A 71,916-nucleotide genomic window follows, 5' to 3' on the forward strand; every position below is an offset into this window, starting at 1 on the left:
CAACCCCATACGAATTATCGCAAAATCTGAATCACAAGTGATCACTGAATGCAATGTAGTCAGGAGAATTGTTACTCCATCATGTTCAACAAACGAGTTCTGATTGGTTAGTTCCCCCGCACATAGGTTTCTCAAAAGCTTCAGAGACAACAAAAGAAGATGTCTACAAGAAGGGTAAGACAGATTTTGACACAACAGTAGGACCGCAGGGAGGATATTTTTAGAAGCGAGATCCAAGCGACCATCTGAGGTCCTAGAAGTTTCTGTTAAAATTTCTAAAGCTTTCTCTAGGGTAGATGAGTTTGATGCAACCAACAATGGGTGGGAGATATGTTGTGGCAGGGAGTGTACTGACAATGAATTATCATCCATTATGAAACAGGAAAATGAAGATCAACTTAACAAAAAGAAAGGAAAGAATAATGTAGCAACAGTCATTTCATGACCACTTTTGGCATCAAGAACATCAGTGAGATTTCTGTAGCAATTCCAATAATCCTATGACCCCTCCTGCATAGACAGTTCTGAGATTTAGGTACATCAATGGCAAGGAAGAAGCTGAATGTAAATCATAATGCAACACATGGTTTTTGAGTAAAGGCTTCTCTATATATAAGATAAGAAATCAAAAGCAGTTAAATAGTGATAGCGTAAATGACAGCTGATCAATTTAAAACGAATTATTCAAGAAGCTTTCTTGTAATGCCTAAACCAACATTCGTAATCATAAATCCTAACTTATCCTGAAATATTATCTAAAATCTCCACAACAATTCAAGTCCCACACAAGAAGAGTCTCATGTAGGTGATATTGCTGCATCAATCACGGAGTGGAAAATGATGTGAGTCTCCCTTTGCCAATTCTAGTTTCTTCTGTAGAAGTTCCCGAAGGAACTGTACATGAATCACCAAGAAGAAAATATCCAAAATGAAAAGATGTCCTCGTGCAGTAGCGACTTTCTCCAAATTTTCCTAGATCAGTTAGATTCGTTAAATATCTGTATATGTGACAAATATAATGATAATACAGATCCTTAAACTAATTATCTTTCTCACTTTCCAATTTGTTAAGAGTCCTAACCTACTCATTTCTCATACACAATATCTACTATTAGATATCGGGTGACTCCCCTCCCTCTCTCTATGCTCAGTCAAGGTGGAGCTCACCTCAACGAGGTGAGCCTTGACAAATCCCTTTGCTCTAGCCTCCAAGCCATATTCCTCCTTAGGTCCCGAGCAAAGTACCTAAACCCTGCTCCCGGCATAGGTGGTGTTGGAGTCTATAAGTTGTTGTGAGCTCGTGGAGCTACAAGTGTTTCGAAGATACATGAGACCTCAGAGAGGTATCCTTGGTGACCTCGTCCTTTAAGCGATGAGCGAGCTTGAGAATGGAGATGTAATGGGTGGCAGAGATGGTGGTCACCTCGGTGGGGGGAAGAGGTTCCTTCGCTGGCCTCTGATGGCAGAGGACCACCATATTCCCACTACTTTCAACCTAATGCTACCACAAGACAAATGTAACTATGAACCGATAGACATTTCAAATATCAATGCACGGGAAAACATAATATCTTGGTTATCTTCAAAGACGGCTACAAACTCATTTGTGCGAGTTAATTTTACCTAAACTAACCTTTTTAACATGCACTCAAATATCCAATCCCCCTAAACCAACTAAAATCTCAGGAGTATCCTATTCGCTTCTTTTATGCAAAAATAGCAAATCCATAAAAATCTAAGGTTTTAAAAGCTCATAGGTATGAATAATTACACACTCACACACACACACAAACAAACCCTACACTTGTATATTGGTATAGTTTTACACTAGGAGAGACAGAGAAAGAGAGCTAGAGAGACTCACAAAAAGGAGAGAGCGAGAGAGATACCAGAAATCGCTGGCGTCAGAGTAGCTGTCGCCGGTGTCAGAACAGAATCTCAAAGGAGCAGACACTGTTGTGCGGAAGGACTTCTTTCGTGCCCTAGCTCTGTGGAAGAATAACCGTTAGTTTAAAAAAAGAAACTTTGAAAATACTCCCCAACTTTACGCTGAATGTCTAATAGACACCTATTCTTTAGTAAATTTCAACTTTATTCCTAAACTATTCTTTAGTAATTCGATTAGCCTCCTACCATCTTAACTCTGTCAAATTACAAGCGGAACTTGCTGACTTGGATGTAGAGAGTGGAAGGCTAATGTCAACGGGCTGATTTGGCACTGCAATGGCTTAAGTTAGAGAGAAACTTTTGAAATACGCCTCAAACTTTGATCTCAATATCTAATACACATTCAAATTTTAATAAATTTTAATTAGACACCTAAACTATAAAGTCATTATTTAATAATTATTTAATAAATTCCATACAGTTTATATCTGTCAAATTACTAACAAAAATGGTTGATATGGGTTTTTTTTTTGTTGTTATAGGTTGATCTCTCTCTCTCTCTCTCTCTCTCTCTCTCTCTCTCTCATGAGGGAGGGGGTGATGCTATGTTTTTATGAGAGTGAATGAAAATGAAAAAATGAAGAGAAAGAGACTTAGCGTTTGGGGATATATTTTGAAAATCGATATCACTTCTTTTTTTGGTGATTCAGAATATATCACTTATGCTCAAGTAAAATGTTTTCTACTCACAATTTAGAAATACTGAGTGACGATATTTCTTTTTTCTACAACAAAAGTATCCATTTTCTGGGGGGTAAAAAAAGGTTACTTTCGTACGTATGATTATTTTTGCAAGACCATGACCTTAAAAAGCAACAATGTGTCTTTTTTGTGTTGCTGACTTAGTTGACAAAAACTTAGCATACCAACCGATAAGTTGTGGGTCTTTTGTCCGATGACAGTCACTGTACACATTTAATTGCGTGTGGCAATCTTTTGAGTTTTTCTAAAGATGAACACGTTTTGTGTTTTGGCAGTGGGACAAGAGTTAGACCTCGATCCTATGCCCTCGCTCTGGATCCTCGCGCTCTCAATATTCGCTGTCGCGAATTTTAGTAGGTTGTGATGTATATTCAAATACGCTTTAACGATACTCGATTTACCACCTTGTGGTATATTCCGTATGTAGTTTAGCCCCCAATGTTTGAAACAAGCACATAACTTCCCGTTAGGTTATATTTTAAAGGGTAACTAGCGGATACCAGTAAGATCTAACCCGTTTGGATGCGTTATTATGAAGGGGGATAACTAATACCCCCATTGAAACCTGGTCCCACAGCTTCATCCCTCGTTTGGGAAGCGTGTCACTAGAAATTATGGTCGTGGCATTGTCTCTACCCTACTTTCGAATATTCTCCATAACGATTGTGGTCATTAATGTTATCAAAATGCTTTTATGGTTTAAATTTGGCTGTTAATTTTGTCACTTCCTTTTTTGTTAATGTCACTCCTCTGCAAGTATATTTTTGCATCAAAAATACACTTGCAGGGGAGTGCAAAAATACACTTGCAAGGGAGTGACGTTAACAAAAAAGGGAGTGGCAAAATCATTTCCCTTTTTTCCATCTTTTGCCTCAGTTGAACAAGAAGTTTATTGACTCATTTGCATCTTGTCATAGTGATTTTGGTACTTGGTGAATAAATCGACTAATTTGCATTTGCATTATGTCATATTGATTTGGGGATTCATTTGCATTCTGTCACAGTGATTTGGGGCCAGGTGAATGATCCTCATAAGATTATCAATCGTTTATTCTGCATAAGATTATCTCCATCATAGACTCATTTGCATTCTGTCATAGTGATTTGGGACTAGGTTGATGAACCTTTATAAGATTCTCAATCGTTTGTTTTGGTCGATTTAGAAAATATGATTCCATTTTTTAGTATTTCTATTTGTGGAGATTTGTTGTGAAATACGTAGTAGGTACAAGGAAATGATAATGGAGTACTATAGATTAACTGAAGCAGAAAATAGGATGAGTTGCTGCTATCTATCACTGCAGATGACCCACCAACGCACTCTCCAATTCACATTTCGCGCGCTCTGAAAGTATCACGTTCTTCCCGCTTTGATGGTTTCCATAACATCTACAATTTACTACGAGAATTTGTTTGCAGAATTTTAAGAATTTAAGAATCAAAGTTTGGCTCTGTTTCATGGTATGAGAATTTAAGATTTGAATTTGTTGACGTAGAGCACACCAATTGCCCAGATTTAAGTCGAGTTGAGAGCCGAGAGGGGTTAGAGAGAGAGAGAGAGTGTGCTTGCTGCTGGGAGAATGATTTTTAGAATGGGTAGGATAATGTGGTGGTGGTTATGATATTTGGCTTTACATTTGGCAAGTTAAAAATAGTCATAGATACTTAAATTTAGAGGGGCAATTATGATTTTTGTTTTTGTGACAGGGCTTTAAAAATGGAAGACACAAAATTGGTTCTCACTTTGTATATTAGGATTAGATTTGTATTATATTAGGTCCAAATTTCAGAATCAATCGTTCATCTCAATATGCGGAATTGAAAATATATTACTACTAACTTGTAACAAAAAGTGCCATCTTTAAGTGTGTTTATATATATATATATATATATATATATATATATATATTCCAATTTTGGGTTATATTATATTTTTCTCGTCGAGACGAATGATTAATCTAAATTTTTTTGGGGCCAAATCTAATAAAAATTCAGAGAAAATAATGATCATAAAAAAGACAGCACCAAAAAGACAGCAAAAAGTTAACTAAACCCTAAATTAGAAATTAGATTGTTAGTATTTCCTGCAGACGTAATTGTTGCTTAAAATAGATTCTCTTTTTCTTGAGACCCCTTTGTTAATCTCAACACTGTTGTGGACATAATTCTTATCCTATTCAAACTGCGGCCACACCGCATGCGATATTTTGGCATTGGCCACACCTCTCCAAGAGTATTTTTTTTTATAAATCAGGCGTTTAAGCCAATTTACCTGTAGCTCGACTAAATCAGGAGACTCAATTTCACTGTCCATTTAAAGAGAGCCCAATTAAAACCAGAGTAAATTTATCTCCATAGGAACTTACCCAAAAGGAGTTGATAACATCTGATTCGAATCATTTGATTGATTGATTGATTTATGACCCGATTATGTTGGCTTACAAAGGTTTAAATAGATTTTTTTTAGCCGTAATCCACTTCTAAAACAAATGGATCTCAAGATTCTCAACAAAGGAAGTCCAAATTAATATTATAGCATTTGAAACACTATAAGATTCTATATTTTGTCATTTGAAAGGTTCGCATAGCGCTTGTATCGGAATTGATAGCCTCGTATGAGTAGCATTGTCCCTTCAACTTGTATTAAGTTTAATATTTTTTCAGATTCTTTAAAAAATACTTCATTTCATCGGTCGTCATGATCTTCCACCTTTTAATGAGCACTAGTCGGATAGGTCCGCCAGCGATCCAATTTTTGGAACACTTCCATGTAGTAGTTGGAGGCAAATCACAAACTATAACAAATCATTCATATGAGTCCAAAGTGAAAACCAAATACTTACAACTTCTATAAGCAAGCACAGTCTACTACCCAAGAGGTGGGTTTGGTTAGTAAACTGTATAAGTAGAATAAACAAACAGAGAGACGGTGTGGAAGCATGCTACAGTAAAAAAATTGAATCTAACAAAGATGCAAAAGACCAACAAAACACACGAATCGAAGGAAAAAGTTAATTTAGAAGAACTCAGCTTGAGAGCAAAGAGAGAGTAAAAGGAGGAATCAGTCGAGTCCAGCCCTAATGGTCAGACCAATTTAATTCGAAAGAGATTTGAATTGAGTTTTGGAAAATTTACCTTCTCAATGTTGCGAAAGGAGAGAGAGAGAGAGAGAGAGAGAGAGAGAGAGAGAGAGAGAGTTGCTGGACTTGACCAATCTGCTTCTTCCCACTGCGTGTGAATATTTACAGGGTTCTAGAGACGACGTATTTGCGTTTGAGGCTGGGATTATTTTCTCCCGGACTTCCCTAATATCGGAGAAGAGGGTATTCAGGGGTGTTGCTGATGGCGAGGGTTTGAGGTGTCCATATCTTATAAGTTATACCCCCTAATCCCCCTCAAAAATTGACGAGAACACTCCTCCTTATCCCCTTCCCAACCCCCAATTTGCTGGGTGTTTTCGATTAAACAGAGGAAAACGAAAAAGAGAAGAAGAAGAAGAAGAACAGCAAATCAGAGAGAGGGAGGACAAACTAGACCAGGTCGTGAACGCACAGCAGATCGTTTTCTTCTTCTTCTTCTTCCATCGTACAGAAGATCTTTTTCTTCTGCCGCCGTTTTCGTTCTCGTTCTCTCTCTCTGCGTTAAATTAAGGCTCTGTTTGGAACATGTGGAAAGGAAAGGAAAAAAAAGGAAAATTAAAAAAAATTTCTTTCTATTGTTTGGTTTGAAGAGAAAGAGGGAAGAAAATAAGAATTTTAAGTGTATTGAATAGTAAATTTTTCCTTTTATTTTCCTCTCATTTTTCTTCTCTTTTATTTTTCTTTTCCTAGGTTCCAAACAGAGCCTAAGAGTAGCCGATAAGAACAAGGAAAAATTATCCCATGTGTTTCTTACAGGTGCTCTAAAAAACACAAAATTATACAGTTTATATATTAAAATATATGATTAAAAAATTAGGTGCTCTAATTTTCAATCCGTTTGAACCGATACGAAGATTTTATTTTGTCTGATCATTTTATTCTAAAGGCTCATAATTAATTTTTGACACTAGAGCTTTCGTTAGTTAGCCCTAAGAGATATTTGGTTCTACGACTTTCTTAGGGCTAATTAATGAGAGCCTTATAGTCAAAATTTAATTATGACCCCTTAAAATAAAATGATCAGAAAAAAAAAATATTCTCATCGATTCAAGTGGATTGAAGTTTGGAATACTTAACTTTTTTTGCTCAGCTTTCCCCGAACCAAACTTAACACACGAAATTATTAAAAAAAAAACTTTTAAAAAATGAATTTTAATTGTTTTTACTTATTCAATTGATTAATTTATTATTGAATTAAATTATTATTTCTTAATTACGAAAAAATGATTAATTTTTACAATTTTATATTAATCATAATGAATAATCTAACTTAACACTGCACAAGGGTAAAAAGGTCATTTGACAATTTTTTACATCATCCATCTCTCCTTATACCCCAATTTATATATCATCCAAACCAAATATTATTTAATCCCTCTTCTCTAATACCTCATCCAAACCAATCACTATTTAATACCCCCTCTATAAATGTGGATTATCTCTTATTAACTAATACCCCCTACTATCTTATCCCCTTATTAACTAATAACCCCAATTCTTTCCCCGCATCCAAACGGAAGATGATTGGTGAGTGTAGTTAGGTGTGTGAAAAATTAGGTGGAGAAAAATATAAGATAAATTTTTATAAATTTTTTTTTTTTTAAAGTCCTAATTTGGTGGACACAATAATTATTTTTTAACAGAAATAGTTGAATTAGGGTTATGAAAGTTGGGGGAAATAAAGTGAAGGAAAAGTTAGTTACGTGTAATAGTAATATTTAGGACTCTTTGATTCTATTTTAGAACTCACTAGTGGAGATGGGTGAGTCATATTTTACAACCAACAATAACTTTTAACAACTTTTTGATTCTAAAATCACCATATCCATCCATAGTCATTTTCCATCCCCATTGAATAACGTGTGACTCATACCATCAAAAGTCGTAAGCAATGAACAAAAAGTTGCAAAAAAAGTCGAATTATAAAAATGCATTACACGTGGACTATAAACATGTGATTTTATTTTGAAAAATGATAATGGCACTCCACTTTTTTTATGATGGCACTCCAAAATTTGTCTTTTAATGTAAAAATTATACATAGCAAAACACACTAAAAAAACAAATTTTAGAGCGTCGTCATAAAAAATTGGAGTGCCAAAATTACTTTCCTTTACTTTTATATACGAGAGACGCTTATTCATAACTACATTTAAAAGAAAAAGGGTCGAATAAAAGAAAAAGCGGCAAGGGACATTTCTACATAGACGAAGCAACAAGTTCTATTTCTGCTAACACCGCAATTTCCAAAGCCAGAGAATTGTCTGATATAGTCAATCGTTCAAATGTTAACCAAAGAGACTAAAATCATGAATCCAAGGAGTCTCTGAGTTTTATCGTTATGTCTCAATGATATCGCACATCTAAATAAGGCAATACATGATTTTTATTCCTTTGCGAAGGGATGAATAAAAGAAAAAAGAGGTAAGAAATAAGGTTTCGGCACCGGGGAGAATTTAACACCTTGGAAATAAACGTGATTCCCCAAAACTCCCAAGCTCTTGCAGCAGTCTGTCCGTCTCTAGTGCTTTTCATCTTCAAACTCGATTCTATTCGCCATTTGTGTGCCTATCAATTATGACAACCTGGTAAAGTGAATTTTACAGACTGTAACAGATTACGTAAAGAATAACATATAAAGCGCAGACCACAAAGCCGTTAAACATAACTGGTTTTTATAGCTAAAATACCACAGAAACAACATAATAACAAATGCTAAGGCATTTAAAAACTGAACTGGTGTTTCAGAGTATCCAGTGGCATATGAAACTTCCATTATTCTGAAGATCCTTGCAAGAGTGCACTCATAAAACCTCCTATGGGGATACTCTGGAGGACTCTGTCCGCGTTTCCAGAAAAACCAACGAAAGATCAGGTCAATGCCAGATTTTTATTTTTTATTTTCCGTACTTGGCCATTTTTTCCTTTTACTTTGTTTGCATGTACTAGATTCTACAATTCAATAAAGCAAAGTAGTAAATAAGAGTGAATATTTAGTTGGAAACAAGAAAAGCTGTAGACCAATGTTCTTCATGGCTATAGAAAAAATTGGAAAAGAATTATAGAGACGGTTAAAGGTGAAGCAAGAGAAAGAAAAGCATGCCTTATGGACTTTCAAGCCTTTCGATAAGTGGGTATAGGCACTCCCGACTCCTCTGTAAGTTTAGTGAAAGCACTTTGCAGCCTTCGAGTCACCGGTCCAACATGCCCATCGCCAATTATGCGACCATCAATCTTAACAACCTGCCAAAGGGAATAACACACGAATTATTAAGAGAAGTAACATTCTAATATACAAATAGGAATTAGCATCATAAAGAATTTTCTTCACAAACCACATACTTGTTATCTCTCTCTTTTTTTTTAACGGCAAAAGAGAAATTTTATTAATCTTTGAAAACAAATTACAAAGATTTAAAGGACCCTAAGCACGAGCTGGAGTAGGAGCATACCCACAAAGAAGGCACCTCCACACTGCGACAATCATATGCCGCCAGGACATACTTGTTATCTCAACAGCGCGATATATACAACATGATTCATTTCAAGTGTTGCAATACGCCATGCATATTTTATCGGGGCAAACACATACTACAACAATATATTCAGAGTTAAGGCCTAACCACATTCTAAGATAATGAGTTTTGTGAATTTCCATTAAGAGACCACGCTTAACTAAGTTTGACAATGATCTTTAACTTGATAATGCCCAAAAAGAAAATGATCTTAGCTTTAATGGGTTCAGGTTTGCTAAAAAAATATGGATGCAACATAATGCGTTTTCATGCTTGATAAACTCAAAGTTTCCATTGCTAACTCTATATGTGCTGGAAGAGAGCCCACCAAACTGCTTTCCCAGAACCAGTTGTGTACACCTCTCCAGTTTTTGTGGTTTTCCATTTTTGGTTTTTGTTTTCTTATTAACTTTGGTGATACTGTACAAGATTTTTGACAGAATGAACATACCGGGCTGAGTTCCCCCATTGTTCCTGTTGTCCAAACCTGCAGTAAAAAAAAACACGTGCTTAAAATGCAAAAGAAATCTGACCTGGCAGAAGCATTGGCATGAAGAAGAGAAGTACTCTCTTTTTTAAACAAGAAGAAAAATAATCTCAGGATACCATAAAATGCCAGCACTAGACTAAAACAACGCATGCATCCCACTCAATTTGAAAGAAATTGGATAGTGCCCTTAACAATGGGTATATTGGATCCCAGATACTGAAAAGATCAAATTCTTGAGTATTGAGAATGTAACAACGGGAACAAATTACCAGAACTTTAATGTGTTAGTGGTATTATCAATTCCTAATGCACAAGACCACCAAATTAATTAGTTAGAAGCTTAAGAACAACAAACGATTTAAAGTGTTAGAAGACAAGGCTAGGCTTGAAAAAGACTATGATAGACCGGTTTATATGCATAAATAGGCTGTTTTATGATCGCATCTCATTATGTCCGACACACTCACTGTCAGAGAATATTGTCAAAGTGGACCCACAAACAAGCTGCTAATGCACAATTGTCCTATCAATTGCCCAGCTGAACAGAAAATTTGGGTAAAAATGAGTAGAAATGATCAGCCTTTTTGCACCAACGTATGTCACAATATTGACAAGCATCAACGGACCCCGGGAGCAAATATCCAATTGTTAGATGGAGTAGATAATTGCCTTGTTAAACACTACAAGTCCTCGTGGACCAAGTCAATTACAGCAATTGCAAATTTAACCATTTTTAATGATAAAATGCCTCAAAAATCATGACTCGCGTTATAAGGATGTTCATAGAGAGACATTATGTTTGCTGAGCCTGCCCTCTATCAGAGTGCACATATAAGTATGTATGGATGTTGACCCCACCTAGATTAGGCTTAGGATAGCAGATCCCCCAAAGTTCAAATTATTCTCCTTAATTCCATCTTTCCGAATCAGTACATGACATTGAATTCCTTTTTGCTATTCCACCTTGTACTCATCCTCACTTTCCACAGAAATCGTTCGTGAAGCTAAATGAAAATGTATACTCTCTCTCTCTCTCTCTTTCGATCCCTCCCTCCCTCCCTCCCTCCCTCCTCTCTCTCTCTCTCTCTCTCTCTCTCTCTCTCTCTCTCTCTCTCTCTCTCTCTCTCTCTCTCTCTCGCGCTCTCGCACTCTCTCGAATGAGAGACACGGACAATATGGATTTGATGCTTAGACACTCACCCACACCCAACTTCATACCTGAGTCCATGCAACATTGACTATTTGACCAAGAATGCCATGATGAATAAAAATATATACCTCATCTGCAGTATGGAATTCTGATAGACTGACACGCCGCTCCTCTAAAATGATTCTTTCCTTTGCTACGAGGTCCATGACCTGAAAAACATAGAATAACCATCAAATACTAAACGGATGGAACTACCATACTGTTATGCTAAATTTCAGAATAAGCTTATTGACCAGTAGCATATTCGAAAGAAAAACTAATTGCCATATCTTATGTAGTTACTTGGTCCCGTTTTTCTTTTCACTTTGGTGGTGCAACTTTGTAAGGGAACACAATCATGGACCTATAAACCTTAAACTTTTCAAAAGTTACCCTTCAACTTTTTGATTGTTACGTTAATCCAAAAGATAAGGGGCAAAAGGGAATTGCACAACTTTCGGTCCATTAATTTTTCAAATTGATAAAATTTTTGGGACAATCAACAGCGAAAACGTAGACAAACAAATTGGGACGGAGGGAGTTACAATTTCAAGCTTTCACACCCTTCTTCACATGACCTTGTCTCACCGAAAACCAAACCAAACCGAGGCTTAAGTCCCAATCACTTGGGGTCAGCTACAAGAATCCGTTAACTTCGCTGAGTTTTGTTGAGCGCATTGTGTTCTGTGATATCCAAGAAACCTAGATCTTTTTGAACTACCCCCCTAAAGTCAATTTTGGTCTACCCATCCCCCCTTAGTGCTACCATATACCATAACCATCACTCCTCTAAATATCGCATCGTCAGATCTACAATAGACATGTCCAAACCACCTTTAGCTATACCGTATCGCTGATACCCCTACCATCTCACGAAGGTTTTTGTTTCTAAGTCTATCTCACAAAGTCTTACCATACATCCGTCACAATATTCTCATTTTAGCTACACTCATCTTACTCGCATGCTACTTCTTATTAGCCCAACACAGCGTGCCATATAACATGGCTGGCCGCTAGTCTTATAGCAGTACGGTAGAATTTTCTCTTCAACCTTGTGGGTATCCTGCGGTCACATAACACTCCCGAAGAACTCCGCCACTTGACCCATCCAATTTGTACTCAATGTGTCACATCCTCTGTAATTTTAGGCTAATGCTTGATATAACATGCCATTTAACATAGTTGGTCTTATAACTGGTTTTTTTCTGAGGCCAATACTGGATTTCAGATACTCAATAAATGGGAAATCAAGAAGATAGGAAGTAAGTCAACATAGATACATAATTCATACTGACTCTAACTTAAGACATTCTCAGCCATACTACCCACATGCATGTCTGAGAGAGGCAAAACTTTTGTAACCAGCTTTATCTTAAGGAATTGTACATCATGACACAGTTTCTCTGCAAGCACTTCCAGTTCACCAGTTAGTCCAGATGAGATCACAGAGACAAAGGTTGAGTCTTTACATATATCCCTAGCATATTTGTCCATTATTGTTCTTGCACTCCTAACAATGACCAGTTCACATTTAATTTCATCACTGAGAAACCTTCATTTGCATTTTTAGACCTATGACAACAGTATAACCGAACCAATCACTGCCTACACTGATAAGAGGAGAATCAGTGTGTTAAGTAGCAAATGTTTTTGGAATAATACAAACTTGTAGCAGCAACACTTCGGAGGGACCACTACTTTCGATACGAACATCAGTGTGTAGGGGTAAGATTTACAGTTTAAGAAATTAAGGATAAGCGTTCATAAAATTCTCAATTAAGTACATAAAATTCTTAATTAAGTGCATTAAGGGACACAAGAAAGATGGAGAGAAAAAAAAAGAGGAAAAGTTATATAAAAAAAATGAAAAACAGGAGAAAGAAACAGTGGTAAAAAAGATAGCTACATTTAGTTTGTGTAAAAAGGTTAGGTTGGAACTAGAATACATTTGGTTCAACTCCAAACTGACGCAAACTTGATATTGTAATCATTCCAATTGCATTAACTTACAATGAGTTAAAAAGGCTAATTGACATGCATTGGTTTGAAGAGGAACCAAAAATTCTTAAATAGAAGTTAGTACACTCCTTGAAAGGCCAAAGGAGAAAGGGAATAAAAAGAAGCCTTTCCATCATCACAAAGAACAAAATGTTACAGCATTTAATGAGCAAAGTATGTGAAACTTACAGTTGCTCGAGTTATGCCCGGAAGACAGTAATCAGCATGAGGTGTCACAACACGTCCTTTCTTCACTAAGAACTGCACTAAAAGGATAAATAATGTTCAATATCAAAATGACCATTGAACATATGCAGTGGAAGTACCGTGCATATTTTAGAAAAATGCTGTGCACATGGAACAAGCAAACAGCCCTTGTCATGATCTACCAATAATATGGTAACACTATTGAAGCAGGTGCACTCAGGCGGAAACACGAACAATATTTTTATTAGAAATTTTGCATGTTAGAGTAGTAGTTGAGTATATCAGCAAAGAAGTCAACTTTAGATACTCTTCCCTCAAAAGTCCATGGAGAAACGAATTCAACATGCATGCAACACCCTGGTTGGGCCTCATGGTAGTGCCTCCTCCATAGTGTCATAGCACTTCCATATGTATTGTCTAACGACAATTAAAGACTTGCTCATTTGTGGAAAAGCATGGGTATAGAAAAAAGCAGAAGCATGGCGTACAATGTTTGTAGCATTTGTTTCGGACACATAACCATCCTTATCAAGCATTATGGCATCATCAGCATTTGCATTATTCCCTTCTATCTGTCACACGAAAAGGTAATTCATTAGAGTAAGCATTGAAGGAGCGCTTACGTCACAAAGCGGTTGTCAATACAGCAGTTCCAATTTGGTAGTGTGCTGGATTTCAGTACACTTTTATAGACACTCCCATGTTCATGAATTTTAAGACATGCAACACAACCCAAAGACAAATAGTCAAATAGTGAGCCACAAGTAACAAGGTCCATAACATTAGAAAAAGTTAGATCAGAAAAAGATCCACAAACAAGCAGAAGTCTGCTTACAAAGGTTGATTAGCCATAACTGACTCAATACAAGGTAGAGAGAAGAGACCATGAAAATCAACCAGAAAATAACACTTCCATAAGACAAATAATATCTTGATTTTACTGGCTTCTGTAATGAGCCATACCTTCGCAAGGATGTTGTTGAGGAGGTTGTTGTGGTGAATTTTTGAATCCAAATTCTGACAAAGACAAACAAGATCTTGTTATTGCAATGGAAAAAGGAGGGTGCGAACCAACCATGCCTAATTGACTGCAACATAATTACATTCAGTCTACCATTATATCATTAACTGCACCAAAAAAACCTACATATTTAAAGGAAGAAGCTGTTTACTGAAACAAAAAGACATCAGTTTCTGCAACAATTTGAAGCAAGGTCACTGGCTAATACAAAATTTCACAGGAATGCATGAGACATGAAATTGAATTGAAAGAACAATGGAAGGTGTAGTAAGTGAAGGTTTAACATGAGTACGAAGGAATAAGCTTCAGAATGCCCATCGTTGACCTAGATTAATACCAGAACTCAACTGTAGAATGAAAGAATTCAAATTTCTAACACATTATGTTCAGAATAGAGTCGAAATATGGATATTTGCATTTTCAAAGTAATTTTCTGCCCGATATATATCCACCCACATGGATTCCAGAACTATATACAAGTGTAAGCATGCATGTGCATGTGTTTAAACCAAACCCTATAATGCCAACTCCTAGAAATTCTAATCTCACTGCAATAATTTATGAATAAGAATCTGACATCGAAAAATACAGAAACAATCGCAAAAACATAGAGAAGATTGAAAGATCCCAGCCATTTTTATACGTTATTTAGGTTCCCAAAATACAAATAGCAATTGAATATAGTGTAAACACCAAAAGAATCTTACATTCGGTGAATTACGCCGTGTAGTTGCGCTGACCAGAGTTATACCCTTAGTATTGTCATAGACAGGTGGCTTCCATTCAGCGAGAACTGCATTTTTACAAAACATACAATGATTGTACCATAAGAAAGTTGGTTGTAAGCATAAAGGGAAAAAATAAAAGGAGAAAGACGGTGCTCTGCATCTAAAAACAATAAAAGAAGAGAGAGCACAAAAATTGGAATAAAATTCTTGTTATTCATCTTTTTGACAACATCAACCTGACAAAGTATATATGTCACTACCAGCTCTTGCTACCATGATAGTTTCGCAGATAAGGATACTGGTAATTTGTCATCTCAAGTCACACCTGCTATCTCTTTCATATATTCTCAAGATAATAAAGATAAAACATGCTAGTGCTATTCACTCTGTCAAGGAAGTGAACTATGATTACACTGCCATAAGCTTTTCATAAATCCAGTGGTCGAAGTACGGTGTAATATGCTTACATTACTTCAGGATCCATGCTTTCATTCCTGATACTTCAGCAAGCTTAGATGCAAGATGCGCTGGCGGTTAAAACAATTCAGCAGGGATGCTCATTACAATTTCAGCTAGATTTCTTGCTCTATTTGGAAGTACAACCAATTGGATATTGAAAAATAAGGCGCTCCCCAAAACCCAATGACTTTACTAGCATTAATTTGTGGTCTCTGATACTAAAGAGTTTATTGGACTTCCTTGCGTTATGTTTGAGGTATAGCTTATATTTACGTGATTGTTACATCAACTACATCTAATCCATCATCTTTGCCTTCCAATAACGTGTTTTGATCCCTACAGGCTACAACCACCAATAACATTTTTGAGAGAGGACAAGGTGAGCAAGTCAGTTTAGAGAAAACACTACGTCAAATAATGCCACAATCTTTCCCTCCCAGTTGTTATTACATGTGCAAATGATAAGCAGAACATCGGATATGCAGTACAGAGATGAGTCTTAATATTATAATGGATGGCTCACCCCTTACAAGTTTAAGCTTTTAAGTGGGTCTGAGTTCATTCAGACCAAGTGATATGGTGCAGACTCTGCAGTTCCCCAGTAGATAAGGCCTTATGCATGTAAGGGTGGATCTAGACAGAGAACAATTTCCCAACAATGGTATCAAAGCCTGTGGTTGACGACCCAAGGGTGGACTCTCCTGGCCCTGGAAACCATGAGTGGGCTTGCATGGAGAACTTTCAATGGAGTGGGAAAAAAAATCAAAGAATTAAGAGGCCTCATTAAACGGTTGCAATTCGTCCAACAGTTCATATGTAAACATTCCAAAAATCCAAGGTAACTCTCGACGGAGCAATGGTGGAGGCGGACGGGTAAGCCTGTGGCAAGGTGAATCTAGATAGAGTGATGGATGGCTCTTGATTGATGGAGTAGGTTTGGTGGATAAGCCTAATTCAAAAATTGCGTTGGAGAATAACAAATCAGTATCAAGGGAGAGTTTGGATGCCAAGGGGATCAAGGCCCAATGAATGGAGCCCAATGTACGGTTACAAATGAGGGGGAGATTGTTAGGACACGTGTGACTGTCAAGTCCCACATCAGATGAATAGAATAAAGTTGAGTCATATTAAATTATCACATGGCTCACCACTTACAGGCTTAAGCTTTTAAGTGTGTTTGAGTTCGTTCGGCCCCAGTGATATGGTGCAGACTCTACAGTTTTTCCCCAATGGATTGGGCCTCATGAATTCAAGGGCAGATCAATAGTGAATACAAACTCCCAACACCAGTCCCAATACTCTCGCTCACGATTGACAAGGACCAGGACAATGATATGTCCTCTATGGATATGAGAAGTGGGGGAAAGGCCAAGTCTGGAGAGAGAAATATGGGAAATCCTTTGCACGATACAAAGAAATGAAGCAGCAGTATTGGGGAAACTAGTAGGTTGCTTTTTTATTGTCTCTCCCACGAAAGTCCAGTGAGCAGTCTGCATTTTATGTCCTTGTAACAATCAAAACAGCTCAAGCAGTTGTGCCTCTTGAAAACAAAGAAAGGCCACCCTGAAACACTCTAGTAGGAGCTTGATAACGGATGTAATCTCTCACTCTTAAAAAGAAAGAAACTAGTAAATAGTCACTTAATCAAATCACCTAGTAACCCATGCAATCATTCGTAACAAAAGTTCCATAGGAATGAACAGAAGCCGCCAAAGAAGACAACGTAGATTTTCTGGCACATCACTCAAAGATAGTTTTTATCTTTTGGGTCATCAACTCTGAAGTCCAAACTACTCTGCTTACAGGGATTTTGAATGTAGCGAACAAACTGCAGTTACATGCCAAGTTGAGATAAGGTGTGCAAGTTACCAATTAATGTGCATCCATAAAGGTTGAAAGATGGGCTCATCCCTGAAGTAACCTGAGCCAAAAAATATAGCAATAAAGAAAAAAGAATCACAAAATGTTATGGCGATGTGATACTAACTTTGTCGTAAAATCCGAATAGGATTTTCGACGCTTCCTCGTTACAATACGTGCACGTGAGTGTGTGTGTGTGTGTGTGTGTGAGAGAGAGAGAGAGAGAGAGATCAAAACCTTCTTGCCACGTGTCAGACTTAGCCGGATGTGTGCATTATCAAACATCCCATTTAGAATAAGAGTTTTGAATATGGCTTCCTTAACCTGCATTTTGCTCCCGAGAGTGACATGTTAAGACAAACAACCAAAAAAAGCTTCACAAATTATAGGCATCTAATAAACATATCGGGCATAGATATTTCTCAAATTGTTATGAGCCTCACCTCTTCACGAGTCGGTACATTATTAAAGGCCAGAGCTTTTGCTGAATCAAACAATCTGGTAATGCAAAATTCACCAATTATTATGGTTTTCTCATTAATAAAGACAAATCCAACATTGTTGCTCAGAGAGAGAGAGAGAGAGAGAGAGAGAGATTGTCACATACAAACTAGAGCAAAATGAAACAGAAGCTCAATTAACAGAATTTTGTTCCCGACAATCCAAATCATACTCTCCGAGAAAATACTATGGATTATAAAGGAACCCAATTGTTCTCTTCCAAATAACTAAAGAAGGCATCTCTGTACTCCATCCATATTTTGCACTGTGAACCTTTTCGATTTTGTTTCCGTAGCTGATGATTTTTAAACATGAATGAATTACAAAGTGTTTCTTACATTGGTATCAGTTATGTTTGTTTTGTATTGTTTTTTTGCATGCAGAAGTACATCATCAACGTTACATACTATGATAGATTCGAACTACAGGCGGGTGTGCCCTGGGAATGTGCCCGAACCAAGAATAATTATTGTCAAGCAAAATGGCTATCAGTCACTAACCTATCTAAATGCTCATCAAGCTTAAATATTTTCCCATCATAAACTCGAAGTCCTTCCCACACTGAATCACCACCTTGAACAACTGAATCAAGCACTGAAACCTTCAAAAACTTATAGAGTGAGCACAAGAACAACCAAAACACTGCATACCCAACAAAGAAGAAAGTTCAATTCTATTGAAAGCTTTCCACAATATTTATCCTTGTGTGACTCATGTAAAGGTACCTTTGCACTGTCACGGGGTAAAATCTCATCACCAACCCAAACAAGTAGCTTCTCGTTAGCAGGAACAGGAAGAATGGGACGAGGCAGTTGTGGTCCCAGAGAAGACTTCCCCCGTGTGTGGCGCCGAAGCATGTTATACAAAGGTAAACTTTGCTCCAGCAAGTCATACAAAGAAGACAGGAATGGCTGAAAATGTATATAAAATTTTCAAGGCATAAGCTAACTTGTCGCTATATTTTTTCTCAAGCATCAAAGATCCATCTCAAGTACCACAAAGAAAGAGTCCAAAGTGGTCCCGCATGACTTGTGCATGATGTGTCTGTGCATTTATTTGTGCATATACTACAAGCCAAGAGTGTTGTATTTGCACAGGAAACGTTCATCCAAGATTTTACTAGATGCACTCATGTTTGATCTTTATTGGCAACAAAAATGATAATTTAATAAAACAGAACAAATGTCCAAAAAAAAAAAAAAAAGGAACAGGGGGTCCACCAAAGAACACAATGAAAGAAGCAAAACTAAATAACTCCTCTAAGTCTAACTATAAACCACCCATCATTCTGAGTCTCTGGAAATAGAAAATAGCAGAATACCCAGACTAAGAAATTTCATAGCAACCATGATCATGATGCTTTCCAAATTGTGGTCTAATGTATCATACAATCTTATGCACAGATGCAGGAAACTGCAGTTTGGAGTATGTCACATTGAGATAAATAACGAAAATCGACCCCTACTTGGTTTGCATCCTACCTCATAAATATATGAAAACAACCAAACTCAAAATGCGATGACGACAGAACATGGAATCTCAGTTACAGTCTGAACTTGGAAAGGAAATAGCTCCATGTTAGAAGGTTTCTAGTTTCTACCACAAGATTATCGACTTGCATTTGACAGATGTGCAAGAAACATAACTAACACCAATACATGATCATCCAAACCAAAACATGAAAGGAGCTTAGGTTTTGACCTATTCGTCCTCTGTTAAACATTTTTCTGTTTCGAGATTCACTAAAGGTTAGAAACATGGAAATCTTTCCAATGAAATTCTGGCAATGTGAGAACATAGAAACTTAAGAATAAGTCGATACTAGTCAGGCATACTTATAGATAAGAATATAGGTATACAGAGTATAGACCGGCTAATAAGGTCTAACCCTAATGAAAAAGGCGTTTCAGCTAATTTAGTTCCTAAAAGAGTAGGAAAAATATAACTGTAGAGATCTGTCAAAAGTCACTTCAATCAGGAGATTATTTAAAACACCTATTTTCCTTTTTCAAAGGGGCAAAATCTGCAGTTGTGCTCTACTGTAACATACATACCGAAGGGTACTTCTTTGCTGGTGTAAATTCTGTTGATTTATGTACACTATCATACCACCAAGGAGCCCAAATTCCATCTATTGATTTCGGACCAGCTTCCCATCTGAAAATATTTGATTGATATTCGTTACTTCCATATTAATACCAAGAATTTAAATACCAAGAATTTAAAGGAAGATAAAGCTAAGTTTGGTTGCAAATTTAGATTGATCTTACAACTAAGAGCAACAATCATGTCTGTTCCTATCGAACCACGGGATGGTTGTCTAGATGCATTACACTACAGTTTCAGAGAAGATATAACTGTAATAACTCTTGTATTTACAAAGACGGTTTAAAGGAACCTTGGAAAAATGGGACGCCATTTGTCGAGGAAAATGTCATGCGAACCGAGACTGTCTGTTTCGTACTTACAGCTAATTTGATGCAGCATAGTGCATCCATGAAAACATTTAGCAAGGTAATGTATACCAGACTCCCAAGTCTCTCTCTGTCAATGGAAGATGAAAGTTTCTTATCTTCTGCATGCTTACCATCCCTGCACTCAGATGGCTCCATTATTTAACTAGGCCAAAAGTGTTCTCCCCAAGCACTGCATATGTATACCACACCACAAAGTACCATCTCCACTGACGTGAATTAGTGAAGGCAAGGATGAGAGGTGAAGTGTGAGGGGAACCTGACAAACCAGCGTCATAATGCAGGCTAATATGCAGGCGCACTTCAGAACATCAGAAACAAGTAGAGAGAGTGGCCCTTTATCTCTGATGAGAGTCGCAGCAGACATTCCCTATCCTTTCTGTTTCAAATAGAAATCGAAGGCAGGCCCTGCCAGCCTCCATGACAATCTGAAACTGCTTATCACCTTGTTTTGCCATTGCATGGTTCTTATTCAGTTACAGAGTATAGGAGTTGAATGACAAGTACCTCGCAAACTCTTGGACTTTAAAGGGCAGAATGTTTCAAATGCACATAAATAAAAGACATGGTCACTATTTCCATAAGAGTATGATATACGCAAGACAATTTTCAAATGGAACAGATTTACTGATAATCATTTACTCGATATTGGAGGATGTAGGTTAAGTAGCATTGATCATCCCATATTGGGAGGTGTTTGTAAAGAGATTACTGGAATACACTCCTTGTTTGAGAGTGTTAGGACAGAAGATGAAGTCACTTATCCCTACACTCACATATGATTGCATTGCACTACATGATTGAATTAGGACACTCCGTTTTCCAAATTGCTTAAGATATAGTAAGCTGCCTTAGTTAAGCCCCATCTTACTTTCAAAAGCCCCATCTCACTTTCACTTTGACTTGTCAAAATACCTTCACAGATCTCAAGGTCCCCCGGACGGCAGCTCGAGCAGGCTAGGCCGACGGTTGGATTTGGCACTCAAATAGGAGCTTTGAGGCCTTAGAATAGTATGTGATTCTTCAACTTTCTAGGTCATGGGAAGGGGGCCAGACCAAGATTGTATTGATCCTCTACCCGCATGAAGTGGGCTTGACTTTGGCCCAGCAAAGGCGTCTATTGGATTTCTGAGGACACACCAGTAGCCGCTGCGGATGCCTGCCCAAAAGCCGCTTGAGAAGGACACTTGACTGATTGAGAGATTATGAAAACACTAGGTTTCGCTTGAAATCCATCTTTTTAGTCAATCCATGAATCAGTGTCAGAGTGCTTTTTCTCTAGTTTTCCTTTTAAATTCTCTACACATTGTCACATTGCATATCCATCCAAGGGCATTGTGCAACAGAGTCCATTGGAGTGGTGATCGGAGCAACGAGTTCCATTGATAACTATTGAACCAGAAGTGTCTGCGGATCAGAGCCACGAAAAGTGAAGAGCAAAGCAAAGAGGTTTTACAAAAGACTGGTATAACACTTGATTCATAGTGAATCATTTCGCTGACAGGATGCGCTCAACAATCTTCGCCAATTTTCACATAAAAATGTCGTTTTTTGCACTGTGCCTGTCTTTATATTCTCCACAACTGTGTGTGGACGCCTCACCATCCTTTAAGAATATTTACAAGCAATGAGACAATTAACTTGACAATCACTTTTAAAATTGATAAACTTCTACATGAACTTGATAAGTTCGCCCCCTTCAGACACTTGTTCAACCATTAGAACAGACAACACACTATAACAAAAGGAAATGCAGTCCAGATTGAACCAGTTATGAAAACAATAGGAAGGAGAAGAAAGAGCCAAAGATGAAACAGTAAACAGGACATAATCCTATAGAAGTTAGCGAAATAGGCAATCCTGGTGCAATGGGATTCACATAGCCACCCTATTTAAATGCATAAAGGCCTTACTGAAATAAACAACTCTGCAAGGAAAAAGCAAGTATATTTGACGCTGGTTGAAGACCATAAGAAGTTTTCCACTTGCTTGTTTCGATAAGAATGAATTTTTTTGCGAGTGCTTTCCCATGAAATCAAAAGTAGTGTCAGTGACATGTATATCATGTAGGCTACACAACTATTTCTAATTTTCGAATTAAATAGCATTGGCATACTTCAGCATTGCAGCTTGAAAAGGAATATCCAAATCTTGACAAAGCCATCGTAAAGCAGCCTGTACAACAGCAGAAGGATAAATGTCATCTTGAAAAAGCCAAAAATGTTAAATCCAACAATTTTCCCTGAAAAAGAACTGATAAAATAAAACAAGATATACATTCCTTTGTATAAGTAAGTTGTTTTGGGGAGATGTGGTATTCAACTTGGGTAGGTCTCCCACAGCTCACGTGAGCTCTATAATTTCAAATTCAAATGGTAGGAGGAAGTGACCAGATCTAGGAATAGTATCACCAAGCAACTTTGAGCTAACACTCCTACCAGTTATTTACCAAGCATTGACAGAGATGATCAAGTGAATTGCATACCCTCTCCCAACAAGCAATACTCTGTTAATGCTACATGGAATGCTATGAGACAAAGTGCTGGGAAAGTTCCTTGGAATTCCATAGTATGGTACCATAGAGATGTCCCTAAATGGGCCTTTATTTGCAGGTTGTGTTGTTTGGGCAAAGCTTGCTACAAAGGATAGACTTAGAAATGGGGGCATGAATATGGATGAAGCCTGTGGTTTATGTACTCAGCAGAATGAGTCGCATCAAAATCTTTTCTTTGAATATTATTTTTCTAGAGGCATTTGGAGCAACATTATTGGGAGGTGCATGTTTCAAAGAAGGCCCTGGGGGTTAGGGGTTTTGAGGGCTATAGCATTCTGTCGTCGTGATTCTTTCATAACTTTCTTCTCATCTGAATTCTCTCATAACTAATTTCTATAAACTTGCACTTGCAGAGCTCTATACCAGGTGTGGTTGGAGAGAAATTCCAGGGTCTTTGGGAGAAGTACCAAGGATATGACCGGTGATCCTAGGAAGACAATGTTAGAGCTAGAGTTAGCTCTTGGAAGAACATTCCTTAATCACTGGAAAATGAAGGGCTGTGCAGAAATTGAAAATCCTTTCCTAGAATCTTAGGAAGAAAGTCCTGGCTATATATAGAGTCTGACTCTGTTGTTTCCTAGAGTCTGACTCTGTTGTTTGTTGTTTGTTTGGTTTGCTCTGTTGGCAGATCTTAGCTATGGCCTGCTGTTGTTTTGGGAGGTTTTCCCTGAGTTCATACATAATGTTGTTGGTTGGGTGGCTATAAGATACAATACTTGCCACTAGGAAAAAAACAGCGCAAGGTTAATTATACGGTGATCTTGGCTAGTCTAATAAAAGGGAAGGGGTGGTGCATTTCTTCCTTTTAGGCAAGTGGAATGAACTCCAAGATTTAAGATACAAGTGTCTTCTATCTTCTGTGAAACCACACCAAATCTTTTTGAATCTGAAATTAAAATAAGTGACTACCTCTGCCGTAAACAGATTCGGACCCTTTATTGGAAGAACTGTTCACATACAAGAAATGCCAAAACAATCCTTCTTGTTGCATAAAACAACCTGACCCATTAACAACAATTCTACATCCGTAGTGACCGTCGCAAGTCCGTGACAATGATTTTAAGCCACGAAACTAGTTTATTTAGTCTCAAAAGCCATCCCTAAATCACTAATGGCCTCCATTCCATTGTTAAAGCTTGCCAGCCCTCACGACTGTCCTAAATTCGCATGATGCCCTTCCCACTGTATTAAAGACACCAAGACACCAGCCACAAACAACAAGTAGCCAGATGAACCAACAATGAACAAAAATGTGGAGCGAGAAAAATGCTTGTAACTCGAAAAAGTTTGTACTGAACTACTGATGATTTCTACTCTGAGTCTTTGAACAGAAAAGGCAAAAGTAAAATGAGTTTTACTCTTTTTTGGTTACCAATGCAGAAAGAATTTGCAGTTATTTACATTTGTGCTCAAGGTCAATGTTGTGATAATGGAAATCAATAAAATATCAACCAGAGCAAGCAAACTCTATACAGAAGTAGCGTTCAGTCCCACGCTATATATAGGAAAAGGATAAATAACACAAAGAAATTACTGCACAAATAATCAGAGTTCGCTGAAAAGCTATACAAACCTCAGGATCTTCTCGAAGTTCTGCTACATCAATGATTGGTGGGGGCTTCCCCAAATCACAGAGCTCATTGTATATAGCTACCAAGTGTGCCAACCCTAGCTCAAGAAAGGATGGGCGCACAACCTTGTCAAAAGATAGCTGCCAATATGCAACAGTTTAAACATAAATCCGAGAAGTGATGAATACCGAAACCTATATATACACAAAGAACAGGGTGTGCTATTATTCCACCTATCAAGGTACAATCTCGAAGCTCCACTTAATTCACAGAGGCTCAGGTGCATAGCCTTAATATATTTTTGAATTTTGGGGAAAAAAAAACATCGATAGATATCAAACTAATACATATTTACAGATTCAGAAATAAATTATGAACTTAAGAACCTCAACATGCAAGATAAGTAACGAGTAGCTGTTACAGAAACAACTTACCAGTACCTCGAGTGGGTTCCGTATTAATATGAAGTGCTTTCCTCTTTTCATCAACTCATCTGACAAACCAGGCACCCGTTGTTTTGATATATGCTGTAAAGAGTAACAATACCAAGAGATGTTGTGAAATGATGTAATTTCAAAACTGAATCAGTGCCTCCAGCAAACATTAGCATACTGAGATGATTACAACTTTTCCGGATGCAAGAAGTTAAATGTAAGTTTGGGGATGTACGAGCTGTGGTAAGAGAAAAGAAAGAAAAGGAAAGCAATGAGATGAGGAAAACTATTTTTCTTTGTAGTTAAGAAAATAATATATGCTTGTTCGCTTTTGAATTCTTCTCTGCACATGAATATAGAAAAAGGAGAATCAATCTCTAAAAATATTTCAAATGTACTTGCCTCATATTTTCTTTTAAACACAAATACAATATCCTTAGTAATTTTCTTTTCCTTCTTCCCTCAGCAAATCCGTGAATGTAAAGCAGGATATGTAGTCCATGGATGGGCAAACATGAACAATTCTACACTTTGACAAAATCATTCCTACGCATGTTTTTACTGGAAGAGAAAATTAGCAGATTTGCCATTGAGTCATGATAAACTTGAGCAATCTTACAGTAATCATAAAAAAGCTTACTATTACCTTACAGAAGCGATATTTCTTTACTCCTGGACCAAAAATAACATCTTTCACAACCTTATTCCCATCGGCTTCCTAGAATTCACACAATCAACTTCAAACATAAGCTGAGTTTATGAAAGCAAGAAAACAATAGTAGAAGAAAATACAAGAAACAAGAATAACAGTATATGAAAACCTAATATTTCAATGCACCAGAATAGAGCATGTACCGGTAGGTCCGGTAAAGCTGGTCAGACCAAGCCAACAGGTTGAAAAACTTATGGCAACATGCTAACAGGTTCAGAAAGTGAACTACCTTCCCCATTAATGAAAACTCATTTGTTCAGCGTTGCACAACTTGCGACACTATTTCCTTGGAGGAAAATTCGAGTCAATCAGCAGGCATAATAGCTAGATCCTATTTTGTTATTGAATGTAATGAAATTCTTTCAGGAAAAGTAATCAATACAAAGGTACTGCTTTCTTGAGATATTTCAAAAACCATTGACTAAAGCTACTTTATTCGTTCTCTTGACAAACGTTTTGGGAGAAAACAAATAATAGGATCACTTCAGCTGGACTGAGAAAAATGCAATCAAGCTTCCGAAAAATGAATTGAGAAGGTTGCTATATAGACAGTGACGATTCATCTACCTACCATTTTTGATAGAACTTCGTCTCTGTAAGGCCTTTCAACTCCTGTTACACGGAGAAAGTTCGCGTACAAGGGTTCATCAAGTACTTCTATATCATCTCTCTGCAGAAACCACTCAAGATATGAGGAAGAAAAAATGACAAATCAAGAAACAAAGCAGTATAGAATCACCACAAAATAAACGTAGTCTTTGGTTTGTTTCCTCCACTAGAAAACTCAGAAACCTAAGAAGTCAATATCCCAGTCTCCAGCGCCAGATAAAACTATTATCATGAAGCACTCCAAATAAAACTGCCCAAAAAAAAAATCATTACCAAACTTGCCCATTTATCCAATATGACAAGCAACAAACGTTCTTTTCATGGTTTTCCATACCATACATATCCAAATTAGTGGTGCAAAGAAAAAAGAAGTTATCATCTATAAAAAGATATTTTCATACAATAAAGCATTGAGAAAATTATCTTATAATTATTTACCACAAGAACAAGTATAAAGAATTCTAGTTTTTTGGAGGAGTACACTCTAAAATTCAAAGAGGATAAAAGAATTTTAAAACTTAGGGGGCATTTTATATGTATTATCAAAATCTTCACATTCCTAGGGGTGCAATGGGCCATGGCCACCCTTGGCACCCCTCCGCCCTGTGTCCCTCTTTGAATATATTGGCTTCAGAAAAAATAAGGATTTTCAATCAACTCTTCTACCTAAATCCATACATTTGAAGACCAAAACAGTTGGGCTTCTAAAGAAGGTTACACAAAGCAGATAAATATAGTTCTCAGAACTTCACGGTCGAAACCTATAAAGCACAGACTCGCCAGGATATGCTTTGCACGAATTACTATTCGTATTAACTTAATCAATAATACCTGGACATGTTTGGACAAACTTGTAGAGAGGTGTCTTGTGCCAAGGCTCATTTCAACAAGAGTCAGATAAATGCTTATCATGCATTTTCATACGCTATTGATTTCCACATGCAGCAGTTTATTGATGAGCTTTGTGAGTCGCTATCCTTTGCTGCGTTAATATTTCAGTGCCTAGTATTCTTCTTTGTAGATATTACTTTTTGCAGAAAAGGCTTCTGTTTTACTCTAATTAGAATTGTTATTTTTATTTGCAGTGGTTTGTGTCTGTTATTATATCTATACCACATACCATGGAGACGTAGTCCTCTTTCGAAAACTACCATGGAGACGAAGTCCTCTATTGAAAACTATGTAACATCAATTTCATTGCCAAAATTCTCCTTAAAAATGCTACAGATCAGTTTCTCAACTTATCTACAGTCTATACAACCGCATTTCTGTCACTCTTTATCCCTTTTCATTCCTCCAACCTACTTCAATTAGGACTTGATCCTCTGATATTCTCATTTTTGTCATTGGATTTTTTTAATCTTTAATGCGGAAAAATTATGAACTCTATATGTATACGTATATAAATAAATTTGTGTATGTATTTGACGTATCTCCCAACGTGTTTGTGTCTTAGTTTTTGAAAAAAATCACATATCTGCATATCATTTTGTGGCATGTGTCTGTGTCTCGTATCTGTGCTTCTTAGCCATGTTGTATCCTAGTGTGATTTTTTACTATCACCAGAGACGTTGCATATGCCTCGCTGTTGTTAAACCAAAAAGGGATTCCCTCTTTCGTGAGCCAAAACTATCATGTTTTTCGTCTTGGGAAATTTTTTTGTCATGACTTATGGTCTCAACCTAAGAAGCACGGGCAACCATAGCGAGTAGGTTTTTCTTCCAAAAATAGAGAATTTAACACTTCAGAATTTGTTTACCCGTTTACAAATTACACAATTGGATGTGCAGAAATTCCAAAGAAATAAGAGAAATCATAACTTGCACAATTTGTGGGAAAAAAGTTCCGGTCTCTCTTAAAACACATGAATTCCATTCATTTACTCAGGACAGGTTAATATAGCTAATTCAATTTGGGCAATGTAACTGGCTTCACGTTCTAAACGAAACAAAATTAGTTTTAGAAAATTCAATATGCATTTGCTAAGCAACGGGACAATACACATGCACAAACACAAAAGACACATATAGTAGTATACTACTGTATACTCCCTCCGTCCCAAATTGGATGACAATTTTTGAAATCTGTGCCAATTTCAATTCCTTATATCTTTCAATATGAATCTCAAAAAATATGCAATATAGATCTTGTTTGATAGTTCTCGATTAGTTCTATTATACAAAGTTTTCAAATTCGTAAAAAACATTATAAATTGAAAGATATAAGCAATAAAAAATGGCACAAATTTCAAAAATTGTCATCCAATTTGGGACGGAGGGAGTAATACATTTGCAGTACAAGCTCATCTTATTACAACAGACAAAAGTAGTAACACATCAATTAACTTGCATATGAATTCAATCACCATCAATCATTGATTCAGATTAGAGCAATGCTAAAGACACATCCAAGTTTACATCCTCTTGCACAATTGAAGGCGAGAACACTATTGAGAGGGTCTCGCCATCCCTAGTGAAAGAGCATGTAAGAATGCACGTAAACTTGGAAGGTGTGCCTAGCATTATTTTCCAGATTCTGGGTACATTTCCGCTAAATTAAATGGACTATAAAGCCCATGTTTTCATGGATTTTTAGGCAAGTCATTCTCCTCGCATACATGACACAACTTGACATTGTGTAATCCATTTAGTTTAGCGGAAACACATCTTATATACAGCTATATACATACATATAAGTATATGGGTACACAGAGGTATGTATGTATACCTGAGCAAAAGAGTACATAACGCTGGTACTGAGAGATCTAGGAGCAGACCATGAGTGAATCACCTCTATCTCCGATTCCTGTTTCCCTTCCATTTCCCACTCCCTCCCCTGTTGTTTCGATTCGAGACGTCAATCTGTTTTTTGTGCAAAGGATTTGACCGAATAAGTGCATATGAATAATGTATTATATCTAACTATATACAAATCAAGATATACACGTAATATAGGCGATGCTGATTGTGACCGAGTAGTCACTGACTCACTCCTCAATACTATATGGCTTATCAACAATTCAGAGAAAAAATTTCGGAAAGTGAAAGTACACAGATACCCTCTCAATTATCACTTTTTCTCTATGGAAACTTTTTAATATTTAAAATTGTTCATACAGACCTCCTCAACTATTATCACTTTTTTTCTATGGGACTTTCTAATATTTAAAATTGTTCATACAGACCTTTCTAATATTTAAAATTGTTCATACAGACCTCCTCAACTATTATCACTTTTTTTCTATGGGACTTTCTAATATTTAAAATTGTTCATACAGACCTCCTCAACTATGACCGTTAAGTCGTTAACCAATTAACAATTTTTCTGTCAAAAAAACCGTTAAGATGAAAGAGTAAGTGTGGACAATTTTTATAGACGAGGGGGCAGTGTGAGCAATTTTTAAGAGGTAGATTCGTTATTTCTCTTTATTACGTAGTTAGCCTATTTTTTTATTTTATATAATTGAGGGAGTTTGTCTGGGCGATTTTAAATATTAAGGGTCTCTGTGTACTTTCATATGAAATTAATGATTAAGTTTTTCTTTAATGTGCTACTACCATCAACACAATTTTAAAAAGGAGATCCGTTAAATCTCCGAGCAACTCCAATCAAATTCTTCATTACGAAATGATCAATATATCATTCTATATACAAAAAGTGAATAAAAATGTTAGTATTCTCTCGATCTCCAACCACATTTCTTTGTTTTTGTTTTCATTTTTTGAATAACACGCTCAAAAGTCAAAAGTTAATCGTATCTTATTTTCTTTCTAAAATTCGAAATATCGATTTTCTAGCATTTACCAAATAATGGGTTATATTTTAAAGATATTTTTAATATCTTTTCAGAAGTACTAATTTTATATCATAATGTTAAAAATTATGCGTCATTTACTTTGTAAATATGTATGGAGAACATTTTTCAAATTATGGAGGACTCTCTATCTAAAGAAGGCAAATAAAGCCTGTTTGTAGTGCTACAGATTTTTATTTTGAAGATTTGAAGAAATGAAAGCTTGGTTGGAGATGCTCTTACGATGTTATCTTATCATTATTTACGAATGTTATTTTCATGATTTAATTATTATTTTTATCTTCGAATCAAAACAATAAAAACCAAAGATCATTGTTGCGATGAATTCAGAGCTACTAAGTTTAATGCCGAATTCAACACAATCATTATTATATTAAGATTTATCAGAACATTTGCCTAATTACTAATTAGTGGAGCAGTGTGGTGGTCATTTGTGTCAAATTTCCCAAGATGACGAAAGATTTTCATCAAGGTACTCTATTGTATCAACAGAAAGTCTGTGAAGCACAGATGTTGCGTAGATCTTTTTGTGGGCCTACTTTGGATCCGGTAAAGATGATATAAACCACTCATTTTTCTTTAAATTTTTTTATGGGTTACCGTAAAATATTATTTCAATCGGATATCTGTGAGGGCTTTTTTTAAATTTGTAGGACGAATCTGAGTGGTTTTCCCTACGAAATCCAAAAAAGCCCTTACCGATACAGATTGAGCTGATTTTTTTTTTCAAAAACTCTTAAAAAATTATTTTGACAAAAAATGAGACGTTCAGATCATTTTATTTTTTTCAAAAACTTATAAAAAAATATTTTAACAAAATGAGCCGTTTGGATCATTTTTGCAAAACCCAAGGTGGGCCCCGCAAAAGGGTTGCCTCATTGTATGTGCGCATAACACAACTCTTGAATCAAATCCAACTGAAAAAGGCATTTGTACGAGGGAAATGAAGATCCAAAATTCAAATTATTTTCTGATGTTTGGTATTTAAATGGGAATCTAACGAAGATAAATTTTCTTCTTTAGAAAGTTAACCGTATAGGGTTTCTTTTGATTGAATTGAGTTTTGTCAACTCTGACAGATTTGAGCTTACAAGTGACTTGGAGATTTTGCATTAATGTGGGCAAATTTCACTGACCACCCCTGAGGTATCTGACAAAAACAGGAACCTCCCTTGAGGTTTCTGAAATATCACTGACCTCCCTTGCTTTTCAAAGTATTATATGGATTCCCCCATCTGTGATTTGGCCGGTAAGTTGTAACCCAGAAATTGTGATGTCAGCATATTTTGTAACTTTTTATACCCAAACTACCCTTGCAACCAGTACCAGATAACACGCACCACTACTACTCTTTTTCATTTTGGTAAAGTAAATATTTTGGGTAAAGACACTACAAGTCTACAACTACTCTTCCACAACTTCCCATTACACCGGCTCTAAATTAGAGGCTAGTTTTAAAAAATTAACCTTCCTAAAATTAAATTAACATGCTCTACTTTAATTTTTTTCCCCTCTAGAACTAAACCACAAAAACAAAAACAAAAAAAAAAACTCATTCCCAATGGAAGAAAAACTACAGTTGCCTGTTTATCTATTTTTAATTTTTTTCAAAAAAAAAAAATCTATCTACTGATGTCTACAGCTATGAATGGAGAGAGAGATGAAGAGAGATTCTCATTTTGAAATGTATTCACCTTTTCTTCTTGAAATGTATTTACCTGATTGGTAGACCTATGCAAGATCAGGGGTGGAGCTAAATTGAGGGGAGAGTGGTACAAGCCACCATCGGTTGCGTAAATAGTGTCATTTTATAGTTATGGATTATACACTTATTGGTATCCAAACAACTTGATTTTATTTTTCACACAAAAGATGAAAATGGAAATTTAAAATATGAGTGATTCGAATCATAAAAAATACCTCAACGGCTTTAATTTAAAAATCCCAAGAGAATTGAATCAAGCCTTTATTCGTTTTTAAACATAAAAACAAATATAAATATTATATTCACTTTAAACTTGATTACAGTATACATACGTATACTTTTATTTTTGTTAATTCGGAAGATATACATACATCTACGTACATATCAATATTTACACATAATTGCTAATCAAAGACCCCTTCTGCTAAGATTCTTATTTTTTAAGTACTTATTTTTTGCTTTACGACACATGTTATTCTCTCACAATACATTACCTTTAATTTTAAAAATACGTATTTATTTGAAAAATAAATAAATATTTTAGTTAGTGGAACACATCACAAAATTACAATATCTATCTACACACACCCTTATCGGAAAAACACACAGAATATCTGCTAATCTACATATATAGTCACACGCATTGATATGTAAAGAAAAGAAGACTGGGGAGAATGTGTGTATGCTTCTCTTTTGGTCTAATTATGGTATGGGTCAAAATTTGGGGAGTTTTGGAACTGTGTTAATTGTAAAATCCTACTCATTCGAGTAAATTATTCAATAATCACTAATTAAGATGAAAAGCATAGGTGCTCCACGTCGTCCATGATAGTAAAAAGAAGAACAGAGTACAAAGGTGGACCATTAATTGAAAGCTGATCCATTAATTACTCGTACAAAAAGTTGTACATAAGTCCAACCCATTAGCAATTTCAACTGATTTGTATTGGAGTTGGGTAATCGAGGATTATTAAGGACAGGAAAAGCAAAATCGAATGAACAGGGAATTAAATATAGGTTTGAAATTGAAATTGGGGAGTAAAATTGGGTGGAATTTGTGGAAAGGTTGGGGCAGCTATGTAAAATAGAGACAAAAGGAGAAAAAAGAAGACAGATAAGGGAAGGAAGAGAGGAAGAACATAAAGGGCATTTAAGTCTTTTTCTTCTTTGAAGTTCACACCGTTTGAGCTGATTTAACAGATTGGGGGAATCTTTAAAATATTTTGAAAAGCAAGGGAGATCAGTGAGATTTTAGAAACCTCAAGGAGGTTCCTGTTTTTGTCAGATACCTCAAGGGCGGTCAGTGAAATTTGCTCTAGGAAAAATGAATTTGAAAAAAAGAATTTTTGTTAACATTGGAGTAAGATTTTAATCAACCCCATAAGTATTTAGGGGTGTGTCTAAGATTGAAAGTTGTTCATTACCCTTGAAAGATTGTACTCATGTAAACACCTCGTTAAAAATCATTTATGGAGAATGATATTTAGCTTCAAAGTAGGCCACTTGAGAATGTGTAATTTAACGTGAATCTTGCATTTGAAATTAAGTTGACAATCCCTTAAATGAATAATCAAAAGGTGATGTGATAACTTTTGGTAATCCAATTTTAATCAATCAATCAAATGATGAACACAAAGTTTGCAACGGTCTATTGATGGTCTAAACCAACCATCTAGGCAATAGTATCTAAAATTTCATCAAGCAATCCTGGCGAGAATATATTTGGAAGAATTAGGTTCAGTTTTCAGAACTCCTTTCATTCCTCCTGCTCCCGCAGTTATATCTCCATGTATTGTCTGCACAAAGGTCTACTTACACAATTATACTTGGGGCTATAGCGTCTGCAATACAATGGTATATGCGCAATCTTAAACGAACACCCAGTTTCAAAAAAAAATGTTGAGTTAGTTTGATAAATGGGTAAGAGTAAACAATCGTACACTTGATCGAGGGTAAGACTGCAGGTAGGGAAGCAAATTAAACAGCACAAATTTCTCAGTCACATCCTCAACACTGAGGTTTGCCTCATCTGCTAATGCACGAAAGCGGTCGAACGTATCAACATTGCGTATGACAGAAGCAATAAAAGCCAGGGGACCTTTCTTGGATGCATATTCAACATTCAGACCATCATCCATTGCTTTGTCCAGATTATCAGAGCCACTGCTACTCGTAGCACTATTGATTTGTACTCTACGCGATAGAATGCTATTGCAGCTTCTGTTGCAGAGATGAGAGAGTGATTTTCCACGGCTCAAGAGAAAGGCAAGAACTTTAACAAGATGAGGAAGGCACAGTGGATCATAAATTACATCTGCACCCAAACTGTTACAGGGAAAATAGAACAACTTAGTAACAAATAAGAAACACCTGACTCATGAAATCTACTTCTTTGTTCTCAAATCTCAATATTGTTTACGAATTGGATATATGTACAAGATGAACCTAAAACTGATGCCGAGACAGGTGCTTTACCCCACCCTTCACTCATCCGAAGTTTCATGGCCTGGGAATCATCACTATAATAAACCACATACTACCCCCACCAACTTTTAATTCTTTTTAGGTTACAGGTTTATTCATTCAATTTAGCCTCCGGTTTTAGTTAATTTGTACGGTGTTTCGAATTAGGTTCTACTCATACACCCTAAATGCTGCATTTCTTTTTGTTTGATACCCTCATCCATTAAGCTTGTTAAAAAGAAGTAAAATATTAACTGCCTCGTAATGGTCAGAAAAGAACCTTAAATATAAGGGAACAGAATTTAAGAAGTCTTCAAAGACAAAATAACTAAAAGAGAAAAGTACTTGCATTATATCGGGCATGCAGTCTTGAAGCTCACATCCTGTGGCAGATTCCCAAGGCAGATGAACACATGTTACCTGTAATTAGAAGCTTTAGTCAGCTTTGACTATGCATCTGCATACAGGGCTTTTGAAATTCTTTAAACAAGAGAAATGTTTCATGAAACAGATCCGCATTTAAAGCAACTCAAAACTTAAAAGACTCTTAAGATAATCTTTGCCAACTTTTTGAAGAAATGTCAACAGGTCATGAAATTGGACAGTGGGTGAATGCACTTGAACAACAAAACAAATAACATGTAGTGTGCAAGAAAGAGGGGCAGCAGGAGGCGTGGTAACATGTAATTTTGGGTTCCTCCCAAATAGACTAACTTAGATGGTTGGACTGCTGAATGTTCCTCGAAATTTCTTGCGGAAAATAATCCTCACCAACACCTGCAGAAAACACATACACTCGCCAATTTAAACAATAAAATCAGTAGCAAAATTAACAAAGAACATACCAAATTTGGATCGTCACTTCTTTCTAAAGTATCTACTCCGGTGCTCAGCTGGTTTAACCCCAAATTAAGCTTCATATTTTCTAAACTTGAAAGGTCACCATCACTTAACATGACCTGAACCAAATGCATCATTCCGACAGGTTACCACAAGAACAAAATTCATTTACCATGTTTCAACGAAAGATAGGGGCTTCGTAAGATTCAATGAGAGGTTGCTGCTATGACCGAGTGACAAAAATTATTTGCAGGTCTAAGGATTCCACCGAGGCATCCTAGGATACTTACCGAATCACAAGGAAATTAAGAAAGAAAACAAATTGCCAGCCATGTTTTATAATTCAGAACAGTGGATAATTAAGATGTAATGTTCAAAAACAAGTTTAGCCAAGATAAGGATATTAAAGCGAATGAATGGTCAAAGAATAAAAGAAAAAACAAGAAATGAGCATGATCACAAGAGGTGCACAATCAAAGACAACGATGAAGAGTAAATCTAACCTATGCCCTTGTGACAAAGACCAAAATATTTCACCATACCCAATGTATATGGTTTGATCCACACAGTAAGGCATTGAAAAGACAACAAGAAGCCCAAAAACAGCGGGTTGAAATTAGAACGTAGATTATTCTCAAGGATTCTAGATGGTAAGGCTCGAGAGGATTTTAGACAGTAAGCTCTAGATAAAGCTGATTGGAGATGAAAAAATCATGTAGCTGATCGAACTTTAATATAATAGTCCTCTGATTCAGTAGGGTTTAAAAAGCGTGCAGATTCCCAATGTCTACACAAATCCAAAAAGAGTTCATACGTTACATGCATTTTTTATAAAGAGGTAACCCACATCCCTATGATACCTGAAAGTTTGCAACAAGGACACAAGAAACTAACCATGCAGGCATGCAATAGCCTCAAGAAGTCATACGGAGTACTTTCTAGTCGGCAGTGGCGGAGCCAGAAAATGAAATTGGAGGGGGCCGACCTATGAAAGGGATTTTTGTTCGGAGAATTTTCAAGACTAAATCCAGTTATACAGATTTTTGTTGAACGGTTTTGATAAATTGAAGAATTAATCTCAAATATTGTTGCAATCATATCATTTGAAAACTGTCATTACCGCACGATCTCACTTACATAATTTAGGGTGCTCAAAATAAAAAGAAATTGGACTATGGACTAGCATTTGTTAATTCTTAGAGATATCGTATTACTATGAAAGAATGAAGCCAACATTTATGATTCCTGAATGCAAAAAGTTGGTATTCAAAACTTTCCCTTGTCGACCAATAAAATGTTGGTGTTGAAAGCTTCCTCAATAATTAATTGATATACATGAAATGTAAAACTTATGTGAATAAGAAAGATAGCCCAGAAATACAAGAAGGTAAATATGAATTTGGGTCAATCCGCAAGAGGGATTTCTTGTGAATTCCCTAGCCAGGATGGCCGATCCTCGATCTAACCGAGGAGGAAAATAATCAAGGTGCACATTTAAGCCCTTACATTGAAAACAAAAAAGATATGTACCCTAAAGCACAAAAAAAAAAAAAAAAAAAGGTGGGGGGGCCCAGGCCCCATAGTAGCTCCGCCAATGCTTGTCGGTAGATCTTTAGTGTTTCACAAGCTTTAAAGTACGTTTCTGATCGAAAAGATGTTTGTCACATGCATCACTTTGGTTGGATAATTTTAATAGACCACAAGATAATGTTTACATTCACAGTTCACACCACATCCACTATTGCGATGTACGCCAATTGTCTAATTTAATGGATTATCAGTAATATATGAATGTTTTACAAAGACAAAAATTCATTGTACATCCATAGGTCGATGTGAAATCAGACAGAGTAAGAAACGGTGACCTACCTTGGAGGCTTTTACGTGGGCAAGACATATGCCGACCAAACCAACACCTGAACCAACCTGTTTTTTAAACATGCAAGAGAGAGAGAGAGAGAGAGAGAGAGAGAGAGAGAGAGAGAGAGAGAGAGAGAGAGAGATTTAATAAGCACAGAAGCTACTAAGAATACTGCCAAGAACAAAAAGATAAACCGTGAAATTACTGAAAATGAGCGATCAATGGCCTAGAAATGGTAACACAGTGGCTAGACGTACATTTGTGCAGTTTGTTGAAGAAAGATATTTATGATAGTCTCACACCAGCCCTGGGCATCAAAATTTCAAGTAAAAAGTTACAGCTCCCAGTCAGCTATAATGTACATAAGTCTCAAAAGGTGGTCTTTAATACTCAGAAAGATTTGGTTAAGCGGCCAACATATGTGACCCTTATCCATCGGTACATGGTTTGAGTCACCATGCTAGTGGTTTTTCCTTGAAGTATTTTTCACTTAAGTATCTTTATATGGAAGTCCCGCTTGCGATAAAGTCTTTTAGGTTTTTTTTTGGGCATAGTTGTTTAAATGAATGGAATAAAAGAGAACCTAAATACTAAAGACTCAGATGTTTGGGAAAAGTTACCTTTTGTCTTAAGTTTGAACTTATAGCTTAATTTTGCAAATATGATCTATATTTTTAATCTTATGATTCCTCAGTAGAAGACACACCCAGAATTGATGAAATTAAAAAATTAACTAGAGAATTAAAAAAGGCGACTGCAGATTTTTACTCTAAACTAGGACCTAAATGGCTAAATAAAAGTACTTTGATATTCCAGCTTCAATACCCAGCTTGACTCAATCGTTTAGAAGTGGTACTTGACCATCAACCGTTTGGTTCGAATCACCTTACAAGCACTTTTCCCAACTGTCTGATTAAAAGTACAAACGTTACACAGAATTCAAAAAACCATGTTTATGAGACATATTATTTAATAAGATTACCAAAATTATTTAGGTCGAACATTTTGTACCAGTTATAAACTGTATCAGTTAAATGTAAGCAACAAATAAACTTTCATTTCTGTAATCCTTCTAATATGCTGAAGTTGATTTTGTCTTTTCGAACCCTTTAAGAAAAATACATAGGGACACCTTTCACAAGCTCGCATAGGGCCCAGAAATAGCACTAGTGATGTGGTGGTACTCAAGACAAAGACACTAACTAGGTAGGTCATGAATATCTCAAGCTAGAACACATTGTTGTCATGATAATTGGTAATGTAATATATAGCTCACCTCAAAACAAGATTTATTGGAGAAAATTTCCGGGCAGGAAAGTATGAATTCTGATAACAGAAGACTTGAAGGCCAAACCGAACACCTACAAAACCCAACCCACCAAAAATTATAATGTGGAACTTAAGTTTCCAAGAGAATTCAATTGAAAATAGACTACCAAGTATTCAATAATTGTACTGTACATATATGCACAGAAACAGACCTCAGAAGTATTCAATAATTTCCTGCCCAAGCATGATTTATACCGAGGAAAGAAACGTCTTTGAAGGTCCAAGTTGTATATTGAGGTCAAAATAGACCACCAAGTTCAATGAAAATGAAGTCACGTCCCAAACACATATAGTTTGCCTCATTCGAATCAACCTTGGAGACAATTCCTTTCTTCCCTTCTTTATCACAATAGGAAAGGATGATTCTTAAGACTACCTCTTATTTTTGTTTGGCAAACAACCATTTTATTCCTTTTGGTCAATAGCACCCACAACCCAGGTCAACACAATAGTGCCAATGTTTATTTCAAGGAGATCTCAAGACCAAGGTTCTGAATACCGTACCGGTTTTCCTACTGGTACGTACGTACCAGTGAGATACTGGGTACCGTTTTCGATTTATCGCTATTAGTGTTATTTTCCCACATAAAAGAATTTAAAGGATAATATACACATTATTAAATATAAATATAAAAAGTAGTCCGGTATTTGTCCGGTGCCATCCGGTATTTGTCTGGTATCGTCCAGTTTGACCGGTACCAACCCGTATTGTTCGATACTTGAAGGAAAAATAATTTTAAAAGTAGTCCGGTACAGTCTGGTATTGGGCGGTACTGACCAGTATCTCCGGTACCGGCCGGTATTTAAGCCGGAACGAAATTAGAGGTGTAGAGTATTGAATTTGGACAATACCAATATGTACCGGGCCGGTACGATACGAGATTCATAACCTTGCTCAAGACATAAAATTAGGACGACAAGATGGTCCATTCACAGTAATCGTCAAAGTCATTCTTTAATCATTCTTCAAGCGTATAACTGAGAAATTGTCTTTTGATCAACCGTCCAGCCAAGCCCTAAAACAAGCACTTCAGCTACCTTACTGAGTTTATGGTGAGATATTAGGAGTAGAAATTTCATTGCTAACACAAAACCAAGAGCAAGAAACATTCCCTAGAGCCAAGTAAAGTTGAACATTTATCAAACAAAAATATATGCACAATTCCGTAATATCTCTAAGATAGACGTCAGAAAATGGTTGCATGCCTGAGACTTAAGGTAGCAACAAAGCCGGGTAGCAACCGTGCTTCTAGGCTGGTTAGGAAGTGTTCATCACCAGGCCATTCCCTTCGTCTCCAGTTTCCAGTACACGAAACAGGTAACTTCTACATGTTAATTTCCACAACTGATTCTACCATTAATGGGAACCAACTGGGCGTACTATGCACAGGCTTCCCAGCCATATCCAAGCAGACTACTAAATACTTGACTTTGCATAAGCACCAGAACTGATTTTTGGGGTTTTGTACCTGTAAATTACCACTCCACTTGCGAGATCTTATTGAATCACAGATCACACAAAATGTACCACTAATTGGCTTATTGTTGCGTACTATTGCCAGATACCTTTCCTCCAACTCCCTTTGCTCTATCTAAAAGTTCAAATGGCTACATGCCATTCCCCTAACATGTGAGAAAGTGAACGATCCCTAATTCTGTGTAGCGACATATTAAAGGAGGTAGATAAGAAAAGAGAAAAGCAAAGAGACTAAAAATTACACAATCTTGATTTCTTAATAGACAACAATTAAAGCGTACATCTTAACAGTGAGTACCATTAGATTGTCCACACAGAGAATCATCCGCAGTATGGTATTCCACTAGAAGAAGCTCTTTAGACAGTCAACACTATAAAACTACATGTCATATGTTTCCAACAGAAGGGGTATCCACAAATAAATCCTCAATGGTATGCCCTGGTAGTCGAATTCAGCAGTAAGATATAAGCAACTAATTATCCAAGAGTGAACAGACTATTAAGATATAAGGAACTAATTATCCAAGAGTGAACAGACTATTATGTCTGGTTTCAATATTCCCTATTTGTGAAATACATTTTGAGGTGTTCATGCTCATATTCCATTGCGAAAGAATGCAGTGATGATGGGCTGATTACAGTATGATAAGTCTGAGAGGATAGAATGTCGACAGCCCTACCCTCGTCCCCAATTTTTGTGTGGAGAGTTTGCTCCCCATCTTTTCAAACACATGCCACCGTGCTAGGATTGGACAGTACTATTATAGCTCCAGACCATGACATCTTCCCGTCATTACAGTTTATAGACAGAAAAATACGAAGGAAAATCCTAGGAATCACATAACACAATGAAAACCTACACTATTACAAATCATTTGACATGATAAAATAACTCAAATGGCATGTTCCAGCTTAAGAAAGCAATTAAGAATAGCTACCAATTTGATGTTGTAAAGTTTGCATCAAAATGAAACCAGCAATAGTTCATACCCAGTGTCACCTTCAAGCATGTTAAGTGAACAATGCAGTGTAACCACCAGCTTCCTTGCTTTGGGGCAGCTTGGAAGCTCATAACAATCTACAGATAACAAAAATAATTAAGAAGAAACGGATCCACATAAAAGTTTGAAACACAAATAAACAGGCATTCCATTACCCCCCAAAAATAAACATCCTACCGTCAGGAAAGAGAAACGAAATGCACTTGAAGATCCTTGAGTTTTCTTCCGCAGAATCATCAGCCTGTCACGTAAATTATATTCTAAACAATATCCAAAGAAGTAAGAAAAAAGGGAACTGATCATCACATGGCAGACCTTATATCCATAAACACTACCTTCACTGAAGTCATGTAAAAGGCTATCCGTTCATACAATTCATCCAAGACTTCAAAACCATGGGATTCAACCTCGACAATAATCTTCTTCAGAACACTTTTCAAGTATGGTACATGGAAATTTCCGTCCTGCATTGGTAGCAAAACCAAGCCAAAGCTCAACATGTAAAAGTTCTCTTCTATGATTCTATCAATTGGCCCAAAAAAAGTTGCAGAATCTCATTTCTAGTCATTCACAAAGCTAACAGGCAGAGATGGTCCACTTGACTGCTACAACAAAAAAGTATGGTCTGTATGAGACAGAGGAACTTTTGAGTGAACCACAACCCACATGGCATAGGATTACAAAGCTATTTCATATAAGGTTCCTCTACTTTCCCGGCTAAAAAACCAATGAAAGCTAAGTAGCTAATTAGATAGGGCTAATTTAGTTGGCCATCCTTGTACACTTTTTACCGAGAGCTCAATGGGTCAAATTTTGCCAAAGGCAAGAAGTGATTCTTAGTTCTCCTCTATAGGAGTCTTTTATTGTTAGTTTATCTCCTCTCCGAATGTAGAGGTGTTAGACGGGTCGGGTACAGGCATGACAAAGAGGTGGCCGGGCAGGGCACGACATGCAAGTGGGCTGGGCACGGGGCATGTCACAACAAATACTAAGTTGTTAGCTGTTACACAATTTTTTTTCCCTGACGAAACTCGGTTGGAGATGGGTGCACGGCCAAGACACAATTAAGTAAACAGACCGGACCGGCACAGCACGGCACACAGCTAAATGGGCTGGGCCGGCCTGGCCGGCTGGCCCGTTTGACACCTCTGTCCGTACGGGTTGTTCGTTGGCCGTCTTCATGTACTGAACTTAGTTTAGTTGTTGGCAACATGACATGGTTGATGCAGCATCCCCTTATTGTAATTTTTTACTCTACTTCTCCTACCGCTTGACATCAAAATACAAAAAACCAAGAAAAAGCTACAAAATTCAGATACATGCCTATTTCGTAAAATTAAATAGCAGGGGATTGTTGGAGCGGACTTACAGCTTTGCTAATGCAGTGGTCCCAAATGAATCTCTGTACCCTATCCGTGATCGAACCTCCACCACAGTCCCTAGGGTTCCATTCACAAACAGACTTGTTTTTACCTCATACTAGATTAGAACAAGAATAATGGGCTGTGGTAATTTTCCTATCTGGGTTTGGGGGATCACTTAAAGTGGATGAGGTTAGGAGATTACCGAGCCAAGGAGATCAATACGTGGGCTGGTTCCATGGCGAGGAAGGCGGAGACCAAGCGGAGACACGACGGAACCCCGAGATCGAGCTCTCCCTCCGCCGCCACCATGGCCATGGCCGTGTTCCTCACACTTGCAGCGACCTGACTGATGGTGTAAACTGCAAAGTGCAAACTTTTTTTTTTATCCGCTGTAAAGTGCAAACTAGAGCATAGAAGTAGGACTAAAAGATCTCGATAGATCTTTTATATGATGAAAAAAAATTAAAAAATTATTTTTTATTTATTTTATTTTTGAGTTTAAAAATATGAAATAAGCTGCTATTTTTTAAGAAGATTTTTGGAACGGGGCCTAAAGAGCTCTTCGCCTTTAGTAAGTCAACTGATTTATTTTCTAATTCTTATATACTCCAGTAATTTTTTTTTATTTGTTAGTTTTTTGTCATTTGTTTGGGATTATTATTTCGTCATAATGAAATGAATTTAAAAAGTAAAAAATTTAATTGAAATTCAATTTTTTTGAATAAAAATAAAAAAATTAGCTTATTTTTGTCTTTATTCAAAAAATTTGGGTTTTGATCAAAAAGTAATTTTTTACTTTTTTTAGATTCTTCTCATCATGACGAAGCAATAATCTTAAAAAAAATTGACGAAAAACTAACAAATGCAAAAAAAAAATTAAAGACAAAAAAAACAAGCCACTTGGCTTATTAACCCGAACAACCTTTAATTTCATACTGAAGTAGTAAACCTGGGCCATGTTTCCACAACATCTTTTGACATTTTATCAAATTGTTCATACTAATTAGTAGAAATAACGTGACATCTTATTAGTGGAAACAACTAATGATAAAGGATTTTTTTAATAACCGGATATCCAGATCAGCTAACGCGTATGCCGACTAATTCCGTGGCACTGAAAGTTTGGAATGGTTGGCCTCCGTGGTATTCAAAACATGCGACCTCATGGTTAAGTTGATTAGCCTTCGTGGTATTCGAACATGAGACCTCATGGTTAAGTACTTATTGTTTTCTCAAGTCCACTCTGCCAACACTTTGGGGTTCATTTAATTAAAGACTTCATTAGGACTTTTTTTTTTTGGGTTCGACGGTCCCGAGTTCGACGATCTAGGATATTTGGGTCAACTTGCGCACACAATTCAACTATTTTCCTCTTCAATCTAATTAAAGGCAGGCTACATCCACCCAAAATTAGGAAATTCACAAAAGATTTTCATTTTTTGCGACCTAACCTCAAAAGGTTGTTAAGTATTGAAGACGTATTTCTTGAGATGGGTACATATGTCTGATTAACCATATTTTACTTGACGGATTTACACATGAAGACTTTCAAAATAAATGGCCCCTCAAATCATCAAATAGGATTGTGACAGGCCACATTTTCTTCTCCCACGAGGATAGTGAAACAAAGAGGGAAATCAACGAGATCGAGGAACTTGGTTAATGCATCTTTTTACTCTGAAAGAAACATTACAGAAACACCAAACACAAATAAAAGGAAGGCCGGACACAGCACCTTACTCCCACAGCCATTTTCCTTTGCTTCGTAAGCTAAACAGTGATAACTTTCCCTTTTGCTGCTAGTTCCAGTGCACGGACATGTTTATGCAAGTCCCAACACAAGTAAATTTCCCCAAGTTGCACTCCCAGAGTGCGAGATTTAAGGAGCATCTCCAACCCAATCTTCAAAACTCCAAAATACAGAATGGATATAACATATTGAAAGAATATTTTATGATTTATTTCTTTTTTTCTTCACTTTTTCTACTGTTTTGGAGAATTTTGAAGGGACCCAAATTTCTGAAAAGGACGATGGTCCCTCCAAAATTCTCTCAATAGTACAAAAAGTGAAGAAATGACGACATAAATCACAAAATCTCTCATCAATATATCACATTTATTCTCTATTTTGAAGTTTTGGAGGTGATGGGTTGGAGATGCTATTAAACTCCATGTCTCCATAACTATTTTTTCTTAAATTTTTTTGCACCTAAAATATTTCATCGAGATTTATCAAATAAGATTTATATTGCACAAAAAATTAATCAACTCTAACGAATATTAATAGATATATTTTTTGAATCCATAAAGGCAAAACTGTGAAATTTTTGAAAGATCCGGAGTCAGCCCCACTAACTGTGTGGTGGCCTTATGCGGTGGCACGATTGTTTCCACCTAAAACATTTGATTTGACACTTGTTACCTTTTTCTTTGTTGTTCATTGTGCTTTACCTGGAGAGCAAGTCTACACTTCCCGATTGGGAAATCCCGATTGGAATCCCGACGTCCCACGGGAACGTTCCGGCCACCGGAAGGCCGATCCGAGGCGTCCAAAAATTCTAAAAAAAAAAACCGAGTGGGCCTTCGCGAGAATAAACGGCATCTGACATGTGTAAGTGGCCGATCCAAGCACTCCATTTTTGTGTTTGGATCGGCCAAAAATGAAGTGTTTGGATCAGCCAAAAATGGAGTGCTTGGATCGGCCACTTACACACATCGGATGCCATTTATTCTCACGTCAGCCCACTAGGTTTTTTTTTTAGAATTTTTGGACGGCTCGGATCGGCCGTCCGATGGCCGGAGCGTGCCCGGCGAAGAGTCGAGATTCCGATCGGGAACTGTAGACTTTCTGTTACTTGGAACACCGGCATTCACTATATTCTTATGGGGTTGGCTTCTAATTTCCAGACAAAACATTCGATTTGACACTTGTTACCTTTTTCTTTGTTGTTCATTGTGCTTTACTTGGAACACCAGCATTCACTATATTCTTATGGGGTTGGCTTCTAATTTCCAGACAAAACATTCGTGGCACTTGTTACCTGTTGCTTTGTTGTTTATTGTTACCTTTTTCTTTGTTGGTTATTGGTTCTTTTCGTGGAACACTAACATTAGCTATATTCTTATGGGGTTGGCTTTTCTTCCTTTTAAGGCATGGACTGCATCCCATGCAGTCTTGTCATTGTCGAACCCATTCCGGAGTTATTTCAATGATCCAAATCGTCTATATCATAGGGCTTGTCAAGTAGAATAGGCACGTAAAATATCGAAATGATCGATACTAGTATTCAATAAGAGCACATACATTCTGAAAAAAATGAGCGCACTCTGGATTGAAACTTGAAAACTCAATGCTTTGTTTAAATTGTGTTTTGAAAAAAAAAATCTCAACTCAAAAAACATTCATTACTCCTATTTTCAATCATTACTCACCTCTATCTCCAATCATTACTCTCATGTCTCTCTCTATCTCTCTCCAATTATTACCTCTACTTTCAATCATTACTCTTATTTTTCTCTCTATTCATAACCCTACAAAATTTATCGAAAACGCATCCAAACACAGCACAAATTTTCAGAATATAGATGATAGCTAGTTGGTATCCGGCTACTTGGCCTTTTATCTGGATATTCTACTTGACAAATTCTATGATATGAACGGCTTGAATCATCAAAGTGACTCCAAAACGGGTTAAAAATGGCCAGACTATATGGAAGCGGGGGCTCTGCTGTGCCTCATGGCACAGCACCCCCTACCCACACCCTCAAACACCCCGTTTGGGACTAAAAAAAATCTTAAGCTTTCAATTTGCAATCCTAAAGAGCAGAAACGTGATTATGAGAGCCTTAGAGATAAAATTAATTATGCCTCTTTAGAATAATATGATCAGAATAATAAGATCTTCACACTGGTTCAAACTGATTGAAAATTGGAACAGTAAATTTTTTAATCATATTTTTTAATATATAAACGGTCTAAAAAATTAATTGCTTCAATTTTTAATCTGTTTGAACAAGTGCGAAGATCTTATTATTCTGAACGTATAATTCTAAAGGATCGTAATTAACTTTTGTCTCTAGAACTCTCATAATTAAGCATCTGCTCTTTATTTAGATTCTTGTGGAGCAAAAACGTGATTATTAGAGCTTTAAAGACAAAAGTTAATTATGTCTTTTTAGAATAATATAATCAGAATAATAAGATTTTCACACTTGTTCAATAAATTAAAAATTAGAGCACTTAATTTTTTAGACCGTTTATATATTAAAAAATATAGTTAAAAAATTTACTGCTCCAATTTTCAATCAGTTTGAACCAATGCGAAGATCTTATTATTCTGATCATATTATTCTAAAGAGGCATAATTAAATTTTATCTCTAAAGCTTTCATAATCAAGTTTTTGCTCTTTAAAATTGCAAATTGAGAACTTAAAATTTTTTTTAATCCCAAACGATACCGTTTGGGGGTGTTTGAGGGAGTGGGTAGGGGGTGCTGTGCCTCATGGCACAGCAGAGCCCCCGCTTCCAGACTATATGGGGTGTAGTCCATGCCTAAACTGCAGAAAAGCCGCCTCCTATTCTTAATTCTCTCCCTCTCGATCTTTTTCTCTGCTTTTACCGCGCATAAAGATAAAGAGAACTCCTTGTCCTTCCCATGTGTTTTCTCTTTGCTTTCTCCGTACGTAAAGAGAATTCCTTCTCTCTGTTTTTCTTTTTTTCCTCAAGGCAGTAAACCTTATGAAGCTATAAATACGAAAGCCAAAAACCTTATGAAGCTATAAATACGAAAGCCTCATTTCGGTTCTCTCATGTGTCAACTACCTCACATATAATAGTAGCTTTTAATTTCTGTCTCTTTGAGGATTCAAAGATGGAATATTCCACCCCCATTTCAGTAATCAGCCGCTCTGCTGCTTTCGGAGCAGCGTCAGATTGCAAACCGCGGTCGTCGTCCTCGTTTGCAACCATCCGCGAGTTCTGGATACAACAAGGTGCGGCACCGCTAGACACGGCAGGCAACACAATCCTCCATTTTCTGGCCATGTTCGGGAACGCATTCGTGATCCAGAAACTCGTGGATGACAAGAACAGCAACAGCAGCAGCATAGTGAAAAACGAAGATCTGTTTGGGAGAAACAACAAGGGCAACACGCCATTGCACGAAGCTGCGAGGTTCGGTCGCGCAAGCGTGGTCGAAACCCTGTTGCGGAAACAAGAATCATTGGTTCGGGAACGCAATAACTCAGGAGAGACGCCTGTTTACGTTGCTGCGGCTGGCGGACACGAGGATGTTTTCAACCATCTAATCGCAAAGGTCGATTGCGATTGGGAGATCATGACCAGAGGTACCGACAATTCCGACGTTCTTCAGGCTGCGGTCGTGGGGGAACATTATGGTACGTATGTTTCCCTCGTAGTGCTCTAGAGGCCTTCTACACCAAATGCGTAGGATCCCGAATCACTATATGTGGAAAAGGATCCTAGAGCAGCACAATGCAACAATTAATTATTATTTCTTTTTGTTTTTTTGCTCCTTTCTCCTTTTCTTTCTTTAAATTTATTTTGAGTTAACTTTCACTATCGTCCCTCCCTAGCCAGGTTCAATTAATTCCCAATTTTGCTCCTTAATACCAGTTATTATATTGTTTGGTCCTTTAATTTCACTTGCATGTCAACTGCAACTAGGGGAATGATGATTGTAAATTACCCTTAAAATTTTATTTACCTGAGTTTTTTGGTTTTTGCAAGATTGTAGGAGAGTTAGTAGGTTAATCCACGTGAGGTTTATAGTCCTATAGTCTTGAAATGTCAAACGGCACATGACGGATATCGAACCCTGGCCTTCCATAAAGGGGAGAACCAGAAAATGTCAACTGAGCTAGAGCCTGAGCTCAGCATGCTCATAAGAGCAACTCCAACCCATCTCTAAAATTCCAAAATGGAGAATAGATGTGACTTATTGGAGGGAGATTTTGTAATTTATTTTCATTTTTTGCACTTTATGAGAGAATCTAGGAGGAACGCATCGTACTTTTTAGAAATTTTATCTCCAAAATGGGAGTAGAGTCTCCACTTTTGGAGAGCCAAAGGCAATTTGGAGATCCAAATCTCTAAAAAGTACAATTGATTCCTCCGAGATTCTCTCATAAAATGTAAATAGAAAGAATAAATTACAAAATTTCCTTTTAATATGTTATATCCATTCTCTATTTTTGAGTTTTAGAGATGGGTTTGAGTTACTCTAAGAAAAACAAAAAGAGAGACATTAAAGTTAAATTTTTAACAGCGTGCTGCTAAGAAAAAAAATCCCACGGTCTCATATTTTTGTTCACTTAAAAAAACTAAGTAATTAATTAGACCAGAATATTAAACACATAATTTTTTAATTTTGAATTTTCGAACCAATTGAGAAGTTTAAATTAATGTTATTAAATATAAAATTCTTCAGAAACATGCATTCTGTATTTTTGTCCGAATAAGGATAAAATTACTTTAAGAAAATAAATAATCAATATATTAGGGAAAGAGTAAAATAAATATACTAGGCCCCGTTCCGTTAAGACAAATAATTACTTATTTTTTGAATTGAAGGTGATGCATTGTAGGAAAATGACCTGTCTCGTAAAATGAAAAATAAGTACTTATAAAATAAAAACTTTAGTAGAACGAAGTCTAAGTACTAAAGATATTGCTTCAAACAAGTTAGTTATAATGAGTTAAATTATCTAAGCATAAATCACTTGCATGTCAACTACAACTAGGTCTTGCTATGAGAATATTGGAGTTATTCCCCCAACTTGCTCAGAATCATGATAAAGAAGGAAGAACTGCATTGTATCTGCTGGCTAAAAAATCGAAGTCATTCAGAAGTGGATCTTTTTATTCTCCACACAATTATATGGCCGGCTCTCTGGTCCTTTCGGTGCATCTTCTTACAGTTCTCATATATTGTAAGTGCTACTCTCTCTCAGTCCCACTTTATTGGCCTTTCTTTGAAAATTGTGTCATGTTCCAGATGAAAAAAAATGTAATCATACTTTCCTGCGTTTGTGTTTCGATTTTTTCTTGCACTAATTTAAAGTACTCATCGCGATCCTTAAATTGGTGCAAAAAGTCAAAAGAAAAAAAAGGGACATGATTTTTGAAAAACGATAACCAATATGAGGAGGAGTTAGTATGACTTTTACCGTTGGGAAAATTTACAAAGTAATCGGCAAATCCAGAAAACAATTCTATTATGTACAAACTGAAAGATACAGGTTAGATGGAGGAAAAGTATATAAAATGTAAACGAAATGACATACAAAATCGATACAGAAATGCGAACCGAAGCCTGTGTACACACAATATCTTTAGAATAGATTTGTCGTGTACCGAAGGGTGTCGAGATTGAACCGGCGTCTGTTTCTTAGGATTTATTCGGTTAAGACCACTATCCACAGAACACCACTGTGAGCCACATTGGCGAGCAAAATTTGCATTTGCCTCTCTCTCACACAAAAGACGAAACTTGGAACTTTGGTGTATGAAATACGAAATTGGTGAAGAACTCTGGAACAAGATTGACCAATTTATAGCCAAATAGAGAGACTCTTAAGTTGATGCTAGGAATTACTAATAAACTACTGCCATAACCTCTCATCATTGGCGAAGTTACCAGCCATAAGCTTTAGTTTTAGAAAGTCTACAGCCATCGCACGCTGTATGGGGTCCATTCCAGACTCTGCACAAATGATCCGAGTCGTTCAATAATTTAAAAAAAAAAATGAGTGGGCATCGCGAAACATCAGCTCGATCCAATATGTGTAGGTGCTCGGATCAAGTTTCTCATATTTCTGAACACCAGAAAACCATTCTTTCCATTTTTTTCGATTTTCCAAAGATGGGAAGCTTGATCCGAGCACCTACACATATCGGATCGAGCTGATGTTTCACGTGGCCCACATAGTTTTTCTTTTTAAATTATTGAACAGCTCGGATCATTCGTGCGGTAGCCGGCCACCACATTTTTGGTGCGGTGACTGTAGCATCACTCCTTTAGTTTGGACCTTTTAGCTGCAATGTCTGGATACGATGAACCACGGAAGTATATTTTCCGGTTGTCTCGGAAGACCTCCAAATTCCCAAGTCCATTCACAAATTCCACGTCATTCAGTATGCCTCTTGTCGCATCATGTGTATTTCTTTTTCTTTTTCATCTTTGTCATTTGTTTTCATTTTATAACTTATTCATGAAAAGAGAATGTGTGTGTTCATTAATAAGCAGGTTTTATCCCCACGACGGAGTATCAGTCGACGAAATGTGGCACTGATGTCGAAAATCAACAGCACAAACGAGTTAATATCTCAAAGCTAAAATGGCTTCGGACATCAATAGTCGCAGGTTTGATTTTTAATTGTTTTGCCTATAACATACATCTGGGGTCTTACAAGTGCACGAAAAAATATTTTGGGGTATTGTTCAATGACCTCTCCTCAGGTTTTTGAACAATACACAGACCTCCCCATGTGGATTGAAAAATTACTCTAAAACCTTCCTTACTTTGCTGCAACGGTTTTGGCAAAATAAGCCAAATAACTATTTTTTGTTTTTATTTAAATTTTTTCCGTATTTGTTAGTTTTTCGTCAATTTTTTGCGGATTATTGCTTCTTTATGACGAGAGGAATCTAAAAAGTAAAAAATTACGATCCAAACCATTTAATAAAGACAAAAATAAGTCGATAAGCTAATTTTTCGTCCTTATTCAAAAAAATTGAATTTCGATCGTAATTTTTTACTTTTTAGATTTCTCTCATTATAAAGAAACAATAATTCTCAAAAAATTGACGAAAAACTAGCAAATATAAAAAAAAATTTAAAAAAAGAAGCCATATGGCTTATTATGCCAAATGACCCATCTGGGGTTTTCCTCCCTGTTTATTTGATATTCTTTGCCTGTAATAGTATTTTCTTTCAGCTAATTTAGTAATTAGTGGCATTATTTTCTTACTGTAGGATTCAGAACCGTCTTTAGAGGTGGGTCACTCTTACTCAATTTTTTTTTATAAGCACTCTTAATACTCATTCACTACGATCAAGCACTGTAGTAAAAGTTTTTTTTTTACTCCAAAAATATTTGAGATCGATTTTAGCAATCTTTTACTACTTCGATATAAAATAGCAGGTTTCTTTCCGATTTTGAAGAAACAGGTCATAATAAATATATTAATATTAATTATGAAAACCACCAAGGCAATTTTTTTAAATTTTCAAACTAAAGGTTGACCACATCAAAACTGCACCATAACTTCTGTTATCGGAAGCCCAATAAACAGACGGTAATTATGAATACCGAATCGAAGAATAAAAATAGATGTACAAAGCAAATCAAAATAGTCAAATCAAACGTGAGAGAAGGTGAGAGAAATCAAGCAAAAAAGAGAGACACGCAAATTTACGTGGTTCGGTTTACTTTAGGATGTAAACCTAGGACAGTCAATCAATGACTTCCACTAAAATAAAAGGCAAAAAGATGCTCAAAGAGCTACAAAGAAGAAGTTGAAGTTATGCAAAAACCCTTCCACCCAAATCGTACCAAAGCCAAAAACAAAGGCAAGGTCTCTCAAATCCTAAACCAAAACCGCAATATTTGCTATTGCACTAATAAAGAGGCCATATAACAAGTGTTTATTAGGGGTGTTCAAGAAAACCGCTCGAACCGTAAAACCGGTCAGATCCGGACCGAACCGTCCTATTTGGTCCGGTTCTGCGGTTCTACGGTCAGGTTATGGTTCTAAAAAAGTAAGAACCGTTAATTTTGGTTTGGTTACTGGTTCTCAATTAATGAACAGTGGTTAGAACCGAACTGGACCGTTTAAAACTAAGATAAATATAGAAATACATATGTGTGTAATTAAATATGTATTTGAATTTGGTAGGTTAATCTTTTTCTTGCTAAACTTAATTTATTTAGAGATGAAATCTCATTTGTTAGGAAAGTTTTTATTTTTTTTCCTTCCTTTCCTATTTCAGCAAATTATCTTCCTATTTCTTTAATTTTATGAGTTCATATTTTTGTAAATAAGTGTTTGGATGCTTATTAGATAGAACCGGAACCGGACCAAAACCGAACCGGTCTTGCGGTTGGATAGAACCGGAACCGGACCAAAACCGGACCGGTCTTGCAGTTTGGTTCTAGTTAGGTTCCATGCATATATTGGTTAGGTTCTGGTTTCCAATTTTCTAGAACCGTTTGAAATGATCCGGTAACTGGTTTTCTAGAGAACCGGATCAATCCGGACCGTGTACACCCCTAGTACTGTTTATAGCCAAAGACGAGTTGCCTACCAAAAGGAAATCTAATTGGGTTAAAAATGGTTTAAATACTAATCAGTCGCGCATAATCCGACCTGGGCGGAATTAATTTCTGCCCGGGACTGATTTCAGGGTGTCTGGGCCGCCCGAGCAGGATTGATTTTTGCCCGGGCGGGATTTTCAGAGATGCTAAAATCGAGCCAAACACTTTAACTTCAACCTCGCAAGTTTCGCTCCACATATAATTAGTTCGTGGGCCGGCCTCCGTAGAGTCGTAGGCATTATTGTCCGCTTGTGCGTATGATACAATTTAGAGGATTGGTTTAATTTCATATCTTTCTACATTGTAATTCATGAACTTGTTCCTTTTTTCAAATTAAGCTTGCGGACGTACTAAAAGAATCTATGATGAGAAGCAAAAACATGCATTTGCACTTGAGCTGGGGCAAAGGCTGGTAAAAGAAGAGAGAGAATGGAGTCGTTACTTAGAAAATCACATGGGGAGCCCAATTGTTGAAGCCACGAAGAGGGGCATCATTGAGTTGGTAAATGAGATTTTAAGAAAATTTCCGGAGGCTGCGTATAGCTTTGACAAGAATAATAATAATAATGACGAAGAAGAGAACATATTGCGCATCGCGGTTGAGCAGAAAAATTGGAATATGTACAACTTGTTAAAGAAGAAAGTAGAGCTCATGAAGGATGGAATGTTGGTGGGAGATGTTGATAAGCATGGAAACACCATATTACATCTTGCTGCCAAATTGGGCACTCCAAGTTCCACATTAGTTCAACGTGGACATTTGTACCAGATGATGTGGGGTGTTTGTTGGTTTAAGGTACGTGAGCATCATTATGGTTCTATTTCTTACTCTCTCTCTGTGTGTCTCTCTTTTTGGATCATTGATTCAAAAAGAGAGAACAGTGGGAATGAAACCTATGAGTTTGAGGGAGTTAATTTTTTTATTTATATGGTGTATTATGCTCCCATTCGACCATTGGCCCAGGGCCGGCCATGATATTTTGGAGGCCTAAAGCGAATTCTAAAAATGAGGCCTTACATTTTTGTTACAAAAAAATTCAATGTGGGAGTCTAATATAACGTAAAAAGATTAAACATACTATTTTAGCTTCGTAATTTAACTAAAATAAAATTTTAAATTTTTTATACCATTAGAAAAAAAAATGAATCAAACATACCTCTCATATGTTTTCTCTAACTAATATTTATTAACTTTAATTGTAAGAATATTATTTTTAATAATAAGGGAATTAATTATTTTAAACCTTTTTTTCCCTCAAACTGTATTGAGATCAAAGTAATTATTTTGCTTTTATATAGACAAAAGTGTTTTCTTTGTGAAATAGTTATTAAAAATAAAAAATAAAAGAAATAACCAAACCGAGCCTTAGTCTTGAGTAACATTTAAAAAAGAAAACTTATCAAAACATTTATCATGTGCAAAAGATTTAAACCTTAGTACAACAACTAAAGCACAACGCCTCAAAGTTGTGCGGAAAAAATTAGAGAATAAATTCTTTACATCGCGCCACGTTGTAAAACAGTAGTCTCAATCAATAGAACATGGCGACATGACGCAATATAATTGATTTAAAGGAAACAAATGTTTATACTGACAGTGTAAAAAATTTATTTTCAAAAAATTATAGATAGTCCGGAAAAAAATTATAGGCGAGATGGGCCTCCTAGGGTTCCAAACAAAGACCTCAAAGTTGAAGGACAATGCACAAACCTAGAACTCTACTTGTGCTAGAGCTCGGAATAACTAATAACTAATATATTAATGTGTTATATGAAAAATGAGGCCTAATTTTTCGGGCTTCACCTAAGGGCTGGCCCTGACCATTGCTGATGTCTATATACGTATACTCATGTTTTTTTTTTCTTTTTTGGAAATTCCACATGCAGCAGGTGAGTTACGACTCTCCCCCACATTTAGGGTATCTTCAAAACTCTGACGGGAAGACGGCAGCAGAAGCATTCATGAATGAACATTCGGAAACACGAGAGAAAGCTGAGAAAGCAGTGAAATACATGAACAATGGCCTAATGCTGATTACTACTCTGATCGGAACCATCAACTATGCCGCACTTTTAACCCCGCCGGGAGGTTACCGTCAAGACAAGGAAGATCCTTTATACGGTCGCCCCGTCTTCCTCACGGAAGAGATGCGCACTTACTTCTTCCTCGTATCCTGTGGTCTTGTAGCCTCTTTCGTTGCCTTCTCGACCATGTTTTCGATTCAGTCATGTCCGTTCCGCAGCAGAGACTTCTATCTGGACCTGCCGCTGAGGCTCTTTTTTGCTATGAATTCCATGTTTCTTTCCATGGTATTCACTGCCCTATCATCTCTGCAAGTCTACCGCCTTGATCAGCTTTATTTCACTCCCCACGTTGCATACCATAGATACCTAATCTTGGTCGCCGTAATACTGATCCTTGTATACGTAGACGCAACATTCTTAACCATCTATTACCTCTTTCTTTTGAATCGCAGAAGATAAATTTTATTATAGTCCTTGAATGAAATGTTTACAAAGACCAATAGAAACAAGAAGAAACGGCCTCACCACCTACGGTAACTGGTATCCTTATTAGGTTGGCACCCAAACTTTCGGACAATCATATGCCACTCCAAGACCAAAAGCCTGGTGAGATCGATATCAACCCAAAAGAAACAAAAACCGCCTATTACCCTCTACTTTGCACTACAATTCCTTGTTATTTCTTCGATCTTGCTGTACGTTCTTGGTGTTTGGTTGGATTGTAATAGCAATGTTTGTCAGATTATAAATTAAGCATGTATGAGCAAACACAGTGGAAATTGTTGGGAAAAATTCGGCATATATAGAAAATCTAGAGAACAATTTCATTGATAATGTAACAATTAAATAATCGAAACAAAATACAACTACAGAACAAATTGAAATAGTCGAGATACAAACTGAATTTGCTGAATGTAGGTGGATAAATTCAAGTAGTGCTTTGAACAGCACTGGAATGCAGCGGCTCCACGTGGCTCTTGAACGTAACCCTGATTCGTCAGAGAAACCCTTATCCTGCAAAACAGACAAGGAGTGAGCGCACCTTTGCCTCTCGTGGCAAAGGCCCTCCGATGCCTTTGTTAGTATTTCGTACTAATGATCAAACCCTAATTATCAGTAGGAAAGCAATAAGATTGCAGTGTATTGCGTACCTTTTACCTCTAGGCTTGCTCTGTTTATATAGACATTCGGATGCTTGGTGCCCAAGCATCCCTATTGCCATAGGATTCCCAGCTCGTATAGGAAACCCAGGATATCAAGGACTCTCGTTTCCTTTATCAATTTATGGAAAAGAGTCCTTTTAGGAGTCTTTTCCATTACTGACCGAACATCCCATTCTCATTGGGTATCTTTCTCAGACCCTATATTCTCGGGATCTTATTCCTTAACGGAGTACCACTGTTTCTGGACTCTTCCAGAATGTTCCCTCTATTTCATCATCTGACAGGACCTCTTTCCTTGTTCGGCTGTCTCATAGCCGAACAAATGGTCTGGACCAGTTACTTCACATGTAACTGGTCCTAAGGAAACAATTTGGACCATATCCTTTCTAAGGAGCTCTCCTTCTGTTTGTCTTTTCTTTTGCCGAACAATGTATCTGAACAGTGGCATCACATGTCACTTTCCTTGTATCTGGTCCAATAACGTCTCATGTTATTGTACCGAGAATCGTACAACCTCTCTGGACCATTGACTTCTCATATCAGTGGTCCACAGTGCGTTGACCCTTTGTTGACCATGCTCGGGCTCATTTTGCACCTGTTCGGGAATACCTCCCTACAATTGCTCCCCAGCTTCACTTATTATTTTTTACTCAGATGATGTGTGAAGCTTCTCTTCCGAGCAAATTCATTCTGCTCCTGCACCTTACATATTGGAGCAACTTATCATCATTTTACCATGACGAAAATACCTTTTTAGGCCTGTTTTCAGGCTTTCAGCCCTAATCTTTACACGTGTCAATGTTTATTTTGAGAACATTTAATGCGGACAGGCGCGTTTTTTGGGGAACGGAACACTCAAACGCCGTCTGGGGTGACGTTTCACTTATGCCACCCTGGCTGTAGGGTATTTTTGGGTTTTCGTCTCATTTTTCAAAACACCCCAATCTTTCCCTTAGACTCCCTCTGCAGAAGAAAAGACTGTTCAAGCGTTCCCCCGCCATTGAAGCTCTGTTCATCGTCTCAAGACCTCTTCTTTTAAGGATTCCATCGACTATTCTCGTAAGTCATCATTTCCTCTTCTTACAACTCCATTTCTCAAGTGGATTGTTTTCAACCGCAGTTTAGGGTTTCATTGTCCCCATTGCTTTACACTTCGTAGAATTCCAAAATCCTATCTGGTAATGGGTAGATTTCGAAGGCACTGTAATACTCCTCAAGCCATGGCTAGTTTCAGATCTCGATATGGGATTCCTGACGATGTAGCCACTGTATTGGCTCCTGAGGATGCCCTTCGTGAGAGTTTCGATTTCGACACTCTTCACATTCCTGTAGTAGCCATTGTTGAGGGCGGGGTTAGATTCCCCTTGGCTCCTCTGCTTCGCCAAGTTTTGGCGTATTATAAACTTTCCCCAATGCAAGTCTCTGCCAACTTCTTCCGAGTAGTTATGGGCATCAACACCATAAATCAGATGTTAGGGACTTCTTTAGGTTTATACGACATTCATCACCTATACAGTATCTCTAGAACCGGGGATGCCCTCACATATTATTTAAAGAGTAGGGATTCTAGGAAGAAGCTTGTCCTTGAACTCCCTGACTCTGCTCGAGGGGATGACGACGACTTCCTGATTGTCACGGGCAACTTCGAACCCAGAGATGAGGACGGCCAAGTGATTGGTTTTCACGCTCCTCATGTATTCGGGAGCCCACGTTAGTGCTTTCCCCTAATTTCAAATTCTTGTCCTTTTTCATAGGAAAAGCTTTTTCATGCTTTCTAATTATTTATGCTTTGCTCGGCTGCAGCTTCAAACATTAACCGGGGTTATAATATCATAACCCCTCAAGTGCACGTAGCTGATATCAAGCGAGCACTTGCTTTCAACGGCGAAGGGACTTACCTTGCTGGCCGAGCAAGAGCGGCTCAGGTTCTGCTGAGTTACAAAGCGTCATACGGGGGGTTTATTGATCGGCGTACCCGAGCAGCGGACAACCTTGCAGCGGCTGGTCCTTCAAGACCTGTTCCCGAAGAAAGGCGTTCTCGGACACCTCCAATCTCCGACGAACCAATTCCCCTTGCCGAAGAAGCCTCCAGTCCCACATCAAGTTCTTCTTTCAGTGGTTACACGTCTTCACCTCCAACAATGAACCAGCCAATTGATTTAGGGAGTCTTCTCACCATACCTAGTCGAGGTCGTGGCGCTGCTCGGGGCCAAGGTGGCCAAGGTCGTGGCCGCCGTACTCAGACTCAGACTGATGCTCCTCCTGGCTTTTCCCCAGAAGAAATCGAGGCCATCCACAGAGAGAAACGTCAACGGGTGGAACAGCCGCAAGAAAGACCCCCACCTTCCTCCTCGTCTCCTGCTCCAATATGGGCTCCCTCCTTCTCTCATGGGAACCGAGCTATCACTGCTCGGGATACTGTCGAGACCAAAGGAACTGCCCTTGCATTGTCCCAAGCCTTTTTGTTGCCTGGGGACATGCAAAAAGAAGTTGCAATGTCTCCAGACAATCTTCTCAGTTCCTTCATGTCCCACAACGCCAAGGTAAAATTCCTTTTTGTGATCATAGTGTACACAGAACTTAACAGTTATGTTTATCACAATTGTTTTGAATGTTTCCAGGTGATGCAAAAAATGGTGGCCATGGCTCAAAAACTTAGCCAATCAGAGCCCCAACGAGTAAAACTTGTCAGTGAAAACTCCAAGCTCCAACGTACCATCATCAGGCTGGAGAGAGAAAGGAACCAGGCCCAGGGGGTTGCAGATGGCCTGAAAGGACAGTTGAAGGGGACTGAGGACAGTCTTGCCCAGACTTTGAAGGAGCTCGAGACGTCCCAGAATGAAGCCAAGGCTGCTTTTGAAAAGGGATATAACGAAGGAATCAAAGTTGCCACAGAGAGCTACACAAACCAGATGCCTGGAATTCAGGATCAAGTTTGGGTGGCGTCCTGGAGGGCCTGCCTTGAAAAAGCAGAGATTCCTGAGTCATCTCCACTTTGGACCAACATTGAGCTTCCAAGCGCAGCAGCTGGTGATCAGGAGGAGGATATTGCAGAGGAGATGATTGATGAACAGGTGGTGAACGTGTCGGCTGAGCAACCTGTTCCTGAAGTGGAGCCTCAGATTGATATGACCAATCCTGGCCAGAAGGAAGCCAGTGGTGGTCCTATTGAAGATGAAAATCCCACAGAAGAGCTGGCTGCTCCAGTAGTTCCTACAATTACTCCTGCAGCTGTCCAAGATCTCACAGAAGATGAATGAGCTCTGTCGCTCTGTACATCTGTTTTTGAATTTCTCCTGTCAAGATACCTTGTCCACATGTTTCTGACATGGAAGTTTTAAGATGTTTAAGTATTTCGAACTTAAATCGTTTCACGTACTTAAAAGTTTCACGTACTTTTATGCATATATTCGTATGCTTCCAAGTTTGTGCATATTTTCGTATGCTGTGGGCTGTTGGTGCATATACTCGTTATGCTTTTATGCATGTATTTGTATGCACCGTATGGGTTCTCGTACTTTGAATATCTCGTGGCTAACATATACTTGTTTAAAGTTTATGCATATATGTCCAAGTTTTTCGTACTTCAATTTCATACAATTGTTTCTCGTACTTTAAGTCTCACGTACTTAGAACAATTCTCAAGTTTGTCATACTTGCGTTCTAACAAGTGTCACGTACTTTAAGTCTCACGTACTTAGAACAATTCTCAAGTTTTTCGTACTTGCGTTCTAACAAGTGTCACGTACTTTAAGTCTCACGTACTTAGAACAATTCTCAAGTTTTTCGTACTTGCGTTCTAACAAGTATCACGTACTTTAGTTTCTAACAAGTATCACGTACTTTAGTATATATCCTATACCCTGCTCCCCAATACGAATGAGGGAAACCAATGTCGTGATTCGTATTTAAAACAAATACCAAGAAAACAGCAGTTTAGACAAAAAACGTAACTTCATTCATAAACTGTAAAACCTAAGAGGGCGTTACTCGTATTCCTTGTAAAAATAAAAAAACTAGAACACAAGAGAGTTTTATTCGTAACTCCCACACAATCACGATGTGCATAAAGAAAAATTATATAAAAAACTTTCTTAGATTATGGACATTCCAAGGTCTTGGCACTGGGTTCCCATCCAAGTCTGCCAATCGATAAGCCCCAATGCCTGCGATTTCTGTAACTCGATATGGGCCCTCCCAATTTGCCCCTAGCTTTCCCTCATTAGCCACTTTAGTATTGCCGAGCACATTTCGTAGCACAAGGTCTCCAACACCAAACTCTCGTGGGTGTACATTCTTGTTATAACCTTTGATGAGCTGCTCTTGGTATGAGGCCAAGTGCACCAAGGCCCGTTCTCGTCGTTCCTCGGCAAAGTCCAGCTCAATCTCCAAGGCTCTGTCATTTCCTCCACTTTCAACCAAAGTGGTCCTGTTGGTCGGCAGACCTATTTCTAATGGAATAACAGCCTCTGTTCCATATGCTAATGAATAGGGGGTCTCTCCCGTAGACCTCCTAGGCGTTGTTCGGTATGCCCATAGGACCAATGGCAATTCATCGGGCCATTTCCCCTTTGCTTTATCCAAACGTTTCTTAATCCCATCAAGGATTGTTTTGTTTGAAGCCTCTGCTTGTCCGTTGCTTTGAGGGTAAGCTGGAGTTGAATAATAATTTCTTATCCCATACTGGGCACAGAAAGTTTTGACTTTCTTCTGAAATTGCGACCCATTGTCTGTAATCAACGAATAGGGTACCCCAAAGCGAGTTATGATGCTTTTCCACACAAACCTTTCTATCATAGGTTCAGTAATCTTGGCCAACGGCTCAGCCTCAATCCATTTAGTGAAGTAATCTGTTGCAACTAATAGGAATTTTCGATTCCCAGTTGCTTTGTGTAGTGGACCCACTATGTCCATTCCTCATTGAGCAAACGGCCAGGGACTTGTCAGCGGCACCAGGTCCTCGGCTGGTGTTCGAATCATTGGTGAAAATTTCTGACACTTCTCACAAATTTTTACGTACACCTTAGCATCTTCTTGCATGTACGGCCACCAATACCCTTGGGTGATTGCTCGGTGGGCTATGGACCGACCACCAGCATGGCTTCCACAAGTCCCCTCGTGGATTTCGTGGAGGAACTTTTGCACCATCTCAGGATGCACACAAAGCAAGTAGGGTCCTGTAAAAGACTTCCTATATAGTTTTCCCTCTGGGGATAACCAGAACCGAGCAGATTTGGTCCTGATTTTATGTGCCTCCTTTTTGTCCAAAGGGAGTACTTCATCTCGTAAAAACTCCACTATTGGGTCCATCCAACTTGGTCCTTGGTTCACGTCCAAGACCATCTCTACACTTCTGCCAATGCTCGGCTCAGCCAAATATCCTACGGCTATTTTTCTTTTAAACTCAGATGGCACAGCTGCGGCTAACCATGCCAATGAATCTGCATGAGCATTCTTCCCAGAACTTATCTGTTCAATATACACCCTTTCGAAGGTATCAAGTAGATCTCTGGTCACCTGTACATATGCCGCCATCTTCTCGCTCCGGGTTTCATATTGCCCGGACAGTTGATGGACCACGAGCTGTGAATCAGAATACACCCTAACTCGTTCAGCTTTTAGGGTTTTTGCACTTCTCAAACCAGCTAAGAGTGCCTCATACTCTGCCACATTATTTGATGCATTGAACCCTAGCCGAACAGATAATTCTAACATTGACCCTTCAGGGGGTAAAAGCACAACTCCAATACCTGAACCGGTGTTGCAAGCTGACCCATCAACAAACAGCTTCCATTCCAGGGGATCTTGTTCGGCTAACGCCTGTTTCTTCGTTACAGGAGACTTTGCTTCACACTCCTTTCTCGTAGGAGGCAGAGGTGCAACCGTAGGTGAGAACTCTGCCACAAAATCTGCCAACACCTGGCCTTTGATTGCTGTGCGCGGCTGATAGTCGATTTCATATTGGCTCAACTCAACGGACCAAGTTGAGATCCTTCCCGAGAAATCTGCCTTTCGGAGCAGTGATTTTAATGGGAACTCGGTGTAGACCACAACTTTATGGCTCTGGAAATAATGTGGCAATTTTCTAGTTGCTGTCCTTAGTGCTAGGACCAATTTCTCGAGGGGCAAATACCTTGTTTCGGCATCTAACAAAGTTTTGCTCACATAATAAACTGGGATTTGCTCGGATCCCTTATCTCTTAAAAGTACTGCACTTACAGCATGCTCAGAAACAGCTAAGTATAAAATCAGAGACTCACCTGTTTCTGGAGTCGAAAGAAGGGGAGGAGAGGCCAAATACCCCTTCAGATCCTGAAAGGCTTGTTCACATTCTGCTCTCCACTCGAACCGTTCCCTTTTCTTCAATAACTGAAAGAAAGGTCTGCACTTGTCACTTGATCGGCTAATAAATCGATTAAGAGCTGCTGCCATCCCAGTTAAACGTTGGACTTCTTTCGTTGTCCGAGGACTTTCCAGATTCTGTAAGGCTTTTATCTGGTCGGGATTTGCCTCTATTCCCCTTAGAGTTACAAGATGGCCCAAAAACTTTCCAGAGCCGACTCCAAACGCACACTTCGAGGCGTTGAGTTTCAACTTGTATTTCCTCAAAATCTCGAAAGCTTCTCTCAAATCTGCAATATGGCCTTGCCCAGACTTGCTTTTCACCACCATGTCATCTATGTAAACCTCCATAGTTTTGCCGAGCAATTTTTTGAACATGATGGTTGTCAGTCTCTGATACGTTGCCCCTGCATTCTTCAATCCAAAAGGCATGACATTATAACAGTACAACCCTCGTGGTGTAATAAAAGACGTCTTCTCCTGATCCGGCCCAAACATTGCAATTTGATGGTATCCTCGATATGCATCGAGAAAACTCATCCGTCCATATCCCGCTGTTGCATCAACCAACTGGTCAATCCTTGGAAGAGGAAAACTGTCTTTAGGACACGCCTTGTTTAAATCTGTGAAGTCAACACATACGCGCCATTTTCCGTTCTTTTTCTTGACGACAACGGTATTTGATAGCCACTCTGGATAATAAACTTCCCTTATTGCCCTGGCTTCCAACAAGTGATCCACTTCTTCAATTACAGCGTCAACGTGCTGTACGGCTGCCCTTCGTTTCTTTTGAATGACCGGTTTATGCTGTGGATCTATATTCAAATGATGGCAGATTACATCTGCATTCACCCCGGGCATCTCCTCTGGTGTCCAAGCAAATACATCGACATAAGTTTTCAAAAAACTAATCAGTTCGTTCTCTTCCTCTTCTGGCAATGATTCCTCAATTAGAAAGTACCTATCTGGATCAGTCTCTTTGATCAGTGTTTTCTTCAAATCCTCAACCACCCTTTCGGTGGGGTCTTTTCCAATATCCTTAATGGTCGGCAGATCCGGAATTTCCACAGTATTAACATGGTGGGCATTATGGACCCTTTTTATGATGGATACCAAACATTGTTGAGCTACCTTTTGGTTACCTTTAATGTGCTCAATCCCATTGGACCCTGGGAACTTCACCATCTGATGGAAAGTTGAAGAGACTGCCCTCATCTTGTGCAACCATGTTCTCCCTATAATCACGTTATAGGAAGATGGTACATCCACCACTAGGAAGTCGGTTCGTAGCACCACTGTCCCAGCCCGAACAGGCAGGGTTACCTTGCCTAAGGGCCAAACTGCTCCTGCTCCAAATCCGACCAATGGAGTCACTGATTGTACCAAATCTTGTTGTGTGAGTCCCAGTTTCTTAAATGCATCATAGTATAGCACTTCGGTGCAACTCCCTGAATCTACCAGGATTCTTTCCATATCATATTCCCCAACTCGTAGGGTTATGACCAAAGCATCATTATGTGGTACCTGGACTCCTCCCAGATCTTCATCAGTAAAAACTATGCTCTCGTTACTTGCCCTTTCGTTGCGCCCTCTTTTCTTTCCCAACTGCATTACATGTTGGTCATGTTTCACTTGTCTCTGAAGCAATCTCACCTCATTTCTCGTATAAGGTTCGGCTAATCCATGTATCATATGGATTACCCCTTTTGGAATCTGTTCGTAATCCAATTCCATTGCCTTGTCTTTATCCTTGGAATCCTCTTGGATAAACTCTTTAAGGTAACCTCGTGAGACCAAATCATCAAGATGTCGTTTAAACATCTCACAGTCCTCTGTCATGTGACCCCAATCCTTGTGGTAACTGCAATGCTGATTCGTAGCACGTTTTGCATCTTTATTCCCACCAAGAGTTGGGGGCCATTTGAAATATGGTTGATTCTTTATTCGATAAAGAATCCTGTAAATGGGCTCTTTCCAAACCGTGTTTATTGAAAAGAATGACTTGGGATCCGGGGCTTGCTTATCCTTGTACTGCTCTTTCTTTGCCTGCCCATAATCTTTCCTTTCACGATAAGTTTTGGGCTCTGGTTTGTCAGCTTTCCTTATAGGCTCCTTTACTTGCTCGGCGGCCAACTTTCCATCCTCTCGTAGGATGTCATCCTCGTTCCTGGCGTGCTGCTCAATCCTCTCCATTAGTTTTGCCAATGTCTGCACGGGACTCATGTTTAGAGACTTACGCAGTTCCCCCCGAACAGGTAAACCCGTTTTGAACGTGGCTATTGCGTACTCTTCACTACATCCTTCAATTTCGTTGAAGGTTTCCCAGTACTTTTTTGCATAAGTCCTGATCGGCTCGTCCTCTCCTTGTTTCATAAAAGAAAGACTCTCAAAGGTTTTGGGAACTTTCCTGCTCGTTAAGAACCGTGCAGTGAATTCCTCGGCCAACTGCACCCATGTTCGGATGGAGCGTGAGCCCAATTTGTGGAACCAGGACAGAGCAACCTTCCCCAAACTTGACGGGAACATCTTGCACATGATTGCATCATCCCCTTCATGCATGAACATCGCTTGCTGGTAATGCTGTATATGGGCCACGGGATCAGCATCTGTCTCGTAGAGGATGAATGTCCCGTGCTTTACCCTGGTCGGCAATCTAGCCTCCTGTAACTTTTTTGCAAAAGGGGAGGATGCTATATTCTGCAGTGCTTTCCGTGCTGCTTCCCGTGCAGTCATGGCTTCATCCTCCGGTCCTTTCTTGGACCTAATTCGTTCCCAATCGGAATCAGGCCTCTCGTACCTGTCCCTATGATGTTTTCTACTCCCTTCTTCTTCGGGGGTAGAACTCCGACCTCTGCTTCTCCTCTTTCTTGGAGATACCCTCCTTCGCTCGGGTGTTCGGATCCTGCTCCTCCCTTTTCGTGGAGAAGTTTTACGTCGCCTCGGGGTCAGACTTCTGCTTCTGCTCCTCCTTCCTCGCGAAGGAGCCTTTTGATACTGCACCAGAGCGTATTCACTACCTCTAGAATTTCTTCGAGATAGTCCAGAGTCCTCCGGATGTTCTCTGATTTTCTCTAATTCTCTGATCTCATGTTCTCGTTTTTTGATCAAACGAGCATACTCCTCGATTTCTTGTCTCTTCTTATCAAGAACGTCTTCGCTACGGTATATACTCCTGGAGTGTGCAATCGATTCATCCCCTCGATGGGATTTAGTCCTTCTCGTGGACTTCGATGCCGTCTCTCCATCTCTATTTCTGGAGTTGCCATGGATAGTAAGGGGGTGACCCTTACTCGTGGTCCTTCTGTGTCCTCCTTCGGGCTTTCTCGGAGCCCCGGGTGGAGACTTATCCCCTCCTCCAATTAGCACATCCTTCGGGTCGTGTGGCGTTGCTGGCTCTACTTCCACCATGGTCGTATTTCAAAGGGAACTCTTTCGTTTCCCACAGACGGCGCCAATTGTAGGTGGATAAATTCAAGTAGTGCTTTGAACAGCACTGGAATGCAGCGGCTCCACGTGGCTCTTGAACGTAACCCTGATTCGTCAGAGAAACCCTTATCCTGCAAAACAGACAAGGAGTGAGCGCACCTTTGCCTCTCGTGGCAAAGGCCCTCCGATGCCTTTGTTAGTATTTCGTACTAATGATCAAACCCTAATTATCAGTAGGAAAGCAATAAGATTGCAGTGTATTGCGTACCTTTTACCTCTAGGCTTGCTCTGTTTATATAGACATTCGGATGCTTGGTGCCCAAGCATCCCTATTGCCATAGGATTCCCAGCTCGTATAGGAAACCCAGGATATCAAGGACTCTCGTTTCCTTTATCAATTTATGGAAAAGAGTCCTTTTAGGAGTCTTTTCCATTACTGACCGAACATCCCATTCTCATTGGGTATCTTTCTCAGACCCTATATTCTCGGGATCTTATTCCTTAACGGAGTACCACTGTTTCTGGACTCTTCCAGAATGTTCCCTCTATTTCATCATCTGACAGGACCTCTTTCCTTGTTCGGCTGTCTCATAGCCGAACAAATGGTCTGGACCAGTTACTTCACATGTAACTGGTCCTAAGGAAACAATTTGGACCATATCCTTTCTAAGGAGCTCTCCTTCTGTTTGTCTTTTCTTTTGCCGAACAATGTATCTGAACAGTGGCATCACATGTCACTTTCCTTGTATCTGGTCCAATAACGTCTCATGTTATTGTACCGAGAATCGTACAACCTCTCTGGACCATTGACTTCTCATATCAGTGGTCCACAGTGCGTTGACCCTTTGTTGACCATGCTCGGGCTCATTTTGCACCTGTTCGGGAATACCTCCCTACACTGAATATCAAACTGAGTCCTGTGTGATACCACAGTCTCTTTAAGAAAGATTCGCTGCCTACCGTGGGTGTTGTAGGTTGGGTCGGCGACTTCCTCCCAGGGTTGGCTCGGCTAGACCGCAAGCCGTCGGAACACCACCGTCGACCGCCTTGGCGAACTGACTACCACCTGTCTCTCTCTCTCAAAGAACAATATGCTAGAAGGATGTGAGAGCTTGAATTTCCTGATGATTCCTCCAAAATGTGAGCCTCCTTTATATAGAGTGGAGGAGGTAGGAGAGGTGAATGCAGCCATCAATTGCAGAAATGAATTCTGCCATTATGCTGCCATCAAATGCTGGAGATTACAAGAATAATACACCATCATGAGGAGGGTTACGGGAGTTACAGAATCCCACAATTCAATATGTCTATTGATTGTGGTGCGTCCAGATTCAATGAACCCGGAACGAGCACGGTTGCCTCCAGAGACCCTCCGGTAGCCCCGATTTCATTCATCTGAAATTCCGTAAAATTTCCAACAGAAATGAATTGTACTAACCCCTTGCCATTTTTGTTTAAGTTGAATACCAAACTCACACCCTTTAGAATATTTATGCATCTGTATGTTGGATATATAGTAAGTTTGATAAATGGGTGGGCCTTGGTGTTTGTCTGTTGAGTAGACAAAGAAGGAGTTGGGGGTTTGAAAACTCCTGTTTTTTTAGCACTGTGCGCCGAGCAAGGCTTGAACGCATTGGTAGGCGTTTGTTGATAAAATGCGAGCGTGTCAAGGCTTGTAGCACCTAACGTTGAAAGATCAAATGCCGTGAATCTAACTTCTAAATTAGGACAATGCGTGTGACTTAAAAGGAAAAGCCAGAAGGTGATTCGAGGATTTGCCACAACAGAGTGAACTTAACTATTTCCTAACCATGTGACGTGGGAAAAGAAAGAACGAAAGCGATGATACACCAAACCAACTCCATCACACTTGCACTGACCTGACTGACGGTGTAAAGTGTAAACTAAAGCATAAAAGTTGGAGTTAAATATTTCATACCAAAGTACCCAGTATTATAAATTCAAATAAAGACTTTATTAGGACTTTTATTTTTTGGTTCGATGGCGTGAAATTTGAGACAGTCCAGAGTGTTCAGGTTAGTTTACCCACACTTTGATTATTAATTCTCCTCTCCGATCTTGTCAAAAGCAGATTATTCACGCCAGAATTAAAAGATTCACAAAAGATTTCTCTTTTGTGGACTGTTCTCAAGAGGTTGCTAAGTATTAATGACGTATTTTTTTTTTTATAAATAGCAGCTTTTCAAAAAAATTAATGCTGTAAAATTTAAGTTTCTCTTACTCTGAGTAAAACTTACTTTCATCAAAGAGTGGAGTTTATTTTCGGGTTTAAATGCAAAAAGAAAAGGGCTTCAAAGCCTTTACTCAAATTATTTACTTAGTTTTTGTGTAGAAATTAAGTTAATTGAAAAAAGCGTGACAAGGAATGCAAGATTTTCCGGGGGAAAGCTGATTCACCAACCTCACTCAGATTTGGTTATTCATCGCGTACTAGAAATGAAGATGGGATGTTGTTACTTGGACTCGAACCAAGAGAATATTACGGCTCATATAAATGTTAAGTTTATAATTCAAAAAAATATTTTGGCAGGCTTTTTTGCAAAAATTATGGAAAATGGGTCTTCAAATATCAGTAGATTGATAATGATTGTTTACTTCACTCCTGTGACCTGTCTCTTATTTCAACAAGAAAAGGACATGCAAAAATACAAAATTCGTTTTCATTTGGTATTAATTGATTATGAAGTACTCTAATGACAAACTCAAATCTTCGCATAAACATATAAACTTAAGCACAAATTGTTGGTTAGCCTTTGTTCAATTAAGGTTTTTTATTTTTTAAATACTTATTTTTCGTTTTACGAGACATGTCATTTTCTCACAATATATCACTTTTTTTTTTTGATTGGCAAAGGAAAAAAAAAATGTTGGGAGAAGGGGGAAGGGATACCAACCAAGGGTTGGCAACATCCAAATGGGCCAAAGCCCAAAAAATCGAAAAATCAGAGCATGAACCAAACAAAGGTCCAATATTCAACTCAAGAACCCAAAACCTAAAACTAAATTAACCTAAACGCTAACTCTACCGCCCTCTGGCCACCACCGTGGAGATAAAACGAAACCCATCCGAAAATCCAAACTGGTCTATAATGAGATCCACCATAGTACTCCGGAACGAAAGCCTTCAACGCCACCGCCCCCAAGATCACAATGATGACCGCCAAAGGTCGGAACAACCCCCATGGCCGGCCTGAGACAACCTTGTTGAGACCTTCGATCACACCAAAATTGCCCATTATAAGCCCTAGAAACTACCGAGAAGAAGAGCTTTGCATCATTGACCTCCATGTACCACTTTGATCCCGACGCCCTTAGGCCTTCCCGAAGATACCCAGGGTTAAATCGGTTGGGAGTCCAAGCAATACCACCTCCAAACCCTCCACTTCACCCTCACCGTTAAGCCCAAACCGGCTTCCCCAATAGATGGAAACCTATGGGTGAAGCAGAGGGATCCGATCGGAGGTGAGAACAAATGGAAAGTGAATCATCAAAAGAAGAAGAAACGATAGACAAAGAAATCAAATCTAGGAATAGGGGGGAGAAAAAGGAATGGAGGTGAGAGAAGAAGGAAGGGAGGAAGAAGGTAGAGAAACGAGGGCGAGAGAAGTGCTCGGGAGGGAAATAAATACTTATTTTAGTTGGTGGAACACACCCTTAATTGTGTGGGTGTAAATTAATTTACAAGGAGGAAATACCCTTGTGAACATGAATAAAGATTGGGAGACTTAAAGAATCATCCTCAAGTGCCACTCTTCGTAGGTTTTCATCTGGCATTTTTTTTGCACTTATGATTTCATCCTCATTTTTTCATAATACCAAGATTGTCCCTATATTATACGTTATATACTCCCTCCGTCTCAATTTAAGTATCCACTACGGTTCTGCGTGCTGTAAAGACCCGGTATTTTTAATAAATAATAATAATTTCCAAAACAAAAATATTATTTTGCTCGTTGGTTTATTTAATGCGAAAAAAATTATTTATTTCGTCACACCAAATTTTATTCCATAATCGATTGTGCGCGTGCGTATCCGACGAGTTAATTTCTTATTGTGTGCATGAATTTGTCTTGGATCATTTTACCCAAACCTGAATCTAACTAAATCCTAAACTACAATCCTAACCAAACTATTACCAAACCAATACTCCACCAACCATCACCCCACATCTCCTTTTTCCCCTTTTCCAGCCGAAACCCACCCTCTCCTCTGCCATTTGCAGCAACCCCATCCCCATCACTTCCCCTTTTTCTTCTTGTCTTTTCCTTTGTACTCCTTTTATTCCCATTACACACAACACACACACCCACACCACACTCGGCACAGAGAGAGAGAGAGGGAGAGAGAGAGAGAGAGCGAGAGCGAGCTAGCTCTCGGCCAGCCACCACCACACCTCCACCACCGGAGCCACCTGTAGGCATGTAAAAATTCTAGCCTATCACAAATTGCCATGTGTTTCTAGGGCAAGCAAATTGGCCAATCAATTGTTGCCAAGTGTTTGTAAGTCAAAGTCAAAGTTTTATGGACGAGTCAATCAAGTGATGCTAAGTGTCTGTGGTCAAAAGTCAGAGACATGTAAATGGACCAATCAAATGGTGCCACGTGTCAAAATGACACAATTATTATTTTATCAAGTCCGGCCAATCAAATTAGGCTAATTGGTGAATAATAATATATCTCTTTATATATAATTACCTTTTCTAAAATAAGAAGAAAGGAAAGGTAATTATCAAATAATTATTATTCCTTTTTCAACAAAGGAAATAAATAAAGAGATTAATAAGGAAGGTTAGGGTTGGAGTCTTCACCCAAATCGTTATAAATAGAGGTGTTCCCTCTCATATTTTTTCCCATCTGCACATTGAAGCAAAAAGCTCCAGAGCTCTGAAGATCAAAGCCTTCAAGTCCTTCAGAATTCTTCAAGTGTGCATCCAACAAGAAGGTTCTTCGAATCGAAGCCTCAAAGCCTCGAAGAACATTCAACCCAAGTTATCAACTTCTTCGCAAATCACGGAGAAGATTCTGCCATTTGATTTGAGATCAAGCACAAAGCCCTCGTTTCAACAATCGAAGAGAAGAATCAGAAGACTTTATTTTCTTTGATTAGAAAATAGATCAGAGATTGTAAACCCTAATATCATACATCAATAAAATTGACTCTTGTTCAACATTTTTTCGTCTTTTTCGCAGACTCGAAATTTGTGTTCAACAGATTTTGGCACGCCCGGTGGGACAATCTCTACTTCTCATCTATTCTCTTCAACAAATCAACAAATCAAGCAAACTCTCAATGGCCGCTAAGAAGAACAGTTCCAAGGCTTCAAAGGCTCCTAAGAACAACAGTTCAAAGGCCCTTCAAGCTTAGGTTGTACATTTCAAGTCTTCAACCATTGCAAATCCTGGCTCTGGATCTCATGCTAGAAGTGGTGGTCCAATAACTCGAAGCAAGTCAAAGGCTGCAGCTCAAGCATATGCACAAGCCTCGCTTCTATCTAAACCAAACTCTGCCGTTAATGCTGATCTACCGAAAGCATCGCTAACCTTCACAAGCTCACCAAAAGGGAAGGAAGGCATCTTTACCATGGAGGCAGCAAAAGACATGGCAACCATCATTGAGAATCCCATTGTTTATCTTCCCATGCTTCATGAGTCTGCTTCAGAAATTCAGAAGAACACGGAAGAAGGCTATTCATGCAGTTCTGACTCCACCTCTTCTTGAAGCACTCCTTTGTCAAACCTCAATGCCTTTACCAAGTCTGGCAGTTCTTCAATCATGGATGTTGTGACGATAAATGCGGTCAATCTAGAAGAGCAGGTTGCTTCCTTGGCCAAAGCAATTGAAGGATTGTCAAAAACCGTAGAAGAGCGCGATTTAGAAATTGCCTTCCTTAAGAACAAAATAGAAACTATGGGGGATTCAAGTCAAATTGGGTCTTCAAACAAACAGAAGGAGGTACCAAAAGAATTTTTGCTTTCTGGTGATGGTTCAATTCCCATGGACCAGTAGAAGGATTTCATTTTAGGCACTATCAAGCAAAAGTACGATGAGGCATCGAAGTCTTCTTCTATTTATGCTAAGCCTTATACTCGAAGGATCGACCTTTTGAGGATGCCTGTTGGCTACCAACCACCAAAGTTTCAACAATTCGAGGGCAAAGGCAATCCGAAGCAGCACATTGCTCACTTTGTGGAAACATGCAGCAATGCTGGAACTGATGGTATCTTCTCGTCAAGCAGTTTGTTCGAACGCTCAAAGGCAATGCTTTCGACTGGTATTGTGACTTTGAGCCCACCACGATTGACAATTGGGAGCAACTGGAACAAGAATTTCTTAACCGTTTCTACAGCACTCGCCGTATTGTTAGTATGTTCAAGCTTACGAATGCTCGCCAATGGAAGGATGAGCTTGTCATTCATTACATCAATAGATGGCGGCACTTGAGTCTAAACTGCAAGGATAGGCTATCTGAAACTTTTGGAATCGAGATGTGCATCAAAGGCATGCAGTGGGATCTACAATACATTCTTCAAGGAATCCTGCCTAAAACCTTCGAAGAATTGGCTACTAAAGCTCATGACATGGAGCTCACCATCATGGCAAATGGAAGACAAGGGCTACCAGTGCAAGACTCTCG

General features: G+C 38.3%; 4 protein-coding genes across 9 annotated transcripts in view; 1 reads left to right on the forward strand and 3 right to left on the reverse strand.

The window, feature by feature from the left end:
* The window catches only part of LOC131327350 (uncharacterized), a 3,650-nt gene extending 1,621 nt beyond the window's left edge, over positions 1-2,029 (reverse strand). Inside the window, exons 1-2 of one of the 2 annotated variants that reach the window (XM_058360463.1) lie at positions 1,890-2,029; positions 1-510 (exon numbers count right to left, since the gene is read on the reverse strand). The exon at positions 1-510 is cut by the window's left edge and continues 232 nt beyond it. In XM_058360463.1, the coding sequence (XP_058216446.1) occupies positions 1-372 (372 nt within the window). In that variant the 5' untranslated portion in view covers positions 373-510; positions 1,890-2,029. Of the gene's footprint in view, positions 1,733-1,889 lie in introns of those variants that run through there. The other variant, XM_058360462.1, reaches the window with a different exon arrangement.
* A 5,964-nt stretch (positions 2,030-7,993) lies between these two features.
* LOC131327351 (branched-chain-amino-acid aminotransferase-like protein 2) lies at positions 7,994-29,095 on the reverse strand. 3 transcript variants are annotated; one of them, XM_058360464.1, is made up of 19 exons: positions 28,839-29,095; positions 26,074-26,172; positions 25,437-25,508; positions 24,791-24,883; positions 24,359-24,496; positions 22,348-22,406; positions 19,812-19,914; positions 18,483-18,668; positions 18,258-18,358; positions 17,700-17,754; positions 17,494-17,580; positions 17,266-17,317; positions 14,917-15,002; positions 14,152-14,205; positions 13,677-13,760; positions 13,171-13,242; positions 11,073-11,153; positions 9,756-9,791; positions 7,994-9,032 (listed from the first exon to the last, which is right to left on the reverse strand). In XM_058360464.1, the coding sequence occupies exons 1-19, from the start codon at positions 28,929-28,931 to the stop codon at positions 8,904-8,906; spliced, it is 1,680 nt and encodes a 559-aa protein (XP_058216447.1). In that variant the 5' UTR covers positions 28,932-29,095; the 3' UTR covers positions 7,994-8,903. The 3 variants fall into 3 exon arrangements, 2 of the variants coding, with proteins under 2 accessions (XP_058216447.1, XP_058216448.1); XM_058360465.1 differs by having other exon boundaries at positions 24,797-24,883; positions 28,839-29,089; XR_009200274.1 differs by lacking the exons at positions 7,994-9,032; positions 9,756-9,791 and having other exon boundaries at positions 11,084-11,153; positions 13,171-13,247; positions 28,839-29,078.
* A 4,419-nt stretch (positions 29,096-33,514) lies between these two features.
* Positions 33,515-42,378, reverse strand: LOC131327352 (uncharacterized). 3 transcript variants are annotated; one of them, XM_058360466.1, is made up of 11 exons: positions 42,168-42,378; positions 41,971-42,040; positions 40,937-41,065; positions 40,779-40,842; positions 40,590-40,678; positions 39,330-39,418; positions 38,071-38,155; positions 36,803-36,859; positions 34,939-35,052; positions 34,443-34,513; positions 33,515-33,955 (listed from the first exon to the last, which is right to left on the reverse strand). In XM_058360466.1, the coding sequence occupies exons 1-11, from the start codon at positions 42,278-42,280 to the stop codon at positions 33,535-33,537; spliced, it is 1,302 nt and encodes a 433-aa protein (XP_058216449.1). In that variant the 5' UTR covers positions 42,281-42,378; the 3' UTR covers positions 33,515-33,534. The 3 variants fall into 3 exon arrangements, with proteins under 3 accessions (XP_058216449.1, XP_058216451.1, XP_058216450.1); XM_058360468.1 differs by lacking the exon at positions 39,330-39,418 and having other exon boundaries at positions 40,591-40,678; XM_058360467.1 differs by lacking the exon at positions 39,330-39,418 and having other exon boundaries at positions 40,591-40,678; positions 40,757-40,826; positions 42,168-42,358.
* Positions 42,379-46,577: 4,199 nt separating this feature from the next.
* LOC131327353 (protein ACCELERATED CELL DEATH 6-like) lies at positions 46,578-54,796 on the forward strand. The gene is made up of 6 exons (XM_058360469.1): positions 46,578-47,362; positions 48,728-48,916; positions 50,233-50,349; positions 50,963-50,983; positions 52,643-53,100; positions 54,192-54,796. Exons 1-6 carry the CDS (start codon positions 46,837-46,839, stop codon positions 54,786-54,788), a joined length of 1,908 nt encoding a protein of 635 aa, XP_058216452.1. The 5' UTR covers positions 46,578-46,836; the 3' UTR covers positions 54,789-54,796.
* The last annotated feature ends 17,120 nt before the right edge of the window (positions 54,797-71,916 follow it).

Source organism: Rhododendron vialii, chromosome 5a (assembly GCF_030253575.1).
Source record: "Rhododendron vialii isolate Sample 1 chromosome 5a, ASM3025357v1".
NCBI classification, from domain to species: domain Eukaryota; kingdom Viridiplantae; phylum Streptophyta; class Magnoliopsida; order Ericales; family Ericaceae; genus Rhododendron; species Rhododendron vialii.

Excerpts from the sequence above, each read along its gene's own strand:
- LOC131327351 (XM_058360464.1), bottom strand. The coding sequence starts at position 28,931 with ATGGAAGGGAAACAGGAATCGGAGATAGAGGTGATTCACTCATGGTCT. Across the intron at positions 24,884-25,436 it reads AGAAATATCGCTTCTGTAAG|CATATATCAAAACAACGGGT; the intron begins GTAATAGTAAGC and ends TACTCTTTACAG. Across the intron at positions 9,033-9,755 it reads CAATGGGGGAACTCAGCCCG|GTTGTTAAGATTGATGGTCG; the intron begins GTATGTTCATTC and ends TCCCTTTGGCAG.
- LOC131327352 (XM_058360466.1), bottom strand. The coding sequence starts at position 42,280 with ATGGCCATGGTGGCGGCGGAGGGAGAGCTCGATCTCGGGGTTCCGTCG. Across the intron at positions 39,419-40,589 it reads TGCTTGAAGGTGACACTGGG|AGACGAAGGGAATGGCCTGG; the intron begins TATGAACTATTG and ends ACTGGAAACTGG. Across the intron at positions 38,156-39,329 it reads GTTGCTACCTTAAGTCTCAG|GTGTTCGGTTTGGCCTTCAA; the intron begins GCATGCAACCAT and ends TGGGTTTTGTAG.
- LOC131327353 (XM_058360469.1), top strand. The coding sequence starts at position 46,837 with ATGGAATATTCCACCCCCATTTCAGTAATCAGCCGCTCTGCTGCTTTC. Across the intron at positions 48,917-50,232 it reads TCTTACAGTTCTCATATATT|GTTTTATCCCCACGACGGAG; the intron begins GTAAGTGCTACT and ends ATTAATAAGCAG. Across the intron at positions 53,101-54,191 it reads GGGGTGTTTGTTGGTTTAAG|CAGGTGAGTTACGACTCTCC; the intron begins GTACGTGAGCAT and ends TTCCACATGCAG.